The sequence below is a fragment of the Mangifera indica genome, chromosome 2 (assembly GCF_011075055.1).
Source record: "Mangifera indica cultivar Alphonso chromosome 2, CATAS_Mindica_2.1, whole genome shotgun sequence".
Lineage (NCBI taxonomy): Eukaryota > Viridiplantae > Streptophyta > Magnoliopsida > Sapindales > Anacardiaceae > Mangifera > Mangifera indica.
The window spans coordinates 12,219,236-12,291,324 of NC_058138.1; the positions used below are offsets into that span (position 1 = coordinate 12,219,236).

At 31.2% G+C, this 72,089-nt stretch overlaps 2 protein-coding genes and 2 pseudogenes across 2 annotated transcripts; all 4 read left to right on the forward strand.

Annotated features, from left to right (window-relative positions):
* Positions 1 to 4,906: 4,906 nt before the first annotated feature.
* Positions 4,907 to 6,886, forward strand: LOC123209489 (aluminum-activated malate transporter 2-like). Its single transcript, XM_044627563.1, has 6 exons — positions 4,907 to 5,178; positions 5,274 to 5,414; positions 5,512 to 5,784; positions 5,858 to 5,964; positions 6,157 to 6,300; positions 6,427 to 6,886. The coding sequence occupies exons 1-6, from the start codon at positions 4,932 to 4,934 to the stop codon at positions 6,832 to 6,834; spliced, it is 1,320 nt and encodes a 439-aa protein (XP_044483498.1). The 5' UTR covers positions 4,907 to 4,931; the 3' UTR covers positions 6,835 to 6,886.
* Positions 6,887 to 10,239: 3,353 nt separating this feature from the next.
* LOC123208544 lies at positions 10,240 to 12,228 on the forward strand (annotated as a pseudogene).
* Positions 12,229 to 27,242: 15,014 nt separating this feature from the next.
* On the forward strand, positions 27,243 to 32,892 carry LOC123198050 (annotated as a pseudogene).
* A 12,288-nt stretch (positions 32,893 to 45,180) lies between these two features.
* LOC123209113 (receptor protein kinase TMK1-like) lies at positions 45,181 to 49,682 on the forward strand. Its single transcript, XM_044626877.1, has 2 exons — positions 45,181 to 48,045; positions 48,957 to 49,682. The coding sequence occupies exons 1-2, from the start codon at positions 45,654 to 45,656 to the stop codon at positions 49,463 to 49,465; spliced, it is 2,901 nt and encodes a 966-aa protein (XP_044482812.1). The 5' UTR covers positions 45,181 to 45,653; the 3' UTR covers positions 49,466 to 49,682.
* Positions 49,683 to 72,089: the final 22,407 nt, after the last annotated feature.

Consider the following 72,089-nt stretch of genomic DNA (forward strand, 5'->3'; position numbering starts at 1 on the left):
AGTAGAGCACGCTCGTAATAAAACTCAATTCAGATTCAGAAATGGTGTAGTGAGAGAAAGGAAGAGAGCTCGAGCTTAAAAAAGTGTCAAATCCCTATAGTCAGCTTCCAGAAAGTATCAAATAGATACCAGATGGGACAAAGTATAACCCAAATAGTAAAACATGAACTAGATTATCCTCTCAAGGTCTTATAGGGGTTATGAGTGAGGTTGAGTCCCGAGAGTGAGTTAGAACAGGAAAAGAGATAGTTTACTTAATTCTTTCTCCTTACTGAGTGTTATTATCTCTCACTTCCTTTTCTTTCTTGATTGTAGGTACAAGTGATCAAGGTAGTTACGAGACAGGGTCAGATCAGTGAAGATAGATCTGGCTAGAGCAGGTTATCTCTGGTTTATATTACATACATACAGTGGCATGCTCTTGTCGACTTTTGACCTTTTTGAGATGATTGTATAGTTGTATATGATTACTCCATGTTTTCAGATGCTTTCAGATGAGTTTTCATATGAGTATATACATCTTTTGTTCGCTTTCAGATTTTCAGTTTTCTTAGAATACTTTTTAAACATTTTTAGTGATGCATTTATTTTAAAATATTTTAAAAGAAAAAAAATAGACGCTCCGGATATTAATTCGTAACATCTCTCCTTCGGTGAGTAGTATTTCTAGTGAGGGGTGTTACAAAATGGCCATTTTGTTTTCTTTGTTTAAGTTCATTAGAAACAACTAAATTTTATTTGCATATCATGTTCCAGCATGAAACACAACATTTTGAAGCTCTCAAATCACGTCTCACATGCTTATTATTTGCCTATTTTTCACCTTTTTACATGAACAATCATGTGTTTGATTTGAATATTTTGTGATCCCTACCCCACATGTCTTGGACATATTTGGAAATTATATTTTCAAAACTAATTTGTGAGTCAAAACCAAGGAAAAAAAAAAAAACTAGTGCTTTTGTCAAACCAGCCACATATGTCCCACGGATTTCCCAAAAAATCTATAATGTTTTCATTTGATTTTTTTGACTTTGCATTTTCGTTTGTAATAAAAATATGTGTACATATTTTTTATACATAATTTGAGTATATAGATAATATATCATCATATGATTAAATAATTTTAAATTAAAGATAAAATAATATTTAATTATATAATAATGTATTATTTATATACTAAAATTATATACTAATTATATATATACATAAGGAGTATTAATTTACATATCATCCATTTATATTTTGATTTTATTAGGTGTAATTTATTTTTATTGTTGTAATTTCTTCATTTACTTCAATTATAAAAAACCATTCAATAACAACTAAATTATATTTGTCCCAATCTTGTTTAAATTTGATAGGATCGTGCTAGATTGGATAGGACTAATCCATGTATATAAATATTGTAATGTACAGTGTGAGACTATATTGAACATGATCACCTATAATCTTAATATATTCAAAATTACAAAATTCCGTTTATATTTGTTTCTGTCGTATATAATTACTTAACTAAATTTATTATTTAATATTAGACCAAATGACTATGTACCACCCAAGGTTTAGCGTAAGCCCCATTTTCCACCCCGCTAACTATCGAAAATCTAAAAACTCACTTATCTATTAAATTTCATTATTAATGTCAAAGATAAAATTGTCATTTATTAAAATATTTTTAAAAATTAAAAATTTATCACATTTCTCCCTTGAGTTTAAAAATTTAACAATTTTTTTCCCACTCAAACATGCTTCTATTGGGATTAGTAATGGATAATATGGATAAAGGTTTTTCTATCATGCTACTAAAGATTAGAGACAACAGTGTTTTCCCTCTCTCTTGGCTTCTCTCTCAGTCACACTCCATTTTTTACTATCATCAGCCACCCTCTCCCTCACCGACTAACATACAACGAGACCAATATCTCGGTCTTTTGTTGCAAGACGAAGAGATCTCAGTCAATGACTGAGATCACGTTGAGGGAGAGGATGACTAACGATCGATGACAACCAATCATCGTTGAACAAAAAAGAAAAAAACCCTAGGAAAAAATATTGATTTTTCAAATTTTATGTGAGGGAAATTGTTAATTTTTAAACTTAGGGGGAAATGTGATGAATTTATAATTTTTTTCAAAAATTTTTATTAAATAACAATTGTACTCCTTATAGTAATAATGAAATTTAACAGATAAATAGATATTTAAAATTTTGTTAATTAACGGATAAAAAATAGAGTTTACATCAAACCTTGGGTAGGAAATAGTCATTTGGCCTTAATATTATGTTAAAATATTTAATAAAGAAAATGCATAGTTGTGCACGTGCTACTTCCTTATGAACTAATCCCAAATACAAGCGCACAAAATTGAGACCCGTCACTCGTGCGCAGTGCAATTTCATAAGAGACAGCATTATTACAAAAATTACTACAGTACAAATTTTTTAATGTTGACCAATACACCAAAACCAACATACCAAACCAATAATCTTCTATTCATGTTATTAATTCATTTCTCTGATGAAATCTTGGTTTATATGTTGTTTTTTATAAAATAAAGTTATCAATATATCTGGTTTTTGGGTCTTTTCCTCTGAAAATTAATTTCCGTTGCAACGATTCAGCAAACTCACGTTCAGTGGGCAATGATGCCTTTCTGTAATTATGAATTGAGCCAAGGATTAGTCTCAAAACTATTTTCCATCATACTTGAGAAAAATAGCAAATTCTCACCTAAAATTAAATTTGATTAATAAAATAACAGTATTAAAAAATAAAATTACTATTTCATCGTTACTATTTTATTTTTTAAAATTATCATATAATTCTAAATTAACAAAAAAAAGAATTAGAATCTTTAAAATTTAAATTATATTACAACTCTTTTATTCTATTTTTTTTCGCTCGTGGCCCTTCTTCCTCTTTTTATATAAATAGATATGTCTTATTGTATAATCATAAATCAGGTGATAAATTATAATTATGAAGTCTTTTTGTAAGTTTTAAGGGATTATTAAAAATTCAAAAAAAGTTCAGGTAACTTTTAAAAAGTTTTGAAATATTAGTTTATTTTCAATAATTTTAAAAATGATAGTTACACTGTTAAAAATTAAACAGAATACAATAAAATATCAGTATAAATGTTATATTATAATTATTATAGTCATATTGTAGTTTAAAATATATGAGGGTTTGAAAATAATTTAGTGATTGATTTATGAGTTTTTAAACATTTTAAGATATAAATTATCATGTATAAAATGTTTCACTCTGATAGAAAGTTGACGGGTTTTTAAATATCTTTCAAAATTAGTAATAATAAAATTATTATTTTACCTTTATATTTTTATTTTATTTTTAATAAATTTTACTTTTAGATAGAAAAATGTTATTTATATATCTAGCAGTGAAAAGTTTTTTAAAACCAAACCTTGATTAATAACTATTATTTTCTCTTTTGAATTCTAAATTTGGAAGTCCTTCGTCTATTGCCAAAACCAAGATCGAAAACTTGAAAGTAGCTCATTAATCTCCTCTAGAAGGATGTCTTACAAAAAACTATTAATGTTTAGTTGCTCAAATAAAACTATATGTTTGATTTAGTGATTTTGAATTATAACATCATGTAATAACATCCATAAATATATATTTATTTATATAGTTAAAATACGTACATATAGTAATGTTTTTTTGTCTCTCTTCTCCCTTGGGAAATTTGATGGTAACTAGAAAAGTGCAATAAAAAATAGAAGACAGTTGTAAATCATAAAATATGAAAACCCTCGATAATGAGGTAAAAAAACAATTTTTTAAAACTTAGTTAGAAAAAATTATTAATTTTTAAAACTAAGAAAGAAAAAAAGGATAAATTTTTATCCCTTTAAATAAAATTATTAAATAATATTTTTATACCTAATATTAATATACTAATAATTTTTAAAACTTAATAGGTGAAAGTTAAAAAATGAATTAAACTTTGGGTGGTCATTGCTTTTTGGCCATTAGTTGTTTCGGCGTGGTACCAGACAGTTGAAAAGTAGTTATAGGAATATTTAAGGAACTGAAAAAAAAAAAATAAAAATGATATCAATTATCATAATCATTCTTAAACAATAATAATTGCGCATTCATTTATTAAAAAAATAATTACCAATTAATTCATATTACAACCATAAAACCACATAACTAGACTGACACAATTAGAATTATCTTGATTCATATTGTAACGGAGGTGTTTTACCTTTATATCAATTTGCATTTAAATGATAATATATTATAAATAATATTATATATAAAAATAATATACATAAATTTAGTAGAAACGATAATATATTATTATATAATTAGATATTATTTTTTTAATTTAAAATTATTTAATTATATAATAAATTTAACTTAAGAAACTAAACAATTTAGAATAGGGATATAAATTATCTCGGCGAAGGATCGAGTGAAATTTTCTTCGCGGATGGATGCTCAAGCTCTACACTACACGTGAAAAACAAGACAAACAAGACGTGTTTTACCTAGAAAAGTGTTACAACTTTTTCATTCCCGTAGAAATTATTCTATCTGAAAACTTATTCAGATCTGTACTTGCGGGGACCTTTTTTCTGCCACATAACAGATTACATCATGAAAATGAAAATAATTCCAAATGCACAGGGTTGTTTTATTATTATAAAATATTTATGAAATGGAAGTGGATCTAGGAATATGGGCCCATGCAAAGTAGAGGGTCCAAATCAAATCTGGTGAGTTAAAGATTGATTTTTTATTTATCTATTAACCACTTTCAGTAAAAACAATCAATGAAGTGAATGGAGGCTTCGGTTTTTGCATTTCTTGTGACATTTCTCTTTATTTAAGGAACCCAAAGCCAAGGTCAGTCCAAGACCGGAAGCCTCTTTGTCTGTCTGAAGTTACAGAAATGGTATCCTCGAGTGATAAGAAGGAAGGAATAATGAGCCGGTGTTTGCAGCGGCTAAGTGCTTTTCCAGGGAAAATAAGAAAATTAGGACAAGATGATCCCAGAAGGATTACTCATTCTCTAAAAGTGGGGCTTGCCATCACATTGGTGTCTTTGTTCTATTACCTTGAACCTCTCTATTCCGCTTTCGGGGATTCTGCAGTGTGGGCTATTTTGACTGTTGTTGTTGTCTTCGAATTCTCTGTTGGTAAGTTTTCGGCTTTATTGTAAATATACTTGTAGCTCTTCACTTTTGTTTCTTTTATTGGCGAGTTTGATCGATTGTTGTTATATATATTGCAGGAGCCACACTTGGTAAAGGTTTAAATAGAGGTTTGGCAACTTTCATGGCTGGAGCTTTAGGATTCGGTGCTCACCGTTTAGCAAGCCTCTCCGGAAACAAGGGTGAACCCATACTCCTTGCGCTTTTTGTCTTCCTCATAGGTAAATAAATCCTCAAGCAAGTCTGCAGCTTTTTACATTTATTGTTAAAAGAAAAATTAATTGAGTGATAGGTCTGGTAAAATTGGTTGTGATGCAGCTGCGGCAGTGACATTTCTAAGATTCTTTCCTCGAATGAAGGCGAGATATGATTATGGGCTCCTGATTTTTATCTTGACATTCTGCATGATAACGGTTTCTGGTTACCGCGATGAGGAGCTGCTGGAGATGGCCCATCAGAGGATTTCTACCATCTTAATCGGTGGCTTCACGGCCGTGGCCGTATGCATTTTCATTTTCCCTGTTTGGGCAGGAGATGATCTTCACAATTTGGTTGCTAACAACATCGAGAAACTTGCCATCTTCTTAGAAGGTAATATCATGAAAGAGTTATAAAGCCTCTTTAATTTTAAAACTCAGGCTAATTTTTGCGTTTTTGCATATAGGTTTTGGACCTGAATACTTTAAAATGAGACAGGGTGAAGAATCACCCAAGAAAGTTTCAGAAGGATTTAAAAGTGTGCTTAATTCAAAACAAAGTGAAGAATCCATGGTGAGTCTACCCACCACTGTCATATATATCAATAAACAAATAAGTATACAAATTACATGTCATTATATAATTAGATAATTTTGAAGACATATCATCTATGTATTCAATTGTATACACAAAAACATGCATCTATAACGTTGCCCTCTTCCAGTCTTAACCTCTGAACATTACATAATAATTCATATTTTGCAGGCAAACTTTGCTAGATGGGAGCCACGACATGGTAAATTTAGGTTTCGACATCCATGGAAACACTACTTGAAGATTGCAAGCCTAACCCGGCAATGTGCCTATAGAATTGAAGCTCTTAATGGCTGCCTCAATGACAAAACACAAGTAATAACCTGATTATATTCTTTCAAATTCTACAGATAAAGAAATGGCATGATTTCACATTCAATTTATAATTTCTTAACATTAAAGATGTCTAATTTGTTTTATTTATGCATGAATTACTTGCAGACACCACAAGAAATCCGATGCAAAATCGAGGACGCAAGCATACAACTCTGTTCGGAATCTGTCAATACTTTGAAAGAATTAGCTTTGGCAATAAGAACAATGACTCCACCAACCCCTGCCAATCAACACCTTATAAATTCTAAAATTGCAGCCAAGAATCTAAAATCCTTGCTAAATACGGGGTTGTTCAAGGAAACTGACCTTCTAGAAGTTATACCAGTAGCTACCATGGCTTATCTACTTCTTGATGTTGTTTCTTGCACTGAAAAAATTGCAGAGTCAATTCAGGAACTAGCCTCTCTAGCTAAATTCAAAAGTACTAAGAAAAATTCTGGCATCAGTCATGCACCCCATCATGTTATTACTATTCATCAAGAATCTCCGTGTTTGTCAGTAGATCGGACTTAATAATAAGAAACAGTTTGAGAAATGGATGAATGTCTTTGAATTTGTTTAGTCACTAACATGTAAGATGATTTCCACCCGTGTTTTGTGCATGCTAGTAATGACTGTATTATATTATGATGAAACAAACTGACGCTATCAGACTTTCCTTAGCAAATCGTTGGAAATCTACTCTAAAGAAGTAACTAGTTACATTCTCAATAGATAAACATAGGTTAGACTCTAAGTATGAGTAGAAGCCCTTCTATCTAGAAACACTTGGAAGAGTGACTTTTAGCGATTTCAATTATCTCATGATCTCTTCGATGTCATATTTGTCTCATATTATCACAAGATTATATTCAATCCCTATCATCTATCTCCACAAGATTACTCAGTTATATCATATTTCGACATGATAACAAAGTCACCAAACTTCCTTAAATGTTTAGATTTAATATACTAAGATCCAAATGTATCCAATTATGTAATTACAACATTATCCATTTCTTTTTTCTTATAAATACATAATTGTATATAGGTAAAGAAACGACAAATTGCATTTTATACTGCAACCTTCAAATTTTTACTAAAAGATTCAATATAAGAAGAAAATAAATGTAAACTTTCAAGCAGTAGATCGGATCACTTTAAAAATTTATTTTGTTAATTGTTATTTCTTGTGTAAGATTACAACTCATCTTGCTTACTTCTTACTAGTGGAATTTTAACCATTAAGAATTTGATGCTAGAAAGAAGGTACTTGAAAAGATCTTCTTTTTTTAGCAAAAACATTTCCTTTCCATCATTATCTGACAAAACATTTTTTATCCCGTGGATACTCATGGAAAAAGGATCAAGGAAACTTTGAGCATTCAAGCTACTAAAGATAATCAGTGTGTTTCTCTTGTAAATCAACTCGGTTTATTAGTAAAGACTAACTTGTCTCGATAAATAAAGTGCATTCAATAGCACTTGATGACTGAATAATGCCATTAGATGTCAAACCAATGTCATCAATGCCTTAATCTAGTGAATGGATTCCCTCCCATCAATTAGTCGTTACAAGGTCACAAGCCTCTCACACAAGTATTTTTTGTCTCTACCAACAAAGTCAACAACAAGTTGTCTTTGGGCAGAGGACCTAAAATCCTCCACAATGTACAAATGGTAACTTACCTCGTAGACCTACTACTACCCATCAAGACTACGATGTAAGACATGCAAACCATAACTCATGTCTTGACAACATCAACCAACGATGTGTAAACCATAGCTCACACCTTGACAATGTCAACCAATGATTTGTTGACCATAAGTCACATTTTGATGGTGTCAATCACTAACATATAAATCGCAACTCACGACATGAGGTTGTTAAGATATATGGATATTAATTTACACCATGAAGATACCAACCCACGACTTACAATGAATAACTCATGATTTTGGTAAACAAATTAATGTTTGATTTATCATATCAAAATTATTGAGTTCGATTTCAATTGAATAATGTTTGATTGATGAAATATGATTGTCGATGAAATCTCTTATACTTATATATGGGAGACCAAGAATGATTGGTACCACACAACTTGAGAGGCTTCAACTTTATTGAAAAAAGGTCTTTACCTCAACAATGGAACAAGTTAGAGCCTCTTAAGATGGAGCTAATGGCTTGTCTTGATGAAAAAAGGTGACTTGTTGAGATTTACAATACTCTTCTTATCTTTTCTTCAACTTGAATAGTAATCAAAAATATTTGTAGCTTTGTGTTAAGATATAGGTAATATCTCTCCACCAATAGTGAAGAAAGACAAAAATATGACGTTGAAGGGATTTCAACCTAGCACACTTAGTTGAAAGATTTTAGTTTATTTGTTATTCAATAGAATCTTGAACATCTTCATCTAAGCTATAATCTTAGAGAAACAAGTAAGATACTTATGTCATCTTTCATATTTGCATATCATCAATTGAATGAATCTAATTTTGTAGTTATACTTTGTTGTTGAAAATTTATTTTTACTGTGTTAATTTACTTTGAGTAATAATATATTTGAATTTGTTGAATTTGGTCCCATGAATGTAGACAATTGTTCTAGTTTAACCACATAAAAATTGAATTGTTCCTTTTAGATTTATAGCTTGTTTTATTTTCTCTATTGCATTGTTGTATGAAATCGCACATTGTGATCATAACCAACTTATATTATTTTTATAATCTAACACTTATTAATAAGAAAAGTGCTACATGACAAAATTTTTCAATTTCCTAATAAATTAAAACACTTTGAATGGTTGAGATCAATAGAACTTGCTATGTTCGATATAAGTTATAAATAACACAACTAAAATGCAATCCAACCACTTAGAATATTAATGTTAAATTTATAAATTGCCATAAAATTAAAAAATATATATATATAAGGAATGTAGAGAAAGAAAGGGAGAAAGTGACAGGATAATTAATTAATGATATAGAAATATTCCTTGGAACCATCCAGAAAACTTAAAGTTGTAAGAGCACTAAATATGATAAACCAAGGTTTTGAAAACTAGATTGACTGGTTTAATCAGAAACTAACTCTAAGTCTGATTCAGTTTATATTAAAAACTAATTTAAATTTTAACTTAGTCAAAACTGGTGAATCAGATAAACCGGTTAAAACAAATAGAATCGAATTAGACCAAAGTTTGAATATTTTTAGAAAATTTAAGTATTTTTAAGTAATTTTATTATTTTATATTAGATTGGAGCAATTTCTAAAGGTCTATAAAGAAAATATAAGACAAAAAATAAAATTAAAAAAAGAAGAAAAATGGAGACATTTTTTTAATCTAATTATTTCATTGAAATTAGATAAATGATCTGTTCTAATCCTTATAGATTTGGGTATCTTCATTGATTTTTTTTTTTGTAAATTTTTAAGCTATTGAAGCTTTTTATTTTTATTTTTCTATTCAAATGCAAAATCTGTTTGTTATTTTGATATTATTTATAAAAAAAAATTATAATTTAATAATAGTTTAAATCGATCGGTTGAACCGATCAAACAATAAATCAATGAGACAATTGATTTAATAACTAGTCCTACTTTAAAAACATTGTAACAAACATAAGGTGTACATAGCCATATATATAGGTTTTCAACATGACAAAGTACATAAAAATTTGACCTAACTCTAGTTATTAACTAAATATAAACCATTGATATCTGTCAACACAGCTTTTGTAATAAATATTACATTCAAGTTATTTATGATCATTAATTATGTATTGATAATAACACCCTTCTTAGACACCTAACAAAAGTCATAAACCCTTATTTAGCCACGTATAATTTCTCACTTACAAGCAAAGTTCCTAGTCATAGATAGGGATTGTTCTCTTTTTATTTTAGAAAAACAACTTTTCTTAAACCTGCAATGGCATCTTCAAGTCAAGAAAACAATAACAAACTTCTCAGTCGAGTTTGCGAATTGTTCAAGTCCTTGCAAAAGAACTTCTGACTAAGGTGTTTAACATTGTAGAGAAAGCACAGGAAGTCGCCAAAGGTGATCCAAGAAGGATAATTCATTCCTTAAAAGTAGGACTAGCTCTCACCTTTGTTTCATTGTTCTACTACTTTCAACTTCTCTATGATGGCTTAGGTGTTAATGCAATGTGGGCTGTTCTTACTGTCGTGGTTGTCTTCGAATTTTCAGTTGGTATTGTTTCTAATCAACAATTCTCCTTAAAATTTTTAAGGATTACTCAATAAATTATTGAAACTCCAGCTTTATTCTGAAATTGGCAAGTATGTTACAAGAAGATCTTTGATACCAAGAATTCTTTAAAGATAATTAACACAATAAGCTGAATTATATATGCGAATGATTAATGGTATTGTTTAGAAATTCTGCATATAATTTGTTCTTTCTTTTTTTCTGTATTTCAGGAGCAACACTTGGAAAAGTTGTAAATAGGATGTTAGCAACATTGGTAGGTGGTTTTCTAGCAGTTGGAGCTCATCGCATGGCTACTCTTTCTGGAAGGACAGGAAAGCCCATATTCATAGCAATATTTGTCTTTATAATAGGTATTATATACATAAATAAATAAATATGTTTAGATCAAAACACAAACTTGTTTAGCCAATGTAACTTATTGATAACTATTAACTCAATTTATGATTTGGGGCTTAATGTAGCTTCAACTGTGACTTTCATGAGATTCTTTCCTACCTTAAAGGCGAGGTGCGATTATGGATTGAGTATCTTCATACTAACCTTCTCTTTGATATCTGTGTCTGGCTACCGAGATAATGAAGTGTTACACATGGCCCATCAAAGGCTATCAACCATAATCATTGGCAGTTGCACTGCCATTATCGTGTGTATCAGTATTTGGCCAGTTTGGGTTGGAAAGGAACTTCACAACCTTGTCTGTGACAACATCGAAAAGCTCGGTAAATTTTTAGAAGGTACAAAACACAATAAGCAATACTTTTTCTATTATATATTCTTTCTATTCTTAGTTTAAACTTGTGAAGGAAATTATTCAGCGTTTGGAGGTGAATACTTTGACGAGTTTGAATGTGGGAAGTCTGACTATGATAAATCATTCCTTCATGGATATAAAAGCGTTCTCGATTCAAAAAATAGTGAAGAAACCACGGTGCAGAAGAGAAACTCCCTGTCTATTTCATTTCTTTCTAATAAATTAAACATTGATTTTCCACTAATTCAATTGTTAATATTAATTTGCAGGCTCAATTAGCAAGATGGGAACCAAGTCATGGTAGGTTCAAGTTTGGTCACCCTTGGAAACAATACTTGAAAATTGGCACTCTAACTCGACAATGTGACTACAAAATCGAAACTCTTCAGTGTTAACTTAAGCACTCTAAAATCCAAGTACATGACTAACTTATCTTCATTTTATATGGCCTGCATGATAAAGAATTATTTTAGCAAATTAGATAACATAACACTTTTCACTTGTTGCAGGCCTCTGTAGAATTGCAGAAAAAAATTCAAGAGGCATGCATAAAGATCAGCACAGAATCAGGCAAATCTTTGGAGTTAGCATTAGCAACAAAAACTATGACTCAATCAAAGTCATCCAATACCGATACTGCCAATTTAAGAAAGGCTGTCGAGAACCTAAAAACTCTACTCACAATTAACCAGTGGGAAGAAGTTAATCTCTTAGAGATAATACCATTGGCTAAAATTGCTTCAATTTTAATGGAAGTGGTTCAATTAATTGAGAACATTTCAGAAGTTGTCCATGAATTAGCCTCCATGGCACATTTCAAGTGTGAAGATGCAAAGGTATCACCAAAACAATCGTGTTCGTCTAAAGAAGGCACGATTCAATCAATTGCCACAATGACCATAGAAAAACATGAAGATATAACATTTGTGGAATAATTAAAATTTTCTTGATAAAGTATCCTTTTTTGTTTCTTTAAATTAAGAACAAGCTACTAATTAGAGTTGATAGAAAAACAAGTATTTCTTGTTTTCGTTTTGTTGATGGTTGGGTATGCTCTTTCATCTTGTGAAGTTAGAGAATAGATATTTTTGCCTTTCTCTTGAACTCTATCATAATAGAAACTATGATAAATTTTCAAAAAGAGACGATGTTGTTTTGTTGGCTTTTTTGTTGTGTTAGTCTTTCTAACCTTATTTAGAATATGAACTATCCTTCTCATTGGAAAGGAGTCTAGGTTGTTTTTAGGTCTTTTCCTGTAAACGCTTTCTTTCTTTTTGCTAATATATACAACTACTTACCAAAAGAAAAAAAAAAGTAAAAAAGGCTACTAATTAGAGTTATGGAAGTCTTTGTTAATTTTTCAAATAGCCTTTTGACAATTTTTTACAGTAATATCCGACATACATCATTCTTATATCAAGCTAGATTAAGTTCAAGTTCTTTTGATTAAATTCCTCAAATATTAAATGATTTTAAAAAACTTAAATACAATTCAAAATTTTTAAATATTAAACATATTTTAGAAAACTCTTAAAATAACTTTCAATGATTTTTCGAATTGCTACAAAAAATTAATGTCTATAAATATTTCCCCTTATTTCAGCAAATACATTTTCATAATATTGTTATACCCTTATTTTAAAACACACAAAAACTATATCTAAACTATATATCAAGTAAACCCTAAAAGTGTAAAAAAAAAAAAAAAGTGTGGAATGAAATTATTTTAACCTGAAAAGAGGTACATGGAACATCAAAATGATTTTTTTTTTTTTAATTGCTAAGTAAAATATTGATGGGACATATGGCTTTAAGGGTACTTTGGGGGTGAGGGTTAAAGTAAGCCTTAACTGTCTATTGGGTGGGATACGATTGGATAGGTATTTTCTAATGTTTAACATTTTTATGTTTTTATTTCCCAGTTTAAAAGGATTAATATCTTCCGCCCTTAAGAGACTGAAAAGAACAAGTGGTACAACGATTATTAGAAAGTATGAAATACCTCTATGTCGTTAAGATGTCCAATGAAGTAAACTGAATAGTATTAGATGACCTTATTACCCTTTGATTGTTGCATACTTGGAAGTTGTAGAAGGACTTTAAGCGTCTGATTCTCCCCAGACCCTATTATGGATGCATATAACAAAACCCTATAGTCATCTACAAGTTTGAAAACCTAAAAGTAGAGCCTTACAATTTAGGTTTCTTCTAGGATGAAACCCTATCGACGCCAATTCGCGCAACCATAGCAATAGGGATAACAAACCTGAGGGCAGTTGTAGCCAATGGCAACAAATCAATAGCAAACTGCCATCTTTCACCAAGTCTTAAGCTCTATAATATGAGACTGCAGCCACTACTATAATAAAAAAGATATGACATTTCAAAAGAGGACGTTTGGACTCAAATTGTCTTTAATATATTTTTTGGTGATAGCTTCATAAAAAATATTTTCTATTTTGTGGTAAAAAGATTTTATTTTAAACATTCATTTGTGCTAACAATTTATAGAATCAATATTGGAACAAACCTTATTTTTTCAGATTTTTCACATAAATTCATTTGTTATTTTCACCCTTGTCAAGTGAAAGAAATTGTAAGGAGATATAAGCAGAGATGGCAATGGGGGCAGGTAGGAGATAAATACCTTAATCCCCATCCTCATCTCCGCAAAGGAAAACTTTTGCCATCCTCGCTCTATCATTCCCATGCCTATGGGGAAAGTTTCTCTTCCCTACCCCCCCCCCCCCCCCCCCATCTCCCCGAGAAAATTTCTCACACTTTTCCCTCTCATCCTTGCTAGAAAAATAATAAAATATTTACTAAGTGTCTTGATATATTTGTAATAATTCAAAACTTTTAAAGATAAATTAATATATAAGGGGTTTTAGGGAATATGTACAATAAGGAAGAGCCTAGAAAGGGTCAGGTCGAAGATATATTTGTAACATCCAAATTCAAATGTGTTAGTAAACTCCACTTTCAAAATCACCCCTAGAGTTGATTTTATAACTTGTTGTGTAAAGAAATTGCAAAAGAATTATAGAAAACTACTAAATGAGCAATATTTTTTAAAAGGGGGTAAAATGGTCATTTTATAAAGATTCAAGGGACAAAGTGGGAATTAAAATTGAATGGCACACTTGAAATTATATGGTGGTGCTAAGGGTTTTTGGTAATTGGCTAAGGATAAAAGAGTAATTTACGGAAAAGATTAAGGGCAAAATGGTCCAAAAGGCTTATAAACTTAAGCCTATTCATTCCCTTCTTCATTTTAGCCGAGAACTCCATGATTTTTGCTAAAGCTTTTTCTCTTAACCAAAATTCACCAAAAAAACCTAGCTAAACCACCTAATTTCTAGAGGCTCCAGTTATAAAAAGTGTAGATCTGTCAATTCTGATCAGTTCTAAGGTAAGAAATTTAATTTTTAAGATATGTCAAGTTTAGGGTTTTGATGGATGATCATATTTTTGGTTGATTAAGGTTGCCAGAAAGAAGAAAAGAAGGTGAATAAGCTTAAATCATCTATTTAGCAAATAAAATGTAAGAATTTCATACTTTACATACTTGAAGTAAATTTGAGTTAGGTTATTTAAATAACTTTTACTTATATAAGTGTGTAAGGTATTAGAATTAAGGTGATTTATGCTTAAAAGGATAAAGAAATTCATTAGGATTCATGATGTAATTTTTGGCCATAAGGGTAAAAAGGTAAATTTTGGCCATAAGGGCAAAAATGTCATTTTATGTGATATAGGTTACTTTTGCTTAATTATGTGCATAATATGTGTAATAACCCTTATATTAAGCCTACATTATATATTTTGAAATTAATTAAATGTATGAGATATATATAAATGCATGAGAAAAGAATATGATGTTTGATAAGGAATAAAAAGAATAAGGGAAAACAATGAATGGGAATATTTCATATTATGATTATATATATATATACATGAGGAATCATAGCATATGCATGATTTAGAAAAAAAATAAATAAATAAAGAAAGAGGAAAAAAAAAATGTTTTCTAAGTCATGCATGCTTTCAGAAAATGGAAAACAAGTATTTTTGGTTTTATAATGGCTCATATGATACAGGAAAGCAGAAAACATACTTAAAATCTTTACACGCGAGCTGTACTGTGTGGACAGCAAAGAAAATAATCGGTTGTACTGTGTGGACAGCAAAGAAAAATATCAGTTGTACTGTGTGGACAACAAAAGAAAAATATCAGCTGTACTGTGTGGACAGCAAAAGAAAAATATTAGTTGTACTCTGTGGACAGCAAAGAAAAATATTAGCTATACTGTGTGGACAGCAAAGAAAAAAAAATTATGCGTGTAAGAGAGAATTATACTTTGTATGGTGACTGTAAGTACTATCATATGTAGTCTAGATCAGTCAATGAGAAAGAGAGAAAAAAATTAGTAAATATTTTATGAAAGTCATTTGCATTAGAATTATGCATACAAGCCTGTGTGGCTGATAAAGAGTTGAGAAAGATGTACGATCAGAAAATAGAAATGTCATGGCACTCATACATGCATAAATCATAGCGAGTGAATCATATTTGTATAGTAAGGAAATGAATAAATGTGTGAAAGAAAAGAATTATGATATGTGTTAAATGCGTGTTTTGTGTCAATTATTTTGTTGTAAATAGCTCAGACACGCTGAGTATGGAAAAGATTAGTACTAGTATAAAATACTTTAAGTGTTGAGTATAATTTTCTTACTGAGCCATAATCGCTCACTTCGTTTAATTTAATATTTTACAGGTAAAGAAATGCAGCAAAGATTCCCGGAGAGCACTAGTGAGACATGAGGCTGAGGGATGAAGGCACCATATTGTTGATGATTTATATGTTTTGATGTATATGTGAATATATGCATATATATAAATATACTTGATGTAGATATTGGTGGATATGTATATATTTTTGTTTCCTATAACCATATATATATATATATGATTTTGTATAGCTATATCTATATATATGTATATATATACGGCTAGTTATGAAAATTGATTATAAAGTTCTGTGGGTGATAATTTTTATAATGATTATTATTATGCACTTATTGTAGTAATTGTAATTAAGTTGATGAAAATCCAGTCGGTTGGTAGGACTGGTTTGTGTGAATTGTTAATTGGGAGTGTTACAGGGCATAATTAAAAAGAGAAAAAAATTCCCCGAGCCCTCTAAAATAGGGGAACTCATGTCATTTCTCTGTAACACACCCAATGGATAGGAGAGGTTACATTTTTGGTATCAGAGCGCGATTTTGGGCGCTTAAAGGAAGATATAATATAATGTGTGGTAATATAATACAATATATCTATAGTTTTGCATTCTAATATTGCACAGGTGCCCCTCATGTCTTACAGATTAGCTCCCGAGAATCGACTGCAGTAAATTGTTTTCTTTACCTGTATTCAAATAATATAATATTATGTAATTACACTTATGCAGTTATTAGATGAGGAGTACCACAAGACGAGGATGAGGACGAGGTCGTGGAAAGGGTATTCAGAGAGAGACGGGAGAACCGTCTAACCCTGCCCCGTTAGTTGGTTCAGGATTTGGGCTAGCAGAAATAAGAGATATAGTCCATCAGGTGTTGACTGAGAGTCAAGATAGACCCACACCTGAAAATATAGCCAGAGATGCCATCCGAGATGAGATTAGAAGTGAGATTCGTGAGGAAGTCATAGAAGAAATCAGAAATGAAATGAGGAATGAAGGGAGAGGAGAAATTAGAGCTCAAAGACGACTTGAGCCCATTTATTCCTTACCTAATCAACATACCCCTCCTGAATTTAAAGGTACTAATGATCCTTTAGTGGCTGATGAATGGATCAAGCAAGTGGAAAGTACTATGGATTTATTTCCTATGACTGATAGAGAAAAAGTTCGGTATGCTAGTTTCTTGATGAGGGGAGAGGCCCGCGTATGGTGGGACCTAGTTAAAGAAACAAGAAATGTAGATCTGATGACCTGGAAAGACTTTAGAAGGGTATTTGAGGCCCAATACAGAACAACTGATGTGGTAGCAGTCAAAGTTCAAGAGTTCATTTCTTTACAGCAGGGAGAAGGTTCAGTAAAGGATTACTCTACCCGTTTTGATGTCTTAGCCAGTTTTGCTCCAGGTATGGTGAGTACCCCTAGTCTCCGGTTGGACAGATTTCTTCAGGGCCTTAGACCGGAGATAGCCTTGCATGTGCTAGCGGGACCACAACCTCCTCAAACTTATGAAGAGGCATTGGAGAGAGCATTGAGGTTGGAGGTATATGTTAATAAGCTACCCAGGAATGCACATTCCATGTCAACACCTCCATCAGTGACAGTACCCTAGATAGTGATGCCAAGTCAGTCAGCTTTACCTGTTTCATTGACTATTTCAGCACCTGCTACAACATCAGGGGGTAGTTCAATTGGCTCCAGCTTTAGAAACAATAGGGGAAAAAGAAAATTCCAATCAAAAGCAAGTAGAAAAGGTTGGAAGAGTGACAAGAGGCCTAGAAAAGAAAATATTCCCCAATGTCAGATTTGTGGGAGACGTCATAGTGGGGAATGTTGGTACCAGCAGAAACAGGTGATTTGTTATAGATGTCGACAGCCAGGGCATATAGCAAAGGATTGCCAGAGTAGCTACCCATAGTCAGGCAGAGGCTAGTTCATCTGCAGTTACTGGTCAGCTCTTTTTCCACTTTGTTTCTTTATATGCATTGATTGATTCAGGAGCTACACACTCCTTTATTGCATCAGGGGTTATTGAAAGGGTAGGTTTAGTGCCTGTTAGATCTACCCATTCCATTAGAATTGAAATGCCAGATGGTGGGAGTGTGATTACTGATAAGATGTTAAGAGACCAGAGGGTAGTGATACATGGGAGAGAGTTAAAGGTGGACTTGATTGTCTTTGATATGCCTGATTTTGATGTTATCCTGGGCATGGATTTCTTAGAAAGATATGGAGTTGAGATTGACTGTAGAAAGAAAAAGGCTCTATTCCAACTTGACAATAGGGATTACTTTAATTTCGGAGAGGGCCATCAGCCTAGTATGATGATCAGTAATGTAAAAGCACAAAAATTATTGAAAAAAGGGTGTACGGGATATTTAGCTCATGTGATAAATGAGCATGATGTTCAAAGATTGGGTGTTCAAGATGTCCCAATAGTACAAGATTTTCCAAATGACTTTCTTGATGAGCTACCAGGTTTACCTCCAGAGAGAGAGTTAGAGTTTAGTATCGAGTTAGAACCTGGCTCAGCCCCAATTTCAAAAGCCCCTTACCGAATGGCTCCAGCTGAATTACAAGAATTAAAGAAACAGTTGCAAGAACTTCTAGATAAGGGTTTTATTAGACCTAGCCACTCTCCTTGGGGAGCACCTATACTATTTGTCAAAAAGAAAGATAGGTCACTCCGTATGTGCATAGATTACAGAGAGTTGAATAAATTGACGGTGAAGAATAAATACCCGTTGCCTCGAATTGATGATTTATTTGATCAATTGAAAAGAGCTTCGATGTTCTCCAAAATTGATTTGAGATCGGGTTATCACCAGGTGAGGATTGCAGAGCAAGATATTCCAAAGACAGCTTTTCGGACTCGCTACGGGCACTACGAGTTTGTGGTGATGCCCTTTGGATTGACTAATGCTCCAGCAATCTTTATGGATTTAATGAATCGAGTATTTCATGATTGCCTTGACAAATTCCTAGTAGTATTTATTGATGATATCTTGATATACTCCAGATCAGAAGAAGAACATGTCGAACACTTGAGATTTGTGCTACAAAGATTGAGAGAAAAGAAATTGTATGCCAAATTCTCTAAGTGTGAATTCTGGTTGGATCGAGTAGTATTTTTGGGACACATAGTTACTAAAGAAGGTATAGCTGTAGACCCTAGTAAAGTGGAAACAATACTTGAATAGGCGAGGCCAAAGACTGTGAAAGAGATCAGAAGCTTTTTAGGGCTAGCCGGCTATTATAGAAGATTTGTACAGGGTTTTGCCCGGTTGGCCAAGCCACTTACAGCTCTTACTAGACAAGGAACTCCTTTTCTATGGACTGAAGCTTGTGAGAAGAGTTTCCAAGAGCTAAAAGGGCAGTTGACTACAGCTCCTATTTTAGTATTACCAGAGGAAGGTGTAGATTATGATATTTATTACGATGTCTCGCATAATGGCTTGGGAGCTGTGCTGATGCAAAGGGGTAAGGTGATAACGTATGCCTCTCAGCAGTTAAAAGATTATGAAACACGCTACCCTACCCATGATTTAGAGTTAGTGGCAGTGGTTTTTGCTTTAAAAATTTGAAGGCATTATTTATATGGAGTTAAATGTAATATCTACACCGACCATAAAAGTCTAAAATATTTCTTCACTCAGAAAGACTTGAATATGAGACAAAGGAGATGGTTGGAGCTAGTCAAAGATTATGAATGTGATATTAAATATCAGCCGGGTAAAGCAAATGTAGTAGCCGATGCCTTGAGTAGAAAGATTGTCATAGCTCACCTGACCATTCAGATAGAGTTACAGAAAGAGTTTCAGACGGAACAGATTGAGGTGATAAGAAGTCAAGCGGCCAGATTGGAAATTCAACCTAATCTCTTCAATGAAATAAAGGAAAAGCAAGTAGAAGATTTGTGGTGCCAGAAAATAAGTCAACAGATATGTAAAAGGAAAGCAACTGAGTTTCAAATGATAGATGGAGTGCTCAAGTTCAGAAACAGGGTATGTATTCCCCAAGATCTAGAATTGAGAAAGAAAATCTTGAGTGAAGCACATGATACACTTTATACTGCCCACCTTGGGGGGGGGGGTAAAGATGTATCAGGATTTAAAGAAAACTTATTGGTGGATAGGTATGAAGAAAGATATTGGTGACTATGTAGCTAAGTGTTTGGTATGTCAACAGGTCAAGGCCGAGCATCAGAGACCTTCAGGTTTGCTTCACCCACTTAGTGTTCCTAAATGGAAGTGGGAAGATATTTCAATGGATTTCATCATTGGCCTACCTCGAGTGCAAAAAGGTTATAATGCATTATGGGTGATTGTAGATAGATTGACTAAATCGGCACATTTTATTCCAGTGAAAGATAGTTTTGCTTTAGATCAATTAGCCCAGATTTATATACGAGAGATTGTGAGATTACATGGCGTACCCAAAACTATTGTGTCGGATAGAGACCCCAAATTTGTTTCAGCTTTTTGGGGTAGCTTACAAAGAGCATTGGGTACTAGGTTGGCATTTAGCACAGCATATCATCCTCAAACAAATGGCCAGACAGAAAGGGTGAATCAAATACTAGAGGATATGTTGAGGGCCTGTTGCTTAGACTACAAAATGACTTGGCATGAAATGGTTCCATTGATAAAATTTGCATATAATAATAGATACCAGTCCACCATTAAAATGGCACCATATGAGGCTCTTTATGGACGAAAGTGTAGATCTCCATTACATTGGGATGACATAGGAGAGCGAGATGATTTGAGTCAAGTTCTTGGGCCTGAGTTAACCCAGAGGATGGTGGAAGATATAAAGATTATCAAGACTAGAATGAAGCAAGCTCAAGACAGACAAAAGAGCTATGCGGATTTGAAAAGGAAAGAAGTAGAGTTCCAATCGGGTGATAAAGTTTTTGTGAAAGTAGCCCCTTACAAGCACGTGATGAGATTTGGAAGAAAAAGGAAACTTGCTCCAAGATTTATTGGCCCATTTGAAATTTTAGAAAGAGTGGGCAAGGTGGCTTATAGACTTGCACTTCCACCTAGTATGGATTGAGTTCATAATGTATTTCATATTTCTTTATTGAGAAAGTACATTAGCGATCCGTCACATGTCTTGAAATCAGATGATGTGGAATTAAAAGAAGATTTAGTTTATGAGGAGCAACCGGTGCAGATACTAGACAGAAAAATAAAAGAGCTCCGAAATAAGACAATTCCATTAGTGAAAGTATTATGGAAGAATCATAAGGTGGAAGAAGCCACATGGGAGGTTGAGCAATAAATGAGAGAGAGATTTCCCAACTTATTTGTTTAAATTTCGAGGACGAAATTCTTTTAAGGGGGAAGAAATGTAACATCCAAATTTAGGTGTGTCAGTAAACTCCACTTCCAAAATTACCCCTAGAGTTGATTTTATAACTTGTTGTGTAAAGAAATTGCAAAAGAATTATAGAAAACTACTAAATGAGCAATATTTTTCAAAGGGGGGTAAAATGGTCATTTTATAAAGATTCAAGGGACAAAGTGGGAATTAAAATTGAATGGCACACTTGAAATTATATGGTTGTGCTAAGGGTTTTTGGTAATTGGCTAAGGATAAACGAGTAATTTACGAAAAAAATTAAGGGCAAAATGGTCCAAAAGGCTTATAAACTTAAGCCTATTCATTTCCTTCTTCATTTTAGCCGAGAACTCCATGATTTTTGCTAAAGCTTTTTCTCTTAACCAAAATTCACCAAAAAAACCTAGCTAAACCACCTAATTTCCAGAGGCTCCAGTTATAAAAAGTGTAGATCTGTCAATTCTGATCAGTTCTAAGGTAAGAAATTTAATTTTTAAGATATGTCAAGTTTAGGGTTTTGATGGATGATCATATTTTTGGTTGATTAAGGTTGCCAGAAAGAAGAAAAGAAGGTGAATAAGCTTAAATCATCTATTTAGTAAATAAAATGTAAGAATTTCATACTTTACATACTTGAAGTAAATTTGAGTTAGGTTATTTAAATAACCTTTACTTATATAAGTGTGTAAGGTATTAGAATTAAGGTGATTTATGCTTAAAAGGATAAAGAAATTCATTAGGATTCATGATGTAATTTTTGGCCATAAGGGTAAAAAGGTAAATTTTGGCCATAAGGGCAAAAATGTCATTTTATGTGATATAGGTTACTTTTGCTTAATTATGTGCATAATATGTGTAATAACCCTTATATTAAGCCTACATTATATATTTTGAAATTAATTAAATGTATGAGATATATATAAATGCATGAGAAAAGAATATGATGTTTGATAAGGAATAAAAAGAATAAGGGAAAACAATGAATGGGAATATTTCATATTATGATTATATATATATATACATGAGGAATCATAGCATATGCATGATTTAGAAAAAAATAAATAAAGAAAGAAAGAGGAAAAAAAAATGTTTTCTCAGTCATGCATGCTTTCAGAAAACGGAAAACAAGTATTTTTGGTTTTATAATGACTCATATGATACAAGAAAGCAGAAAACATACTTAAAATCCTTACACGCGAGCTGTACTGTGTGGACAGCAAAGAAAATAATCGGTTGTACTGTGTGGACAACAAAGAAAAATATCAGTTGTACTGTGTGGACAGCAAAAGAAAAATATCAGTTATACTGTGTGGACAGCAAAAGAAAAATATTAGTTGTACTGTGTGGACAGCAAAGAAAAAAAAATATGCATGTAAGAGAGAATTATACTTTGTATGGTGACTGCAAGTACTATCATATGTAGTCTAGATCAGTCAATGAGAAAGAGAGAAAAAAAAATTAGTAAATATTTTATTAAAGTCATTTGCATTAGAATTATGCATACAAGCCTGTGTGGCTGATAAAGAGTTGAGAAAGATGTACGATCAGAAAATAGAAATGTCATGGCACTCATACATGCATAAATCATAGCGAGTAAATCATATTTGTATAGTAAGAAAATGAATAAATGTGTGAAAGAAAAGAATTATGATATGTGTTAAATATGTGTTTTGTGTCAATTATTTTGTTGTAAATAGCTCAGACACGCTGAGTATGGAAAAGATTAGTACTAGTATAAAATACTTTAAGTGTTGAGTATGATTTTCTTACTGAGCCATAATCGCTCACTCCGTTTAATTTAATATTTTACAGGTAAAGAAATGCAGCAAAGGTTCCCGGGGAGCACTAGTGAGACATGAGGCTGAGGGATGAAGGCATCATATTGTTGTTGATTTATATGTTTTGATGTATATGTGAATATATGCATATATATAAATATACTTGATGTAGATATTGGTGGATATGTATATATTTTTGTTTCCTATATCCATATATATATATATATATGATTTTGTATAGCTATATCTATATATATGTATATATATACGGCTAGTTATGAAAATTGATTATAAAGTTCTGTGGGTGATAATTTTTATAATGATTATTATTATGTACTTATTGTAGTAATTGTGATTAAGTTGATGAAAATCCAGTCAGTTGGTAGGACTGGTTTGTGTGAATTGTTAATTAGGAGTGTTACAGGGTATAATTAAAAAGAGAAAAAAATTCTCCGGGCCCTCTAAAATAGGGGAACTCATGTCATTTCTCTGTAACACACCTAATGGATATGAGAGGTTACAATATTCATCTATGTCACTGTCTCGTCTTCGATTATAAGGATTTTAACCATCCCTTCTCTGTCTTTATTGGGAAATCCCCTCTTCGTTTAGGAAAAGATATGTCAAAAACATGATTTTGCGTTCCCTTTGTTTAGGGTCAGTTAATACATACATGGAAATATATAAATCCTAATAGATTACAATTTATTCTTTCTTCATTTTCACACTCTTCCTCAAGCTAGTGAATAAATAATTTTTGTCTCCAATCTAGATACAGTTATATAAAATACAGTGTTACTTAATCCCTTTGTAAGCACATTTGGAACTTGACATCTTGTTGAGACATAAAATGTGCTCATTAATCCACTTTTCAACTTTTCTTTAATGAAATGTCTATATACTTCCATGTGTCTTGTTTAGTAATATTGTATTGGGTATTGATTACAATGTTTTTGTCATAATAGGTCTTATTAGGTCATCTCATTTAATCTTCAAGTCTTCCAAAATAATCTTCAACCAAAAAAGTTCACAAACTTCTTCAGTCATCACTTAGAACTACTTCGACATTAGGTCTTGCTACCACATTTTCTTTTTCTAATTCTCCATGTCATACAATTCTCACCAAGAAAGGTGCCACATCCAAAAATTGACTTCATCCAACATAGTCTATGTGTATTTAGGCTCTTCATTAAGTCAACACTGGACAAATTCAAATCGAGCTTTTAATTAGGATTGTATCCTAAAGCTAATCGTCACCAATTTGTTTCTTCATGTAAGCATATTTTGAGTTAATAAAAAAGACAATCTTTATCTTACATTGTTTGCATAATTTTTATAAACATCTTTAGAATGGTTAAATTGTATGAGTGCTCAATGCATGTCAACTGATACATTATGTGGTTATTCTTTAAACGTTCGTAGTTTTGATATTACCTTAACTGACACAAGTAATATAATGATAACTATTATAATAATGAATTATCGCATCAAAAAGTAGTGACAGATCCATGTGTCAAAGTTGTTCTTTGACAGCTTAGTGTAGCACATGAGTACACGTTGTAGACGTATCCACTGAACAAAACCACCAAAAAGATTTCATATGGATGGTTGCTCCAAAATCCATGAAATAAATTCTCTTAGTAAACAGTAATACATGTGATCCTCCGACTTGAAACAATCTGAGGTTTGTCTAGAATATGTAACAACTTCATAAAACAATCTCATCCTTTGTGGAATAACTTGAGGATTGCTTGAGGGATAGATGTTCCAAACTTGGAATAGGCATTTTGCCTTAGACTTCATGTTTTATTAAAAATGACTAAAGAGGTGAATGACTTGCTTGAACAACATATTCTTAACTTGACATATTATGGAACATGTCTTCAACTTCTTGAATGGATGTTCCCACCTTCAAACTTAATTTTTTTTTTTTTTAATTCAATAATGGGTAGAAACTTGAATGTGCTTGTGAATGGTCTCACTCTTAACATGAATTTGTATGAAATGGACATCCTCTATATTGAAACATGATAGAATAGGATCTAACTACTGAAACAAAGTTGTTCCTTATTAAACAAACAATTTAGGAAATGAGACGAACATTCCTTTTCTTAAAATGAGTGTTCCTTTACACTTTTCCTACATTTTAATTTTGTTCATGACATAAGTCATACCTTAAACTTTGTTAGTTTCTTACACAATCATTTTTCTTAGTTTTGGATTTTCAAAATACACAAGAGTCCAACATGTGTGCTCTAAAAGCAAGGATTGGAGATGGTTTTTTAGAATTTGGAGCGATTGTCACAGATAGAGGACTATATGAGTTAGTGTTGTTTTGGCAAAAGGAAACGTAACACGTAATATCATTGTCACTCTTAACAAGGTAATGCATTTTATTTATTACATATTTACATCTCATAACTATCTTGATATCATTTTGTCTTAGGTAAATACATAGGTGATGACTCAACAATCAAACCAATTCATTGTACATCATATTAGGTTGGATTTCATCATTTTTTGTTTTCCTCTAATATAAATCACTATGTTATCATTTTTTGTTGTCCGTTGTCCATTGTCTTTATCTAACCCTGATAACCACATGTGTCATTTTGATAATTCTTATACTAAAAAAATAGATATAAGAACAATTCATTTTAAGTAAAGTAATATGTTGAAAAAATGAGAAAATTTGTGACCCCATAAAAAATATAAGACAAAGAAAATTAAAAAAAAAATACTAATCATGTAATGTCAAATAACCCGTAATTACAAAAAAAAATTTTAAAAACTCATAACAATTTTGCAACCTAGGAAAATAATTAAGCAACTTGGGGAATAAAATTCTCTCATGTTTTCATTGTTTTTCACAGGTGTTTTCACATTGCTACCATCTTAGAATAACACACTACACTATTTATACACCTATAAAAATAAAGTAACAATAAACCAACATCATAACATTGCACACTCATTGCAGCATTACGGATTAACACAATCTAAATTTAATACTAATTTTACCACCAAGATGTAATGATCTTTCTTGTTTTATTTTCAATTTTAAGCATGATATATTGTAAATAAGATGAGAGTTAGAGATTGACAGGTTGAGGAATTTAGTTTAGGTTTTATTTTAGGGTTTTGTTACAAGATTAGAGATGAAGTACAGTTATATTTAATTATGTTAATTTGTTACATTCCTACAAATATAGTGCTTTATAATGTCACAATTGGGATCTAATGGAACCAACAATATTTAGATTCTAGACCAAAACTTAGTTTTGAAACAATTGAATTTCTCCAAATGTTAGCAATTTGCAAAATTAACAATACATATAAAAAAAAGGTTTAGGTTAGGTATTTTTTACATGAATAGCAAATGTGTTATGTTCATGTCGACTCATTTGCAAAATAAGTCATGCTCAGATTGATCCTTCATAACTCAAACACGACTTGTATAAAAGTGTTGTGTCATTTTATGTTTTTAAAACATGTCAAATCAAGTTAATTTGGGTCATGTATAAGTGAAAAACATGTAAAATATATCATTTTGCATAAAAATAGGTAAACATGTAAAAAAGAATGCTATGACACGACATAACTTGTTTCTAAAATAGGTTAAACAGAATGTGACGTGTCAACCCATTTATAAAATGGGTTATATTTCGATTAGGTGTTTTTGATATAATTCTAATTCAGATTGAATGTCTTTTTAACCCATAATTTAATTATAAAAAAAAACACAACACAAAAACAACCCATTAACCTTATCAGAAAACTTTTTAGTTAATTTAGCTCATGTATAAGTAGAAAACATGTTGACCATATCATTTCATGTAAAAGCAAATAAACAAGTTAAACAAGTGTTATGACTTGACATAACCTATTTCTAAAATAGGTTAAATAGATTATGACCTAGCAACCTATATATAAAAAGAGAAAAATGAGTATATTTGGGTTGGATTAGGTCTTTTCAAATCAATTATAACATATCAAGTGTTGTTTGTGGATTGTGGGTGACATCCCTTTCCAATGAAATTTTTTGTGAAAATGGCTACCTTAACTAAATGCATTGATGTATTATGGCATGATGGAATGATGAGTCATGACACTAGAAAAGATGTCTTTAACATTGGAATAGACCATTATTTTCTTGACATTTTAGAAAAACACCTAGAGAACTCAAACAGATTCAAGAATAAGGATGTCAATTCAACCCTCTAAACTTGGTCCATGACTTGCCCCTCCTTAAAGGGGGAGGGAATTCCTCAATGGGAACAGGCACGAGGACAAGGATGGCTAAAATCCCAATAATTAGGGATAAGAGTAAATATATCTTCAATTTGTCCCCTTATAAAGGTGTTTTTTTACCTACATATTCTCATTACACTTAAGATTTTTGAATTATTACAAATATATCGTAACATTTAATAACTATTTCATTAAAATTCTAACAAAGATAAAAAGGGGAATTTTCCAAGTAAAGACAAGAGTTAAAGGGGAGATAAATTTTTTCAATAGGGAGGGAATAAAGATTCCCCAGTATCCTCATATCAAAGATAGGACGAAGATGGAAAAAGGTTTTCCCTATAAGGTCAGGGACGGGGATTGGACTATTTGTCTCTTCTCAATCTATCAAGTGAAAGAAACATGAATGTAAAAGTCTCAAACTAGCATGAAATATGCAACCAACAATTATATAACATAATTATCAATAAACCTATGGTTTCAACTAATATTCTAAGGTTTATCAAATTTATCAAGTGTTATGACCAATTGACAAAATATATAAAGAAATTATTATAATGAAATAAGAATATAACCAAGAAAATGAGAAGAAGTTATTAAAAGTGAATGAGATTGATCAACTTACCTTAAGAGGAGAGGCTAAAGCAACACAAGAAAAGGAATATTGAAGATGTTAAGGCTGAAGGTACGACATAAAAGAGAAAATTTGGAGATGTATGAGACTAAAGATGCGACACAAGAGGAAGAAACTTGGAGATGTGTGAGACTATAGGCATAACACAAGGAAGAAGAATTCTGGAGGCATGTGTGAAGTCAAAGGTGACCCATGACAAGAATGACTTCTTTAACAAAAAAAATAACCTTCTAATATAATAACATTATAATAATATATTGTATTAAATTATAAATATATATATTAATATAATATGTGTTAATAATATTATTATATTATATTCAATTTATTAATTTTTTTAATAATATTATATTTAATATCAAATCGAATTCAAGCTAAATTTGAACTGATAAGAGATATCGTTGGAAGGTTATTGGTGGGATTAATAATATTACCGATATCATGAATAATGTTATTGAAAGGATAAACAATATCGTTAATTGAATAAATAGCATTACTAGTAAAATAAATAATGTCACTAATAAAATAAACAATATTATTAAATGAGAATTCAAATCAAACTCTAACTGAGCTGTCAAGCTCTAATTGAGCTATCAAACTAAAATGTTAACATAAATTCAATTCAAATCAAAACCAAAAACTAATTCAAATTGAGTTGACTCCATTTTAGGCTTAAAGAATATATCAATGATTATGGAACAAAAATAATAATAATAAATGGTGTTTTAATCAATTAAATATAAATATCATTAGAACATAGGAATATATTGACATAATTTAATATTGAAAACTTAATAATCAAATACATATTAATGGTTCAATACCAATGATAAATCATCTTTTAATTTTCTTCCATAACTAGACTTTTTTAATGTTAAATTGTTGTTTTTAAGTTTTTTTGTATTTTACGGGACTTTTTATTTAATTGCTACAAATATATTATATATTTTGTAAACCATATTTCACGACTGAAGTTATAATTATTGAATAAATTTATTTACAACAAAAATTTTAGTTATTGAAATATATGTCTAGTTACACATTTCACAACCAACATTATTGTTGGCAAACAAAAAAATTTACAACTAAAATTTTATATGTTAAAATAACCAAAAGAATAAAATTGTTATTTAGTTGCAGTTTATCTCTATTTTGTAGCTAAACATTTAATGGTCAAAATATAATTATTTACAATTAAATAGAAAATTAATTTTAATTACATATTTCACACTAACATTATGGTTCCCAATCAAAAACGTTTTAGTTGCTAAAATAACCGAAATGATGAAATTATTTTGCAACTAAATACTTAATTGTCAAAACAAAATTATTTACAACTAAAAAATTAGTTTGAGAATATTAAGTTTACTTCTATTAACTTAGTTGCCAAAATATTATTACTTGCTACTAAAATTTTTTTTTGCAGAAAATTCATTTTAGTTATACATTTCATGACTATCGTTGCAGTTGCCAAAAAAAAATATTTACAATTAAAATTGTAATTATTAAAATAACCAAAATGATATAATTATTTTGTAACTAAATAATTAATTGTCAAAGTAAAATTATTTATATTTAAAAAATTAGTTGTAAAATATTAAGTTTACCTCTATTTTATAACTAAATAATTAGTTACGGAAACATAATTACTTTAACTAAAAAATTAGCTGTAAAAATTTAATTTTAGTAGCCTATTTTCTTTCACCGGAAAAGTGGCAGTTGGAAAAATGGAATTAATTAAATCAGTTTTTGTAATTATTTTTAATTAGTGAAAAAAAATTAATTGCTGTTTGAATGTTTTTCGTAGCGCCTTTTTATGAGCATGCTCTCCATTCTCTAAATAGGCCCCATGTGTCCCCCTATTTCTTGGCACGCTGGACGACCTTCAATCCCCACTGAATTACTCCTTTCACCCCGCAGGTTCCTTTATCACTCGATCATCAATGTTTTTGTTATTACATTTAAGCCAAAAGACTTATTTTCATCCAAAGTATAGTGAAATCTCAAAATCATACCTCCAACTTTTAAAAACCTAAACATCTATCTACACCCAAAATTTGTTAAACTTTAATGTTAGAATAAGGGGTAAAATCATCATTTTATTAATAATATTAAAAAAATTATAATTTTATCTCATTTCCATTCTCAGGTTTTGAAAACTACAACTTCAGTCATATCTAAACATTTCAAGTTTTAAAAAGTGACTATTTTCCCCTACACCTAGGTTTTTTCCCTTCTCCCCTCTCTGGCCACCACTCCGTCACTGGTGACTTCCTCTTCCCACTCTCACTGTCGAAATCTTTCGGCCGATTTCCTTGGAAGCCCATGCGATAAAGAGACTTCATCACTTTGTCAATCTCTTCATCATGGAAGAGACAGAGAGTGATCATTCGTCCTCATCCCTCTCTGTCGAAGAAGAAACAGAGAATAATAGTCTCCGTCTCTTCTAAGACGAAGAGATCAACGAAGAGATGACATCTCTTCGTCGGATGGTCTCCCACTACAGTCGTCCGAACGATTCTGATGGTGAGGGTGGGAAGAGGAAGGCACCAGTGATGAAGTGATGGCTAAAGAAAGAAGAGAAGAAAAACCTGATGAGAAAATTATAATTTTTTTAATATTACTAGTAAAATAATGATTTTACCTTTGATTCTAATAGAAAAGTTTAATAGATTTTGAATGATAAGTGAGTGTTGGATTTTAAAAAATTAGAGGGTATGAGTTCGTAATTTCACTATACCTTGCATGGGAATAAGTCTTTTGGCCTTACATTTAAGAAGTATTATGGAGTGACCTGAGTAATATTGTCTACTTTTAAAAGTTGTATGAAACCATCAATAGAAAATGAAGGATCTGTGTAACTTTTTTTCGGTGAGTGGGTCATGTGTAACTTCTTTGCGGAAAACATGCAAACTTGTAATAATTTATTGGGTTGGAAGCATTTCTTTTTTTGTTCTTTTTTTTTTAACTTATCTAATTATTCTTTGCAAAGATTGATTCTTTTACAATAAAGGGTGCTGTAATATGGTAACCCTGTATGATTTTCCAGAGTACATAGAGGAGCTAACTGAGACACATAAAGCTGGTGGGAAGATGGTCTGTTCTGGAACTTTCTTGAACCCTGGCTCCTGGGATGCCACCCTTCTTACTTTGCTTCTGGTACTAGATTATCAGTAATGAAGCGCATCATTGATGGGCATCAAAATTGCTTATGCATTGGTGAGGCCTCTCGGCTTCCATGATCAGCTTACTCAAGCTGATGGATGCTGCCTTCTCAATAATGCTGATTTAGCAAATCAGCTAACTCTAGACTCTGGGCGTGCGTTATGGCGATGGTGCTGCTGTGGGGTTATATCAATCTAATAAAGTTCTTACATTCTCCCTTCATATAAATCATGGCTCCTGTGGTCCTTCTCATCCACAGGATGGATCTATTTATGAGCTTGGTGAAGGTGAGAGGCTTGGCTATAATTTAAATATACATTTACCGAATGGGACAGGGGACACGGGATATGTATATGCGATGATGGACTTGGTGACCCCACTATAAAGAAGTTTGAGTCTGATATGATTGTTTTGGTTGTTGGCCAGGATTCAACTGCCGTCAGTTTCTCAACTTTTGACTTGATTATCATATTTTTTTTTGTGTATTTTGAGATTTTGAGGCAAAATTATGTTTGTTTACTAAATTTTACACTTTGATGTTCAAGTGTGAGTGGTTAATTTTATCTATCCCTTGAATAACATAAGAATAATACATGGTGGTAAATAATGATAAACTTTTGAAAGAGAAACCTGAAATTATAAAGCAGCAGCATGTCCATATAGGAAAGATGGTTTCTCACTTGTGCAAGGGAGTATTAAAGAACAGCTGAACATACTAAATTTCCTTAGCAGAGCCTCTTTGTACACTCTTAAAATGGCTGTGATGCATATGTCAATATATTTGTAAAAGAATCAAGAATGAAAATTGGGTTCCTTTCTTTTTCCCTCTCTCTATTTGAAAGCTGAATGAATTGCAATGAAGTGTGAAATATCATAATATAAGTTTAACAATGGATCTTCATTGTATCAATCTTACTGTCAAGTATTATTTGTTATAACTGCTGTCAACAACAATGGTTAGTATGAAAGAGTACTGATACGAATAATGAAAGTTTTTTATGAAAATTTTAAATTTTTCATAACTCAATGAATTCTTAGAACTGCTTTTTTCCATGTTGCAAATATTCAGTAAGGATTCATACTGAAATAGTTCTTCTTCGATGACAATTGTCAATATTTAAATTGTCCAAACATATAAATTAAGTCTTCCAGGTAAATTTGTTTACTGTGCTCATACTTTTAAGAAATCGGGTTAGTTAAGTGATTTGAATTAATGATTGAGAATTAAGCTTGGTATTGAATTACATATTTATTTTCTTTACCCCCAAAAGCTGAGGAAAGAAATGATATATTATCCCACTGCAAATGCTGATCAATAGCCATCACCCAATTACAAAAATAAAAAATGAAAAAATCATTTTTCTTGTTATAAATTGACTACTAATGTACCCATATTGTTGATCAAAAGTTGTAATTCCATAATGCGTAATGCTCCTTGATCCGTGGTTTGATCCAAATGGAAGTCAGTGCTTGACAATGAATGGTTATCCAGAGAGACACAGTGATGGTCGCCTCCTCATTGTCCAAGAGGGTGAATATCATGTTACTTAGCCTGTTGTCTTCATGCAACACTTGAAGGTCTGCTGTACCTTCCACTTCCTTTATTGCCCGATCCTGATGCATATAATCCTGAGGATGAAGCTTTTTATCTTAAAAGTCTTTGAACCCATCAAACAGTAACAAAATGATGACCCACCATATTTGAAGGGAATTTGATTTGGAGGAAATTTCTGCAGAGCCGGTTGGACATTTGTAATTTACTATAGATGATTAGGTTAATCTTCATTAGAAAATGCAAGTTAGTTAATGTGAAAATTGATATGGAAAGTTACTGTACTGCTTTGGTTTCTTACCTTTGTAGATGTTGGTAGAAAAACTCCAAGTTGGAGCTGAGATTTATGTTGGACAAATTCATCAAGAGATCAGGAACTTGTTGAAATCTTACTTCATTTGCTTTTTTTACATTGTTATCTTTAGGAGTCTTACTTCATTGGTCTTGTTCTCTTGTGTTATTTTCAAAAGCCTTTAGTTTATTTTTATAGACATTATAGCGTAATAAGATTAGTGCTACAACCATTCAAGTAATCTGGAATCTTGCCAGAGCGCTTCAAAGTTCAACTAGTAAAATATGTAAGATCGGTTGACATGGAAATTTTTCTTGAATTTTTCCATTTTCAAGTTGTAGGCATGGTTAATTGAAATTCTCTGGCATTCTTCACCTTGTATGCAGTATTATTCATACGCCACTGATCACATGACAGATACTACAAGAAAGGCAATAACATTTTAGATAATGATCTATCCATTAAGTTAAATTTGGTTCAAAGAGTTAAGAAAGTTTAGGTGGGTTCTGACTGATTTTCTCCATTGGAAGAAGCTTTCAAAAATTGTGTTCACTGGATACTTTTGTTGATGCAGCAAACGTTCAGGGACTTGAGAAAATAAGAATATTAGTGGTCTGAAGAGGAAAGGAAAAGAAGAAACAAAAATCATTGGTCTAAAACTGAAAAGAATTGGGAGTGAGAATTTGTATAATAGACGAAAGTTACTATTGGAGTAAAAGGATTTCCTCTACTCTGTGACCTGCTGTGTGATAAATCAGATGTTCATAATTCTATTGTTGCTTCTTTTCATGGAAGAGATCATGAACAATTGATAACAATCAGACTGGAAATAAATCTGAACCTTAATAATGCAACTCACTTTAGCCTGATCCCACCACGATGGTTGAAAGATACAGAAGTTTACCATAATTCTACACAATACAAAACTGACTACTCTTTTTGCACTCGGAGGAATGTGAAATGATTAGAAGTTTTAAAAATTGGGTGGCAATTACTAGGAGGATCAACTTTTCATATCTCACACCCAGAATCATGCCCCTAAGGTAAATGTTTACATGGTCAAAAGATATAAGGGCTGAGAAAAAGGTGCATGCTTGTATGCTTTTGATAATGTTTAGGGTTTATGTTTTCTTTTTTTTTTCTTTTTCCATCAGTTTGTATAATTTATTGTTATGATAGTTGATGGATGATGTAGAGACCAATGCTAGAATGGTGTTTTATGATTTATCACCTGTCACCATAATTTAGGATGTCCCTCAAAATGCCATTCTCTCTGTTTAATGCATTTGAAGGGTTATTTATATAGGAATGTTCCTTTTCTCAAATGACCCTGATGCTAATAAAATTGTCTGTCATGCTGCAGTGATCATTTACTGAGCCCATCAAGATTAGACTTTTTAGTGATTAACACAATTGTGTGGTGCACTTATTGTCAGTCCATTCTTGAGTAGGATTTTTGGGGTTTAAACATGAATAGTAGCAGCAGAATATAAAGAAAAATTTTCCCAAAAACCCCTTTCCAAGATCGGGGTATAGATATGATTATGTAACATGTGATAAAAGGGAGTTTAAAAGATATGCCTTTGAGCGCAATTTTGCCTTCAAGTTTCTCAATTACTTCCACAATCATGTCCAAGCTTAGAACAACCACTACTTGTACACACAGAGGCACTAAGGATAACGATTAACATTGGGAAGCCAAGGTTCTAATGTCTAACTGCTAGCAAAAACCTAAGAAGCGACAAGGATTTATGAGGGAGGAGTGGCATATGCAGCAAACTCTAATGGAAATAGGCTTTGTTGTGAGCTGTGTCTTGGGCGTGTGCTGTATTGTGTTTTCTACGGCAAATGAAGTTTATGAATATCCAAGCTTATCCAGTCCTTGAAAACCCTGAAATACCCCTGGTAAAATCTCTTACCTTAAATCCTTAATTGAGTTTATTCAGACTTGGGAGGTTCAGGGAACTTAGTAATTCACATAACTCCAATAATAGGCCACCCATGGACTATAACCTTAATGAAATTAGTGTTGGATCCACCGTAGAAGATTATACGCAAATCATCTATTGATAGAAGTCAAGATTACCGTTTTTGGAAAACTTGACAAACCCCAGTTGAACTAGGAAAACCAAGAAACCCAACTCAACAAAAACGCTCAAAGGGTGTTTGGTTTAGGTAATGTTTTATTACCAAAATAGAAAGATTATCTTGAAGATAGATTACTTAGAAGATTACTGGGTATAAATGATTACTATGTTTGATAAAATTTGATAGGTATAAATAATTATTGTGTTTGGTTAAAGGTAATAAAAGATTACTAATAAATTATTTTACTTAAATATCCTTGAATATAATTATTTTTAAATATTTTTTATATTATTTATTATATTAATTAAAAATTAATTTATTTTTGTCTCAAAAAATTAATAAATAATAATATAATTATAATAAAATCAAGATTACCTTGGTAATCTTTAAATACGTAAGGTGAAGATGATAATCAGATTAACATCTATATTATCTGTCACGTCAGCATTGATAATAGAATATTACTGTAATTTTTTATTATTGATAAACCAAACAAATGAATAAAAGATAGATTACCAAAGTAATCTTAAAAACCAAAAACTAAACACCCCCTCAAAGTATCAAAATGATACTAGGACACTTCCTAAAGTGTCAATTATATATATCCGTACCCCAAAAATGATGGTGATTCACTCAGTAGCTATAAATTGAAAGTTCAATTAAACATTGACTAGTCAACCTCTTTTTTTTTTTATAAAACTTATAGTTTCTCTATCATATTAATGGTGAATAGGTAAAATTATGAGTAATTTATAATTAATCACCTCTCTATTCATAGATCAATATTGACTTTAACAAGATATCATAATTATCCAACTAATAAAGAGTCAATAAAAAACTTAAACTTATCAATGATACGTGTATTGTGTAATCAAATTATTTCATTATTTAATATTTCATCGAGGTTGAAATACTAAACTAATATTTACTTCAAAACATCCCTTGATTTATTGAATGTTTGATTTTTGAAACAATGACCCGACAGAATTGGATAGATCAACAACTCAATGTCACTATGGCCATAAAATTTGATAGTCTTTGACATTTTTGAAATGTATTCAACATTGCATTCACAACCACATATATAGTTTCTTAAGAAACTGCTTAAACTTGGAGAATCATTGTATAATTTTTTTGAAGGCATAAGATTCATTAAGTATTTAATGAAGGTAATGCTGGAATAGCCTGTTATTCTACTGTTAGTGATTCCAAAGGTGTGGCTCCAGACTACCGAAGGCTGTTGCCAGAAATTGTAGTAGTTGCTACTTTTATTTCTCCCACAGGGCCCTCAATTGTTTAGACAAATTAAAGCGTTTTTAGAAAAAATTTATTGTTAGTCATCTTTTGCAGCCAGAAGGGGGTGCTGCCTCTTTCAGTGATTGGGTCTCTTCATGCTCTTGTGCCTTTCAAAATGGACATCCTCCTTCTTCAAGCCATGTGAATTTGTCTAAACACATGTAATGTTAGAGATGCTCTCAATAGATTCATAAGAATAAAAGGATCTTTCTATATTCATTATTGTAATTCAGTATTAGAAATTTGTCAAGAAATAAAAATTCTCATAATCTTATAATTATCGATGGTAATGTGATAGATTATATAAATAGTAATATAATTACCATATTCATATTATGTATTAAAATATTTCTAAAGTGATATTAATTATGTTATAATTTCGTCCTTAATAATTGAGATTTTAAGACAAAAATATCATAGTTTTCAATTAAAATAACAAATAATATGAAAAATATTTAAAAAAATATTTTGGCAATAAGATAAAAATTTGAAAAAATTAATTCAATTAATTAATTTTATAATTTGACATCATAAAAAAATCATATTTATTATTGACAATGAGAATAATTTAGAAATACACAAAACAAATACTTTTAAGGTAAACATATTTATTTAACCAATCACAATTAATTTATATTCAATAATATTTTAAAAGAATAATATTTTAAAAGAATAATATTTTAAAAGAATATAAATAAAAGAGGAATATTATACGTACCTACTTTAAGTATATAAATATATATACATGTATATGTGTCATCACATGATTGGATATTATTTTATCTTTAACTGAAAATTACTCACTCATATGATGACACATATAAATACGTATATATTTATATATCTAAAACGAATACATATAAAATATACCATTTTTAAGGCTATACACAAAAGAGATGAGGAATTTCAAAAGGATTTGAATGCTAATTTTGAATGTAATTTTCCCTAGTTTTATAAGTTCGGGGATGAAAAACCTTACACAAAAAAGAGACGAGGAAGGCCAAAAGCTACACACTGAATTTTGCTGTAATATACAATTATATTAAGATCCCCGTCATGGAAGTAGTAAAGTAAATATTTTAACCATCACACTGAACTACTTTAAAATTTTATGTTTTGTATCTTCACCATTTTAATTATCATTACACCAAGGAGGACACACCATAATCTTTCAGATTTTAGTCGTTATTACATTAATCTATTTTGTGTACAACTCAAAATTTGGTGCATCAATCGTTCATGATCATCAAAAATCATATCGACAGAACATATAATAATTTTTACTTAACATTGATCTTTTACTTTTGAAAAATAGTCTAATATTTATTCATCGTTACGTAATTAAATAATTTTAAATAAAATAAATTTATGTAGATTTAATAGTTCATATTATCAAATCGTGTTTATATAGTGTCAGTTTAAATTTTGTGTCAAAAACCTTTCAACTCTAATTCGATCCAAATTAAAATTGTATCAAAATCTTTTAATTCTAACTCAACCCTTTAATATTCGAATTGACCTGAACCGACCCAAATTGACCAAAAATAATCTATTGTTTTTACTTTTCAAACGTTTTTACCGTTTTTATTTCTTTACTTAATTACTTCAAGCTATTATTAATAAATCACACAATAACATTTTGTTTTGTATATAAATAGTATAATAATTACATACTAAGAGTTTTAAAATACGCCAGTAATCTAACTAACCAAATCACATTCTTATTACTTACTAATAAAATAAAATTTTAAATACAAATAAAAAATAATATGAATAATTACAATTATACAAAGATATAATTATATGGAATTTGTAAAAATTTCAATTGCGGTTGATATTATCTTTAAACTTCCGTTGATATTATCTTTTAACATTTCTATAATCTATCTATAATAATTTTTATTAAAGTAATATTTATCTTAAACATTTGAGTCAATTCGAATCGTATCGAGTTATTTTTGTATAAAATTTAACACTATCTTATTTAATTTTGAGTCGTATCAGATTAATTCAAAATAAATTTTGAGTCAAAAAAACTTAATTCTAATCTGATTTTTTTCATATCGGATTAACATATCTTATTGAAAATTATTAACTTTAAATTCAGGTTAAATTATATGATGATATATTATTATTAATTCCTCAATCGTCGTATTGATCATTTGAATAAAAAACTTGGAATATTAAAAAGAACACCACCTTTTAGGTCTGTCTATACATTTTTACCACACCTTTTTTTCTAGTTAAATACCAAAATTTTTCATATTTTCATCTTTATAAACACAAGTAACAAACGTTCTTTTCAACAATGAAAAGGCAAAAGATATTTTCAAAAATATTGCAAATAATTCATCCTAATTAAGGTCAGTGTTGATTTATACCTCTTTCTTCTATATTTGTTGGTGTAATAGTAAAGTAGTTGATTTACCATAAAATTTAGTAAGTAATGTAGTTAGAGAATTTGTAAAAATGGTAATATTTATTTCGTATTTTGTTTGTGGAATGTTATCTTATGTGTATGTTAAAGGAGTTAGAATACTGATTGGTAGATCAAATGGGATGTGGACGCTCACTGAAAATGGTGTTTGTAGTTTGTTTTTCTATATGCTAGAAAGAACAAAAATAATTATAGGATTCAGGCTATAGGCGAGATCCCAACGGTGTGTGGAGACCTCTTGTAGCTTGTAGGCAAGATCCCCTACAACCCACCTATAGCTCATCTGCTTCTTTTTCAACAGAAACTTTGAATGTTTGTTTAACAATATAAGTAGGTGAAAATGGAAAAGGTCATATTTATTGTTTGATTCAAAGGTAATTGGATTACAAGTGATGATAATGTAGTGAAATATGTTAGTGGGAAAGAGAGATCTTTCTATATTGACACAAATGTTCATTTCGAAGGATTTGTGAGCAAAATATGCAATCATTTGGGATTTGATCGGAGTCAAGCAAATATCCACATATTTATCACAGATTATGCATCAATGGGTCCTAGTAAGATTTAAGATAATTTTGAGTATGTGATGATGGAAGCAAGAAGTTTACGAGGATTAATAAAACTTTATATTACCCAGACTCTTATTGAAGGAAAAGACAAGCAACTAGATGAAGAGGTTTATGTGGCAGAAAGAAAGGATCATCGTTTATATAATTAGGCAGAATCAAAAATTTTCCAAGAGTATGGTGTGAATCATGGTGATGGAGACAATGATGACAATATGGATAACGACTATAATCCTGAGGATGATGATGATGATGATGATGAATTTTCAGAATTATATGATGATGATGACACAAATTGCAAACCGAACAAAGATGTTATGAGAAGTCAAATCAATGAAAGGGTTGAGTCTAGTGCAAGTTGTCATGGCTCCATAGATATGGGAGAATATACAAGTCATATTCATAATCTTAATCTGTTTCGGTGGGTTCTTGAGCCGACAATGGATGTTGAGAATGCTAGTATTAGTAAATGGGAAACACAAAAAGACAACAGTTTAAGAGTAATGAGCTTTATGATACAAAAGCAAAATTAACAGCTTTATTTAAGAGATACGATTTAAAGATAGGCTTCCAATGGAACGTTGTTTACTCTTATATGAAACATTATCAAATCAGATGTGTAGATCGTCAATGCAAATGGTGGGCATGAGCCAGAAAGGAAGATGATGGAGACTATTGAGAGTTATGTCGCATGGATGATGCACACAATTGTCCAAGGGATCAAATATTGTCACATCATAGATAGATAGGTGCTAGATCATTAGGAACTATCTTTAAATCAATATTTGTAGTTCATTGTATCTACCAACCAAAGAAAATTGTCTCCAATATGACAAATAGGTACAAGATTGACATTTCATACACAGGTGTGGTTACAAAGACGTACGCTATAAATGCATTACGAGAATCTCCTAAAGAGTCTTTCATGCTCTTACTTGAGTATTGTCATAATTTAGAGCTAAATAGGAACTTCTACACATATTGACATTGATGTGGAGAATAAGTTCCAATTTTTCTTCATGGTTTTAGGTTGTTTAATAAGAAGATTCCAACAATATTGTCGTCCTGTTATTTCTGTTGACACTTCATATTTGAAGGGAAAGTACTTTGAGTCTCTTTTTATTGTCGTTGCAAAAGACGACAATAACCAAATTTATCCACTTGTATTTGATATTGGTCATAATGGGGAAATGGATATGTGGATCCCATTCTTGAGATACCTACAAATGTGAATCGGGGATATTCCAGATTTAACCATTATTTCAGATAAGCGTCATTCAATAATTACATTAGTGGCAACTGTATTCCTATATGTCTGTCATGGCTTTTGTAACTACCATATAAAAGACAACATGAGTACACAGTTCAAAAACACTAAACATATTGAAAGATTATTTTGGAGAGTTGTAAAGGCGTATCGCCTAAGGACTTCGAATTTATCATGACTGAGATAAACCGAGTGAATCCCACAACAGCTTTGTATTTTAGCAATATTGGTTATAAAAAATGGGCCCACACCCACTTTTAAAGATGGCGGTATAACATCATGACAACTAATATTGTTGAGTTCTTCAATGCTTTAACAAAAACTACACAATCTTTGCCCATCACCATTTTGGTGGAGTTTATTAGGAGTACAATGCAATATTCGTTTTACAATTGGCAAAACTTAATAGGTATAAGAACAAACTTTTGTTGAATTTTATTTAGCCATTATTATATTAGGTTTGATTTTTTGTTTTTAATTAGGTGATTGATCTCACTCGTTGACACTGTAGGCGGAGGATAAGATTGTCAAATATATGCATAAATCTACAAATATGGTAGTCCAATCAATCAATGTCCATAGGTACAAAGTTCATGACGCACAACAACATGTGTTCCTGGTTAATATTCTTTAGCAGATGCGCAATTGTAAGAAATTTCAACTTTCACAGATTTTGTGTACGCACGTCACAACTGTTGCTCGATTTTGTAACCTATCAGACTACTTTAGATGGGCAAATATATATTATTCCATGGATTACTTACAGACATTGTATCGCGAAGATGTCAATCTAGTTAGTGATCAATCAACGTGGACACCTTCGAATACGTCGTCTATTTATCCACCAAAAATGAAACGAAACTAGTCTGGTTGTCCATCAAGCCACACAAGGAGACCATCACAAGGAGAGTAAAACTATAGTTGATGTCATCAACTAGGCCACACTTGAAATAATTATCCAAGTCCAGCTCTGATTCCCATTGTGAGGTTATCCTGCTCATCAAGTCGCAATAGAGAACGCACATCAAGTCACTGTAGAGGTCATCATTTTGATGGGACATCCAATCCGATGAATTAGAATATCATGGTATTTGACATGGTTGATTTTTCTATAATTTTTTTTTTTTAATTTCATACAATTGTATGCCATTATGCATTATTTTTTCAATTTATGACAATCATGTTTACGCATTTTATTGCTTGTTTTTTTAGGTAATGGCTGGCATGGAAACATTATTTAGTTATATGGAGGAAATAGTTTATTATTTTGTTAATGTATTTTGTTAATTGTAGTTAAGACATTCCTGAAATTAAATAAATGAAGTAAAATAACATGACATTGTATTTTAAAGGAAATGAAAGAAATGAAATAACATTAACATATGTTAAAAAAAGGAAATGAAATAACATAGCATCGACTTTGCGTCATAAGTAAGCCATTAATGAAAACAAGTTAATTAAATCCATAAACTTTGCACACGAACCCATTATTAAGGGAATTCCTCCAAGTCTGCATAGACAACCAAAAGTTTAATTAATTAACAACTCTGAAAAAATAACAACATTATTTGTAAGCAAATGAGATATTCTTTCTTACCAAATGTCCTCCCGTGGTATATCGACATGGTTATACACCTTATTAGTAATTACAATGTGTGGACGTGAAGTTGAAATCATTATTATGTGCAAAGTACTCAATAAACATAAGCATAAAAACGTCACAGTCCCTCGAACCTGGATCTTGTTTTGGTACATCTCACACACACCTAAATTTAATCACTAGGGTTTTATGTGGTGGCAGGATACTCAATCTTGTTTGATAAAAATTGCTAGCTGATATAATGTGGGTCAGGCACTTATATGGTCTCATCAACCTTTTGAAAATCGATTTACTTGTGGTATATGATGCAGTCATATATATAAAAAGTTCACGAAATCAAATCAAACACACTACATATTCAGTGTTGGTTCTCAAAGTTGATTGGGATGAATATCTAAGATATATTCATATAATGAAATTAAATTAAATTAAATAATTGAATATACTAAAAATTAATTTTAACCAATATTCTATAATCACCAAATTAACTCTACTCCATGGTCGAAAAAATTCATTAGGCGAAGTGGAGAAGATGCCCGCAATTTGATTAATAAAAAACGATGGTCACTTCATAGTTGATCCCATACGATCGAACTCTTATGCATATGTCAATAGATTTGCAACAAATTAGGTTAGCAATGTTGTCCAATTACTGTTTGGAAATGTTTTATGAAGGACACTAAGGAAAGCATCAACATGTTATATTATAGTAGAAAATAGTTCATTAAACAATTGCAAAAATAATATAAAAAATGAATGAAAACTCTCCTTACCATGTCTTCAAGCCAATGCCTCGATATTAGTAATGGGGGTCCACCATTCACCTTTAGAGATAGACTCAGTTATATAGCCAATGCCCACAAATAGGACATGTTTGAGAGAATCATTAAGGGTCTTCAGATACCAATTATTAGATGCTCTGTATGTTTGGTTTGAAGGGGTGGACTCTTCCATTAGCACATTCTTTTGTGTCTTGGTCAAGTATGTGAAAGGACTAATCAATTGTCTGTCTTTTCTCAAAACACAAACAAATGTTGATTGTTTCAAGCACGTTGAAGTCTTGCCTATGTTTCTCTATGGAGGTTCATCATCATATGGCACATCAAGCTCCTAGGTGAAAACCTCTGTTTGAGACATCAGCTCTAGCAGGAACTTCATTTCCTCGTCCACATCAACCTAAGCAAATTAACACATGTGTCATTGCATATTAACAAATAAGAAAAAACACAACTTATCGGAGAAAAAAGTCATAAACCTAAAACGATGGCAAGCTCTAAGCATATGACTCCTTAAATGCCTTCATGTGATATAGCATGGATGCTTGAAAATCTTGTATCTCATTGCACAAATGTTGTATTTCCCCACACATCATCCTCACATGCTGGTCAGGTTGTTGTTGCATTTGAAGGCCAATCATGGAAGCTTACTGGGACAGGCCAATCTGTGTCATCTCCAAATAAAAGACCAGTGACAAGTGCAAACTCTACTGGCTTGAAATGTATTTTCACACTGTTTATTTGGAACATAGTGTTCGATCATGTTGCCTCCGATTAATTAGACAGAAAAGCATAGCATGCATCAGAACAACACTAAAGCTAGTCTCCTTCAAACCCTAAAATCGGCCAAAATAGGTCATCCGAAATATCTTTTGTTACATCATCATCAATTTCTGGTTTATGAAGTTAACAACATCTTCATTCAGACGATCATTTACACATTAAATTTATATGCTTCATGAATCTTGTATGCTCCATTTTGGATATTGATTCGATATTCTTGCAATATAAATGGAAAACAAATAAAAGAAAAACAAATACCACAACCTTACATCGACTAGCAGCTTCTCTTTTTATTGTTATCTTTATTTTTTTTTTATTTTTTTATCAACATTACTAAAAAAACAAAAAAACTGAAATTAAATAATTGAATATTAATAATAATAATAAATAAATACAATAGAGGGAAAAAGTTGAAAAAAAAGTTATAAAAATGATAATAAATAAATAAATATAATAGATATATAATAAATATATTGAATATAATAATAATAATAAATAAATAAGATAGGCGATATCCTATCCAATATTGCCCAATAAGAGGCAATATCTAGATATTCTCTATCTTTAAAAACTTTTCAAAATCAACTCTTTAAATCAACGAAAACCAAATCAAAATTAATTCTCACACACCCATACTACATCATCAACACAACAAAAATCTCTTTTTATATAGATGTATTCATACACCACCACCAAAAATCAAAATTTATAATACATCAACAAAATTGCAACAAACAAATCTAAGTAGAAAACACTAACCCACAAAACTCAGCATGTCATTCTTCCCTAATCGGTCAAATTTAGACGATAGCATCGGTGGATGGACTGTTCAATTTGTCTACGTTGGTGGATAAAGTGTTCGTCATTGGTGTTGGTTCTCCTTCTCGTTGGCTACTTCTTCTTCTTCACTATGGAGGCTTTGAATATTTGGTAGAGGCTTGGGAGGGAGAAAAAATCTTTTAATTAATTTGGTAGAGGCTTGGAAATGGATAATATTTTTTTAATTTATTTAGGGAAGTAAATAGTCATGTGCTTTTATAGAAATTCTTCTACTTTGTAGAAAGGAATTGTTTTACAAAATTCTTTTTATATGTGAACAATATAATCGTATGATACTCAATATTTTCTCATTATAAAGATATTTTTGAAATTGTATACTACTTATAATATATTTTTTATGTGTATAAAAAGGGTGTTAAAAATATATAAGTGACCTGATGATGGTATTTTTTTTAATTTCCCTAAAAACTGGGTTTTTTTAAGGAAATTAATTTGTTTAAAAGGAATTTACTATCTTTCTGCTTTCGCCGCACAAAGGAATACAATGATCATACGGAATGTGATCCCATTATTTTACAAAAATATTCAATATACTTTGTAGTGATTCATTTGAGTGTCAGCCGACAGACTAAGAATAATCGCTTCCGAAACCGAAATTAGCGGTCGTTTCCTTCAATTAGAAGCCGCCATGAGTGCTGAGTACCCAAATCTACTCGAGGGGCCACCTCTATTAATCAATTCAAACCAAAACTCCCCTTGTCACCCTCCCTATTTCACCACCATGTCTCTGTAACTCTCAGCCCATTACAGTCAATTTCCCCACTTCAAACCCAAATTAATTAACAGTTGTGTCGTTGACAGTGTTGGGGAGAGGCAGTTATGGCAACAACAACCCTTCTTTTTAGGATGTGAGATCTAAAACTCAAATCCTATCTGGGTTTTATTTTATACATTTTGTTCTTATTGATTGTGTAAGATCCATGTGGGTTTAGTTAAGGTTTGCCATGGGGTGTTGGTATACAAGCCTCTTCATTGTTCTTGTTTTGTGTTTTGTTGATGTGGCTTTTACTGCTACTGATCCCAACGACTTGAAAATTCTAAATGATTTCAAGTCTGGTTTGGATAATCCAGAGCTTCTGAAATGGCCAGCCACTGGGGATGATCCTTGTGGCCCTCCTTTATGGCCTCATGTGTTTTGTTCTAATGGCAGAGTTACACAAATTCAAGTCCAAAATCTTGGCCTCAAAGGACCTCTGCCTCAAAACTTTAACCAGCTCTCAAAACTCTACAATATCGGCCTCCAAGGAAACAAGTTTAATGGTAAATTGCCCACTTTTAGGGGCTTGTCAGAACTGGTGTATGCTTACCTAAATTCCAATGAATTTGATACAATTCCATCTGATTTTTTTGATGGACTTAGTAGTCTAAGTGTCTTGGCTCTGGATACTAATCCTTTGAACAAGAGTACTGGTTGGTCTATTCCTGATAGTTTGGCAAATTCAGTTCAGTTGACAGAACTTTATCTTTCACAGTGCAATTTGGTTGGGCGGGTGCCTGAATATTTAGGCACATTGCCATCTCTAACGGTCTTGCAATTGTCTTATAATAGCTTATCTGGTGAAATTCCAGCGAGTTTTGGTGAATCTTCGATGCGAACATTGTGGTTGAACAATCAAGCCAATGGTGGCATGACTGGTCCTATTGATGTTGTTGCCAAAATGGTTTCTTTGGAACAGCTATGGCTTCATGGAAACCAGTTCACGGGGACAATCCCGGAAGATATTGGAGCTTTAACTTCATTGAAAGATCTAAATCTGAACATGAACCAATTTGTTGGGTTTATTCCTGAGAGCTTGGCCAATATGAAGCTAGATAAGTTGGTGTTGAACAATAATCATTTTATGGGTTCGATACCACAGTTCAAGACTGGTAATGTTTCTTATGCTTCTAATTCCTTTTGTCAATCTGAGCCTGGGCTGGCATGTGCCCCAGATGTGAATGCATTGTTGGATTTTCTTGGTGGTGTGAATTACCCTCTAAATCTTGTTTCTGAATGGTCTGGTAATGATCCATGTAAAGGGCCATGGTTGGGATTGATTTGCAATCCTGATTCAAAGGTTTCTATAATTAATTTGCCTAGACATAATCTTACTGGTACTCTTAGTCCTTCTATTGCAAATTTAGATTCACTGATAGAAATTAGGCTAGGAAGTAACAGTATAAATGGTTCCATTCCTAAGAATTTCACGGAATTGAAATCTTTGAGAGTGTTGGATTTAAGTAATAACAATCTAGGGCCTCCACTGCCTAAATTTCGTGACAGTGTAAAGCTTGTGATTGAGGGAAATCCTCTTTTGGTTGCCACTAGTAACCATAGTAATGCGCCTCCCTCCCCTGTTAGTAGCCCTCCCCCTGAGATTGCACAATCTCCATCAAATGACACCCGTTCTGGTAACACTCCACCATCCCCAGTTAAAGGCTCAAGCTCTAGCTCATCTAGTTCTTCTATAAATATGCATTCACAACCTCAAAGTTCCAAAAGATTGAAGCTACTAATTATAGCTGGAATAGCAGTTGCTGCAATTGTGGTTCTAATGGTAATTCTTATGTCTATATATTGCTGTAATAAGAAGAAGAAGGCTGTGGAGGCTTCTGATTCCATCGCTGTCTACCCTAGAGACCCATCCGACCCTGAAAATTTGGTTAAGGTTGCTGTTTTGAATAGCACCATGGGAAACCTATACACACAAACTGCTTCTATTTCTGGGACTACTAATAGTGGTGCAACCGAGAACTCTCGTGCGATTGAGTCTGGAAATCTGGTCATATCTGTTCAAGTTCTTCGCAAGGTAACCAACAATTTTGCGCAAGAAAATGAGGTTGGTCGTGGTGGGTTTGGAACTGTTTATAAGGGTGAACTGGAAGATGGGACAAAAATAGCAGTCAAGAGAATGGAGGCTGGGGTGATTACCAGTAAAGCTGTGGATGAATTTCAGGCTGAAATAGGCGTTCTTTCTAAGGTTCGACACAGACATTTGGTATCTCTTTTGGGTCATTCAATCGAAGGCAGTGAGAGGCTTCTAGTCTATGAGTATATGCCACAGGGTGCCCTAAGCAGACATCTATTCCATTGGAAGAGCCTAAAATTGGAGCCTCTGTCATGGATGAGGAGGCTTACCATTGCACTGGATGTTGCCAGAGGAATGGAGTATCTTCATAATCTTGCCCGTGAGACATTTATACACCGAGATCTCAAATCTTCTAACATTCTTCTGGATGATGACTTTCGAGCAAAGATTTCAGATTTTGGCTTGGTGAAACTTGCTCCAGATGGACAGAAATCTGTGGTGACTAGGCTTGCTGGGACTTTTGGATACCTTGCGCCTGAATATGCTGGTAAGATCTCTTCTTTCAGAACTCTTGTCAGTCTTGCATGTTGGCATTGGTGAGGGGTTCCAATTATGTTCCAAATAATGGATTTTTCTTTCTTTTTTTTTTTTTTTTTTGGTTTATAATCTTGCTTTGTGATTTTCCCAGATTTTCATTTGGTTGTGACTATAATTACATGTAGCAAGTTGTAGCTCATTTAGTCTGTTATGGTGTTTTGATAGTTTTCAGTACTGTAGTTGCTGAGACTTTGTCTTCTCAAAACTTCATTCTGTTGAATTGGGTCAGATATTGATGGTACATTTATTATCGGAAAACCTTCAGTTTAGTATTCTGTCAAATAGGAATTATAATGAAAGAGATTCCGGTTTGTAACTTTTGCTTCCTATTGCTCAACCAGGTTACAGAAATACCAAAACTATAAGATGCTTGATGACAGAGAGCTAATATAGTTCTATTGCCACAGATTAAAGTTAATAGTAATTACAGTTATAGTTAACAGTAGATTGATTTATTCTTGTTTTGGTTGTCATTGTTCTTCCACATGAGACTGGTGATGTTCTGTTCCAATGGAGTGTTTCTGTTTCACATATCCAGTAGAAATTGTTACTGTGTAAGAGTAGCTGCAGAAATTGTTCTGCCAAGAAGAATTCAGGTACACATTATGACACAATTAGTTTAGCAAATCATGATAGTTGTGCAGTGTGTTTTTTGTCATATCATCCTTTTGGCCTAATTTTCGATTATTCTTGAAGTTTTAAAGCATTAATTTTCTAAAAGACAAATATATAGAATATGAGGGACTTAGACTTTTGTATAACTCTAATTTTTGTTTTTCTAATTTATAGAAGCTCTGAATTTTACTATCTTAGTGTCATGGTTTCGGATTGCCTACTAAATCAAATTCATTTTGATTTCAGTGATGGGGAAGATCACAACAAAAGTAGACGTGTTCAGCTACGGAGTTGTGTTGATGGAACTTTTGACCGGGTTGACAGCACTTGATGAGGGACGTTCTGAGGAAAGCCGATATTTGGCAGAGTGGTTCTGGCAAATCAAATCAAGCAAAGAGAAACTTATGGCTGTCATTGATCCAGCTCTTGAAGCAAACGAAGAAACCTTTGAGAGCATTGCAATCATCGCTGAACTGGCTGGACATTGCACTGCAAGGGAGCCAAATCATCGTCCTGACATGGGCCATGCAGTCAGTGTACTGGCCCCGCTGGTTGAGAAGTGGAAACCAGCTGTTGATGAATCAGATTGTTACAGTGGAATTGATTTTAGTCTACCACTTCCCCAGATGTTGAAGGTTTGGCAGGAAGCAGAAAGCAAAGCAATCAGCTATACCAGCCTTGAGGACAGCAAAGGAAGTATCCCAGCTAGGCCTCCTGGATTTGCAGACTCCTTCACTTCTTCTGATGGCCGATGATCAAAGGTAAGTGGGAATACCAAATGAATCAGGCTTTCGAGAAACTATTTGCCATATGCTTTGCAGTTGTCATATTAAGTGTCTCATACAGGTTCTTGAATTCATATAGAGATAGATGGAGACGTTGATTCATTGCTGTGAAAGAATCACTGTCATTTTATTTGGTTTCAATGACTTCATATAATCGATTCTCTGGTTGATTGTTTCCAAAACCAAATTTGAGTACATGTTTATGATCGGATTGGTGGTTGTAGATAGAAATTCAGAAGAAGTGGGGTAAAGATTCACACATTATCAGATCTTGAAGCACTATTAAATTCATTTTACATAATTGTTTCCAAATTTACAGGGTCGGAACCATCATTTCATTAAACTTTAGGTGGAGAACAGTTGTTCGTCCAATTATAAAGCCCCACCTAACATCGTCAATAATAAATTCACATGAAAATAAATCGATTGCATCTTCATTAATATTTTCATGCGCCAATTATTTAATAGTCTGCACTGTACATACCAAATTTTTATTCATGAAATTCAATAGATATTGTTGATTTTTTTTTTTTTTCAATAAAATCATGTGTACCCTTTCTGATATATATATTTTTTAATTTATGATCTTTTTTTTATTTTTAATTAATTCATCTTCCTAAAATGTTTGTTCCAATGAGAAATTTTTATTTCTATTTTCACAAAACAGAGAAATTTACGGGAAAAGAGGTAAATTTTTTAATAAAAATCCAAAATTTTCCTTTCTCTTTTCTATCTTCTCCGTCTTCTCTCAAGGAACCAAACTTCCGTTGAGATTAATGTATCTTCAATAAATTGCAAATGGGAATTTTTAAAAAATAGCGTATTTGAGATATGACTTTCTAGATAAATAAAATAAATAAAAATTGATACAGATTTTTTAGGTTGCATTGTCAGATTAATTACACAGATTCATATAATATAATATATCTTATAAATAAAAAAATTTTGCATATTCAAACAAACTTGATATATCGTATCTAATATAAAATCAACTCTAAATCTGATCAATTATCGATATAGTGAAATCGGTTTTCATTTTTCATATATTTCCAAAATGATAATATTTTTAATAGGATGATTTATCATGCACGCATTAATTTGGAAAAGGGGTCTAGCCTCTTTTATATCATATCACATGAATCTCTAATATGGGAGTGTGATAGAAATAAGATACAAAAGTGATCACAAAAAATATGCATAGGTAAATTATGTATCTCCACCTACTTACCTCTCTTTTGCGTCAAAGACTTCGTTGTCGATTCTCTCTTCCTCCATCACCAAAAAATCCTACAACAAGGCTAGAAGTCTCTCTGCTCACTAATAGAATGTAAAATATTAGTTTATGATAAATAAGAGATCAAAAGTGGGTAATCATATGGGATGTGTCTCCTTAAATAGAATTCAAATCAAATAAGCACTAGAATGATTATACACTTTTAGTGAACGATTATTTAACTTCTTAAATTATCTGACGTAATATGTTATCTATATTATCCACCTAATATGACACAAATGGGCATGATCGTTTAACAGCCTTAATTTCAATTCTTTCATACTTAGCCATTTTCAAATATTCCAAATTATCCAAATAACTCATAATTTATTAAATGACTAAAATAGTCTTGTTACACACTACCAGTGTTACAAGCACTTTAAAAGTTATTTGTATTGTGAAGAAAAGTTTAATTGGAATTTTGACAACCAAGAATTAGCAGAATATTTTAAGAGAGATATTTTGGAGCAGTGGATATAGGTCAGGTTATGTCAAAACACTACATATCGAGTGTAAGGGTGAATACGAGCTGAGCCAAGCCTGAACAAAGTCCGACTTGTTTTCGGCTCATTTTTGTTTAGGCTGTTCTTGGGCTCGTCGAGCTCGTTGAAACACATGTTCATGTTTGGCTCATTTTATAATTTAAGTGTTCATATTCGGCTCGCACTTAGCTCTAGTTCGTATGTACTGGCTTGGGTTTGCTCAGCTCGACTTCAAACTCGCATTTCAAGCTCGGGTTTGGGCTCGTATCTCAAGCTTGTGTCAAATTTTGGATTATTTTTAATATTCTTTATGAAAAAATATATACTACATATGTACAAATAAGAATCTCAAATTCAAAAGTTAATATACTTATGTAAAGAATATTATTAATCCAAAATATATAGTGTATCATATTATCATCATTCATCATAAAGTTTATATTTCTCCTCATTATTTGATTAGAAAGATATGAATACAAAATAAAGTGGTTTACATTACACATTAATTGCATAATTTTAACATGTTTATAGATTATTTAAATATGAACAAATGGCCAAAATGAAGTTGTCTCCTATTAAACCTAAATCAACCATATTCTATGTCATGGTTCCTTAACGTCCGTCTCTTGTCAAACCTCAATCAACCTTGCATAATTATAACATAACATGGTTTCAAACCTTAACAAGCATTTTCACAAACTATAACCAATTTATTCCATTCATCACACTTGCAAAATAAATTCAAGAATAAAAACAATAACTCTAGCATTTTTGTTATCCCCAATATAACATTAACAAAATAGAAAATGTTATGTCAAAGCAATTAAATTTAGTATAAACAAAATATTGAGAATTAAAATAAATTTTATAGTAGCATTAAGAGAAATTCTTCATTTCATAGCATCAACAAGAAAATGAATAACATGTAAAAGCAATTACATAATTTTAGTCATGAGACATATATGAACATAATCTATTCTTACTTGTATGAGAACACTGCATTATCCTCAAATACATGATTGTTTAATTGTCTACTATTAGTCAATCTCAATATCAAAGTTCTTAATCTTCAAGAAAGCACACGATATGGTTTATTAAATTGGTTATAAATATCATTAATAAATAAGTATATGAAGCTAAAGTTATACTTGTATTGGTTTTTTTACCCAATGTTTGGCTTAGATCCAATCACCTCCACACATAAGTATGTTTACAGTTTTTGGTGCTAAAGATGCCCTATACCAGTCAATCACTCTACCCCCAACATTGAAAGCACTTTCTGAAGCTACAGTAGAGATCAAAACTATAAGAATCTCAGCCGCCATACATGATAAGACTAGAAACTTAGTTTGATTAGCAGATCACCAATAAAGTACGTTAAATTTTTTTATCTCTACATGCTCTGATGTCTCAAACTCAAATACATCGGATTCGAGGTACATTGTCAACTCCAACTTTCCCGCGACTTCAATTTGATTTTTCTTACGTGCGCATACCATTGCAACACAATATCATAATCATTTGTCATTCCATGTGAAGATATGGAACTAGAATGTATTCCTACAATGTTTTTTTAATTAAAAATGCATGATTATAAATTAATCTAAAACATCAAGAGTTATGATATGACAATTAAAATTAATGTATAATAAAATCATATACCTAAGGTAGATGATCTCATTTGTGATGTAAAGGTGAGGGATGGGTTATCTATTGACAAAATTTCCACATTCTCACAATATAACTTTTCCAATGTGTGGTGTAGGTTATCCAACTCAACCTCCACATCATATTTCCCATATAGAACAGGATAAGCAAAGTTTATAAACTTTAATTTATACTTATAATAACAAGAAATTAGCTTGTTACCACATTTATTGGATCAATAGTAATACATAGTATACCAATAATTAAAATTTTTACCTCGAATCCATAACGATTGTGACTTTCATAAGTAGATTAACCTCTCTCTAATATTTGTCAAATTTTAATATCATCGATCTAACCATTGAGGCCATGACAGGATCAAATTCTTTATCTTTTAACAACTTTTTTACTCTAAAACCTCCATAAAATACAAGTTGTTTGATAGTCAATTTCTAATATAATCTTACTTACATTATTAAAATCTCTTAAAAAGTCAAACTCTAGCCAATTTGTTCCATTTAACCTCATTCGATAAATATTGTAAATAGTTTCCAATTTTAATGTCGTATCGTGGTCATACTTCTCAAAAAATCAATATCACATTTAACATATTATAGGTGTTGTTCCATCTAGTAGGGCTATCCAAAACCAATTTCCTTTCTTTAATCCCACCAATTTTTGTAGTGCTTGCAAAGTCTCGTTGTTTAATCTCACTAGCATACACATCTTTCACACTATCCTTTATTTTATCAATAATATCTTTAATCTCACAGATACCATCTTGAACAAAAAGATTAATGATGTGAGTCATACTCTTAATATGGAATAAATTTTCCTAGAACCAATGATCTATCCATTTTAAAATCTTTCTTCAATGATTTGATACACCTGTCATTTATTGATGTATTATCTACAGTGATGGTGAACACTTGTTAACATAACATTAACACATTTCTAAATTATAAGTGTTGTCACTTATCATTGATAAGCAAAATAAACAAATTTCACCTTACCTTGTTCTGAATACCCTAATCTTTGAAGCAATTGTACATAGTCTACACAACAATTTTCTCATTTCTTAGGGGAGGCACATGGACAAAGCTAATTTTACATTTATTTAATGACCATTCTTGATCCACCCAATGTGCGGTTATGACCATATATTCGATGTTTTGTGCATCTGACTTCCATAAATCAATTGTCACACTTATCTTTCTTATCTTTTTAAAAAATTTCTTCAATTGTTTGGCTTCAACTTGTACAACTCTGTCATAGTTAGATTTTACTTATTTTTTGTCTATTCTCTCATGCAATGGTTGTAGAATACTACAAAAATAATTGAAGCCAACATGTTCAACAAAGGAGAATAGCAATTTGTCAATCAAAATCATGTAAGCCAATGCCTCACAGATTTGCATATTGAATCACGATAATAGTTAATTATTTTAACACAAATTAGTATGAAATTGATAGAAAACAACCACACACTTTACTTAAATATTTAAGATGTACCATATTGTAATTATATTTTGCGTTCGATCTCACGATAGGTGGAGTGAGGGGGCCTAGGCAATTTCCCTCTGTTGGTTGAAAGTTTAACAACATTTGTCCCTTTGAGGAACTTTGTGTCCCTATTACTTTCTTTTGCTCGGCACATTGTCTCATATGGCAACAAAGGTGTGTTGTTGAATGTGTCTTTTGTAGCTTTAACTTTTTGTTATATTTGGTATTGTCTACAGAATCGCATAACTGAGGTTCCTAAATTGCTATTCCCTTCCCTTTTACTGACCTTGATGAACAGGAATGTTTCTTTCCAATTGCAATTGATAAATAAGAGGAACCTTGACTAATATTTCTTTGGTGTATCTACATTTAAAACATACATAATTCATGAATAATTAGTTTATTACATTTGAAGCATGTAACATCTCTCCCTAGAAGTACTATCCACCAAAGGAGAAATGTTACGAATTAATATCCGGAGCGTTTATATTTTTTTTTTTCTTTTAAAATACTTTAACATGAACGCATCACTAAAAGTGTTTAGAAATTATTTTCAAAAACTGAAAATCTGAAAGTGAACCAAAAGATGTATATGCTCATGTGAAAACTCATCTGAAAACATCTGAAAATCTGGAGTAATCATATACAACTGTACCATCATCTCAAAAAGTCAAAAATCAACAAGAACATGCAACTATATGCATGTAATATAAACCAGAGATAACATGCTCCAGCCGAATCTACCTACGTTGACCTGACCCTGCCTCGCAACTACCTCAATCATCTGTACCTGCAATCATGAAAGAAAAGGAAATGAGAGATAAGAATACTCAGTAAGGGAAAAAAATCAAGTAAACTATCTCCTTTCCTGTTCTAACTCACTCTCGAGACTCAATCTCACATCATAACCTCTATAAGAGATTAAGACGGTAATCTAGTTCATTCTTTACTATTTGGGTCATACTTTCTCCCATCTGGTGTCTATTTGATACTTTTTAGAAACTAACTATAGGGATTTGGTACTTTTCTAAGTTCGAACTCTCTTCCTTTCTCTCACTACACCATTTCTGAATCTGAATTGAGCTCTACTACAAGTGGACCCTACTGTGGATCTATGTCCTACTACGGACGTGCCCTACTGCGGGCGGTGTAGTGTAAAGTGCCCCCTCATAATTCATAGCATGCATGCGTGTCTTATATCTTACTAATCTTGCTTCCATCTAAATCTATTCATAACTCACCAGACCATACTTTTGGGACGACCCCTGAATCTTGAGCCCCAAATTCCTTTTCTTGCTTTTTTTTCTTTTTTTCTTCTTTTCTTTTCTCTCATTTCTTTCCTTTCCTTTCCTTTCCTTTCTTTTCCTTTCTTTTCTTTCTTTCTTCCTTCCCTTTTTCTCCTCCTTTTCTTTCTTTCTTTCTTGCCCAAAACTGCGAAATACTGTTCACAGAACAGTCACTTGGCAGGGCAGCCTTCTTTTTCATACAATTTAATAGTTCAAACGGTTTCTAATTCATACAAACTATATATCGTTGAAAAGATGATTCAAAGATCTTTCCAACAAGCTATAATAGCACTCATAATTCAATAGATAAGGCAGTCCAAACGTGAGATAAAGTCAGTGACAAAAACTGTCTCCTCTGTTTATTTGGTAAAACAGTCCTTATGGTTCATACAATATTTAACAGTCCAAATGATCCCCAATTCATACAGGCTATATATCACTAAAAATAGAATTCAAAGAGCTTTCCAACAAGATATAATAGCACTCATACATCCTTAGATAAGACAGTCAAAACGTGAGATGAAATCAATGGCAAAACTGTCTCCTTTGTTTATTTAGTAAAACAATCCTTTTAGTTCATACAATATTTAACAGTCCAAATGATCTCTAATTCATACAAGCTATATATCATTAGAAAGAGGATTCAAAGCGCTTTCCAACAAGATATAATAGCACTCATAATTCATCAGGTAAGGCAACCAAAACGAGGGACACAATCAGTGGCAAAACTGTAAATATCAAGCAACTTTTTGCCATGAACAAAATCTCACACATAAACATCCCAAATGGCAAAACAACATTTCTCAACTTCAAAATCATCATTTATAACATAGATCCAAGGAACCAAAAGCCTAAAACATGTAACATATCAAGGATGATACCCTTTACCTTGTTTTAAGTCAATCTTTGCAAGTTAGCTTCCTCTTCCTTGTCTTGCTTCCTCTTCCTTGTCTTGCTTCCTCCTCCTTGTCTTGCTTCCTTTATCACCAAAATCACCTTAAATCAATACCAAAATATACTAACATATTCATATAACATGTATCAAATATATATAATCATAGGTAAAAGGAAAGGAAGGAGATCTTTTGGTTACCAAAGCTTTCAAAGTGATTCTTTTTTATCTCTTCTTATTTTATCTTCCAAAATCCCTTCAATTCCTTCCTTTGGCTTCACAAAACAAAAGAAAATAACATGAAGGAGGCTGGCTGCTGAAGCTTTACAGGAGAAGAAGATGCTAGAAAAATTTGAAGCTTTATTGTTTTTGTCTTCTTCCTTTCTCTTTATATACATCTTTATCTCTTTCTCTTTTTCTTTTTTCTTTTTCTTTTTTTTTTATTTCTTTATATATATATCTAGAGAGTTTTATATATATACATATATAAATAAAAACACACACATACATGTGAATATATATATATATTCTTGAAACAGGGTCAAAAGACGTAATTGCCCCTAGAACATATCTGAGGGTATTACAAAGCACATTTCCCCACCTATGTTAATAGTTTATAACATTAAAAATGTTAATTATGTCAATGGAATAATTCAAAGCCAAACTTTGGTTTAGATTTTAAAGTAAAATCACTTAATTATAGATATTGTTTTTATTAATCCATTATTAATAAACATATTTATATATTGTGAAGGCTTGTTACTTTGCAAGTTACTAGTTTGGAATTTAAAAATCCATCATTGTTTTTTTTTATTATAAGATAACACAACAAATTAGTACTATCTACTTCCAAGAAAGCACTCAAATATATGTTTTAGATAGTAGATTCAGACTTAAGCTTTTTCTACTATATTCTATTGTTATTTTCAATAACATAATCAACATCACCTAATTTCTGTGAAAGAAAAACAACTCTTAAATTTACATATATGTTTTTTTTCCCTAATTAATTCAAATCTAATAATCTTGTCACTTTCGATCATAATATTGGTTGAAGGAACCCTTTCATTGATGCAAATTATAACTTCAACAGAGCAAGTCATATAAAGTTTGATGCCTACATCATGTAATTCATTAAAAGAAAGGTAACATACCTTAGCTCATGATTTGCATATCATCAAGTGTTAGGTAAGGTGCATAGTTCAACAAGTTTATGAGAAATTTGAATAGCCCATAAGATGAATAGTGAAGAATTAAATATGTAACTTTTAGAAGTTTAAATCTGGTAAGCGGTTGTTATTTTTTCTTTCAATTAATATGGAGAGGTAGGCTAGAGATTTTATAGAGATTGCTTTTACTGGTCTACAATTTACCTCTTATATCTTTTCAAAGCATATGTTTGACTTATAGAAGAGTTACCTTACTTGTTCATGTCATCAAGTTAGCTTGTTAGAGTGGAGAACCACCAAAGAAATGACAGAGAAGAAAGACCAAAAATTGTTGTATAGTGGAAAAAATAAAATGCAAAGAAAAATATTAGAACTGCATCGAAGTTACGGCAATTGAACAATATTGAAGTCTTGGTGGTTGAATGGCGTTTGAACGTGAGTGAATAAAGGAGTCGAAGAGAGTTTGAATGAGACGATAACTTCTAGAGAAATGGCACCCTCACACTCAAGAAGCAAAAGAACTTAGGGGTTTTTTTTTAAGGCTTAGTTTAGTCAGCTACTCCCCAAATAGTGACGTTTTTATACAGCAAGAGGCCAACAGCTTATGCTTTAAGTTAAGCGAGCCCAACTTGACTTGTCAAGCTGAACAAGCCAAGTATTACCTTATTCAGGTTTGGGCTCATGTTCATTCTCTGATTTTTACTTAGGCTCATGTTTGTACTCATGCTCGTTTATAACAGACTCATTTTGGGCTTGTTTTGATCTCGAAAAAGCTCACTTCAAATCTAACTCTAATTGAGTTTTCGATTTTTTTGTCCATTAACTTTTACTTTATGTTATATATTGTTGTAATTCCTTCTATTAATTGTCATATCACCTCATATTCACATAAAGTGAAATATAATTGGTAAAATTTTACTAGGTTGCATAAATAGTTTCAAGTTTTCAAAATAGTGTTAAGAGTTAAAAAGCCTAATTCACCCCCCCCCCCCCCCTCTCTTTGATCATTTAATCCTTCAATTGGCATCATAGTTTGGTTTCTCCTTCCTAAATGATTTAATAGTCACAGAGCAATGACCATGAACCTAGTACAATCATGTAACATTAATAAGGAGTTTGCTTCCATTATACTACCATTAGTTAATAGCACTAGATACACCTATTGGGAGAATTGCATGTATATGTTGATCATCTTATAAAGTGATTATAAATTATAAGATGTAGCACATGATCGACCATTTGTGCCCGTGAAAGAAAAAAATGGAAGGCAAGTGCCAAAATCTAGGGAAGAAATGACCATAGTCGTAAATACTAGGGGCATGAATGTTTTCTATTTTGCCCTAAATGAATACAGTTTTATCAAGTTATGAGCTTGTCTATGACTCCATCATTATCAACCCATGTGGCTTTCTTGAAAATTTAAATTATGTCACTAATTTATTATTTAGAAGGTAATTGTCTCATTGTGCCACAACCACATTGACGAGAGAACATAATTAAATCTCAAACCAACACCAACATGAACTCGAATCAATTGAATCACATGTCCACCCCTATTAAGATGAAACCAAAACTCATCAATAGATTGACTTTCCCTTACTAATTTACTACTATGATAGTAAATATGTTGGTATACAATAGGATATGGATGTTAGTAACTCTAGGAATGGCCCAAAACATGTCTCCTTGAATAGCCTCTTTTGCTTATTGTTTAGTGTTTTCCAAATCTTGTCTATTATGCCTTTGTACCCTCTTATGATCTCTTGGGCTCTAAAGTGATAAGAACCCAAGAACTTCTCAACCACATTAGGTTATCTTGTCAAACCATCTTTTTTTTTTTTTTACCACTTATACATTCTACAAACAAAAAATTCAAAATTTTGTTAATGATCATGAAAATGTTAACAAATTGAACATATATCTAAATCATAGTATGAAATGTTAAATAAATCCTGAAATAAATGAATTAGCGTTTAATAAAAAAAAAAACACGGACTAATCGAATGTAATCTCAACCTGTTAGCATGATTTCCTTAAGTTGACACTAAAAAATATTTAAAAAAAACATGCCAACTACAAGTCCAAGGCCAGGAGTTCATGCTAATAGCATGGTTGACATGCCTGCCCTATTTGGCGTATTTTTCTACACCATTGGCATGATTTTCTGTACCTAGACTTAAGTTGGCATTAGCGGTGAAGAGCAAGAGAAAGTCAAATTCGGAAGGAAATATTAACTTTTAGAACAACAAACAATTAAGCTTTTCACTGTTGAAGCCAATCAAAATTGACTTTCTTCATAACAATAACATTCAGAAGATAATGGTAAATTGGTAGTCAAAGCCAAATATTAAAACCAACTGTGACCTCTTTGAACGAGAATACGACATTTTTCTACTTTTTTTTTTTATTGCTTTAGCACCAAAAGAAACACAAGGAGTCGCTGGTGTCATGACTTAGGGCCATAAGGATAGCTATTATTATTGTTGAAGGAGTTGTTGGCACCAGAATTGGGACAGTCGTTGGTGTTTTGTTCTCTTCATTGCCAACCAAAGTTGACGTGAAAGGTGTTGCCACCACAGTCTTGCTACCAGCAAGTAGTTTTAATAAGGGAAATTATAAAAAATAGGCAAAAGTAATGGGATTTAAGCAAAATTGTCAAAAAAATTCAGATTAAAGCAAAAATGGCCAACTTTTGTGAAATGGCGAAACTGCCCATATATAAACACAACAAATTCCCCTTGTCCCCACTGTAAGTTTACTGTTCATAAACAGGGGAAAATTTGAAATTTTCCCCTGTCCCACTGTCGGCCCGATTTCAGGTGATTTTTGTCATTTTCGACGACTGAAAATGGCACAGAACGTTAACATATCTTCCGTCATCTTGTTTGAATCAAGTTATTGTTCATATTATTGAGATTTGAGTGAGATTTTACGGTTTGAAACTTTAGGGTTTCGATTTTGAACAATGCTTAAAATGTTTTGATTCTTGGTTGATTTCGTTGAATTGGTTGAAGGGTTTTGTATTATAGTCTATGTAGATTTGATCTGTGTTGAAATTCGAGACCGAAATGACGAATTTTGGCCGAAAATCCCTTCCGAAATGTTCGGCAGTCCGACGGTGGGAACAATGTTTCCCATTGTCGGACGATTTCTCCCACTGTTGACAGTGGGTTAGGGGGCTTAATTAGTATTTTCAAAATATTAGGGAGTTGTGTGAGAGTCTTCATTCCACTGTGGACGTTTTTGAAATTTGTCGTGGGATGGGGGGGAAATTTAACGTTTTCAAAATTTTAAGGGGAGGGGGAACAGGGGGAGATCTACGGGGGTCCATGTGAAATTTTACCCTGAACAGTGGGCAAGCCTTGACTTTTTTAAAACTATAGGGTTTAAATGAGACAGACTTTGAATGGCCATAACTTTTGATTTGAGAGGAGTTACGGGGCCTATAATATATCAATGCGAAGCTCGTTTCGAGCTCTATAGCGACAACCAGTTTTGCTAGTTGTACCAAATTTAGAGGCCAAAATAAAACTGTTTCAATGTGTATTATGCAGTTTTATTATTTTATCAAATTTAGGATTTTCGGTTTTTATGATTTTGAGTTTGTTTGTGACCGGACTAGACTTTTTTCATATGACATTTTCAAATTTAATATTTGTAATTATGATGTGCTTTTTTAGACACGTTTTATGATGTAATTATAAAATTTTTGATCGATTTTTTGGTTTTCTCATTCATAAGCTATTTGAACATGTAGTTTTATAAATTTAGATCTGTTTTTTAGATTTTCGAGTAATTTTTTTTTATTGACATTCTAAGGTTTTTCAATATATCTATTTATTCATAACATGTTATTTTCAATATAGTTTTCACGAATTGATTTTTTCGATTCGAATTCAGAAATACGAATTTTTTTTTCTGAATGAACCCGTAGTAATTAATATTAAATAAAAATGAGAGTGAAAGTAAGTATTTAAGTGATATAAAAAATGTATGTAATGAGAGTGAGAATGAGGGGGTGATGTACTTTATGTGCGAATGTGTATGATGTACTTTATTTGATTTTCTTTTTTATTGTTTTTTATTTCTTTACTATCAAACGTTAGATGAAATAAATAAATACTCAAACAACTCATTCTAACAAATATAAAATGAAGAAATAATTTATACTAAAGTTATTATATCACATATCAATACAATTACACATTTGAAACAATAATAAAAATACATCGGTTACACGTAACTGAAGTACAACAATGATGAATCATATAACTAACAAAACTGATTCCACCAAATGTCAAGATCTTGTCCCTTTGCCTTTTTTAGATAACTGATGTCATATACTCAGGCTCTACATCTTTCGAAGGAATATCGAGCATATCATTTCCATCAAAGTCACCCCAGTTGGGAACTCTATCTTTTTCTCCATGAGCCCATGAGTTTGCAATGTACAACGGGTCATTATTGAAATCAATCAACTTTTTTGACCCTGACCCCACTATTTTTTTCTTCTTCTTCATCTTCATCTTCTTCCTTATGCCCTTCAATTGGGGTACATGTAACAAAAACAGGAATACATTCTTGTAAGTACTGGGACATATCAATAAGACCCTGGACATCTTCATCATTTGTACGGGCAGTCGAGCTCAATTTTTCTTGGCTTCATTGATAGTTGAAGGTAGTTTTTTATTGAGTAAATACCGCAAGACTCCTTCAAAAGCTCAATAAATCCCTCGAATGTTGTTCCATAAGGGATTTTAATCAATTGTTTGGCTCATCCAACATATTTTATTGTGTTGTTGCCACCTTGAATCCATTCTCCTTGATAACGAACCGATGCATAACCATCCATTTTAATTATCAATCCTACAATGATAAGTTTTTGAAAATAATTATTCATTTATAATAAATCTGTAATAACTATGTAAAACAGTCGTATAATTATTAATATCAAAAAAACTCCTCATATTTTTCTAATATTTTATTTAACCCCCTATAATTATTTAACAATTACAATAATACCCTCGTATGTTATCTTATATCAAAATGCATCTATCTTTTTCTTAACGTTCCATTTAAAATGTTTTTATAATATCTATACTTTCAAATAGATATTCAAATTCTATACTTTGAAATACTTTAAAATGTCAATAATCCAAAATTTCTTCAGAAATCTGAAAAATACGAGTCGATATATCATAAAATGGTGATTTTTGAAAAAATAGAACTAAAATTCGAATTCTAAAAGTTGAAATACCTAAGAATGGTAACAATCGAAAAATTCATTAAAAATCTAGAAAACACGAGTCGATATATCATAAAACGGTGAAATTTGAAAAAACGAAACTGAAATTCGAATTCTAAAAGTTGAAATACCCTAGAATGGCAACAATCGAAAAATTCTTCGAAAATTTGAAAAACACGAGTCGATATATCATAAAACGGTGAAATTCGAAAAAACGAAACTAAAATTTGAATTCTAAAGTTGAAATACCCTAGAATGGCAACAATCGAAAAATTCATCAAAAATCTAGAAAACACGAGTCGATATATCATAAAACGGTGAAATTTGAAAAAACGGAATTGAAATTCGAATTCTAAAAGTTGAAATACCCTAGAATGGCAACAATCAAAAAATTCTTCGAAAATCTGGAAAACACGAGTCGATATATCATAAAACGTTGAAATTCGAAAAAATGAAACTAAAATTCGAATTCAAAAAGTTAAAATACCCTAGAATGGCAACAATCGAAAAATTCTTCGAAAATATGGAAAACACGAGTCGATATATCATAAAATGGTGAAATTCGAAAAAACGGAACTAAAATTCAAATTCAAAAAGTTGAAATACCTTAAAATGGTAACAATCGAAAAATTCTTCGAAAATCTGGAAAACACGAGTCGATTTATCATAAAACGGTGAAATTCGAAAAAAGGAAACTGAAATTCGAATTCAAAAAGTTGAAATACCCTAGAATGACAACAATCGAAAAATTCTTCGAAAATCTGGAAAACACGAGTCAATATATCATAAAACGGTGAAATTTGAAAAAACGGAACTGAAATTCAAATTCTAAAAGTTGAAATAACCTAGAATGGCAACAATCGAAAAATTCTTCAGAAATCTGGAAAATACGAGTCGATAAATCCTAAAACGGTGAAATTCAAAAAAACCTAAAATTTCATTTATAATGCTCCTACAATGTTTAATATCAAAATGCCCCTCAATTTTAATAACATTTCATTTGACCCCTCAATTATCCCTTTCTTTATTTAACATCTTTGTATGTTGTCTTGTATCAAAGTAATACCTATCTATTCTTAACATGTTATATAAATCTTTTATATATTGTATAATATCACAAAAAAAACCCCATATTTATCTAAAATTACATTTAACCCCCCATATTTGTCTAACATTGTATTTAACCCCTAATTATGACATATAAACTAGACTTAACAAATAAAATTAAGTTTTTAGGCTAAGATTTGTATAAATACCTTTTTTCGATGAATAGTTTTTTTTTCTAGTGGAATTCAAAAATACGAACTTCTTCCTTCCGAACGAAACCCTACTAATTGATCTTGAATAAAAATGAGAGTGAGAATGAGTGTTTGAGTGATATGAGAAGTGTGTGTAATAAAAATGAGTGAGGAGGGTTTATATAGATAAGGGGAAGGGTAATTTTGGTATTTTAGAAAAAGTTATGAAATAAAGAAATATCAAAATGCCCTTACAATGTTTAATATCAAAATACCCCCCTAATTTTAATAAAATTTCATTTAACCCCTCTTAGCGAGTGAGAAGGGTTTATATAAATGAGAGAAAAGGTAATTTTGGTATTTTAAAAAAAGTCATGGGCATTTTTGCTTAGAAATAGTAAATTTGGGCATTTTTGCTTGAAAATAATGACTTTGGGTATTTTTGCTTAGTAGGAGGGTATTTTGGCCATTTTTTATAATTTCCCTTTTAATAATGTCCTGTTCTGGGTTTGCTTTTGGTCTTCCAAAAAATTTGCGATGTTAGACTTGAGAAATTGCCAAAGAAAGACAACTAGAGACCCGACATCAGTATTGGTTGAGATAGTAGTAATGGTGGAGAGGGAGCGTAGAGAGCAACGATTGAGGTGATATAGGGATAAGTAAAGGTAATTGTTAGGATTAAAATGATAATGACAATACTTGGCTTGAATTTATGCAAATAATGAGTGGTGGCAGTTGTTAATATCACCCCAATGACATTAGAAAGAGCGATGGAGGAAAAAAATTTAAAAAAAAAAATGTTTTGAGTTGGTCTAGGTTCCAGTTCCTTAATGTTTTATTGGGTACTCAGAACTTTTCACCCCTAGTTGGCATAACAAAATACATCAATCTGAATCTAGATAAACTAAGAAATTATATCAACCCCCAAATTTGTAGCCAATCTTATGTATTTTGGAACCTATATACCCAAAACACTTAAATTCGTTTCAATACCAACAACATTCAAGACACAAATAAACTTCATAAAATCAATCAATAAATTTAAAACCCTAGCTTCTTTCAAATTCAATAAGACCATAAAAAGTTTCATTCAAACCAATATATATATATATATATATATATATATATATATATATATATATATATATATATATATATATATAAAGGTAAAATATAGTATGAAAAACTGTAACAACTAACCTCATTTCCCATTTTTTAAACTAAAAACACTTGAAATATAAAAATTAGACATTACATGCAAAAGAACGACAAAGACAATATTTCAAAATACACTCTGAATCTTGAAAGTTGAAAGATAGAAACTATAAATAGTCAATAACTAACAGATACTAGTTGACGCCATTATTGCTTTTTTTTTTCTTTTATCCCATATAAACCCTTCCTCTTCTCAAAACATAATTTCTCAATCTCTATCTCTCTCAAAGTTCAATCAATTTTTAATTTTGTTTAACAACTTAATTTTTATTTGTTTTACAATTTTAACAATATTTTTTTTCTTTTGAATACTTTAATAATAAAAAAACTTAATATATTTTAAATAAAAAAAAGTGATCGAATGATTGAGACGAATTCATTTTTATAAGCTCAAGTAGGAAGGATATGCCTCAACGTAAATTATGTAAGAAAACTCTTATAGGAATAAATAAAAGTAAAATTATATATCTCATTCTCATACATTGTTACAAAGGTATTACAATGTCAATACAAGTTTTTTTTTTAATAACAATAATATAAATAATAAAACTATATGTTTAAATAATATATACAATTTTAAATACAAATAATAATTTATCATTATATTGATAGATATTATTTTATCTGTAATTCAAAATCATCTAATTATATAATAATATATTATTATTTATATATAAAATTATATATATTATTTTATTTTTAATTTAAAATAATATATATTATCAAAAATAAAGAAATTACTAAATAATCCCACAAAATCTGAACGAAGTACAGCATATTAATTAATTTTTTGTTTTATTAATTTGGCTGAAGATGTTTGTCTCTTGCTACTTCAACCTCGTGACAAAGTAGTACATATATATCTCTTTCTAGGATCTCAATAGTGATTCTTATTCATAAATTTGAAATGGACTGGCATTGTCTCAGTAAGGTTATTCTAGCCTGCATCATCGCCATCACTGTCACATCTCCATCGTCATGCGAGGCGTATATTCAGATACGGCATAGAAGCTCGAGGTTAGTTATTGCAGTACATGTACATATATAAAGATATAATTAGATTCTAATCCAATCCACAAATACGCTCTGGCATACAAATAGTCATACTTGAGTTTGACTGTGACGTTCACGTTATCACCTTCAAACCATCCCATCTTCCCTTACCCTTACCGTCGCATCACCAGCTAGATACCACCTGCTACCATTATCAACAACTACAACTTTCCGTTCTTTGTGAATATAACTCGTTAACTAGGGTCTGTTTTCTTCGGATCTTTTTAAATTAAAACGGGATTTTTATATATTTGAATAATGTGATCCGAGGAGACAAAAGGTGGAGAGTAATTCTCGAGCAAACTCCCAAAAGTTTTATATATAGAGGTTGATAAACATAGATGAGATTATTATTTTGATTTACTGGTACTGGCTGAAATCAGTTTTAAGTACAAATGGGGGAGGATCAAGATCAATGCTCTTTACATAGCAGTATCTTGCCCTTATTTTTTTTTATTTTTTATTTTTGCCATTTTCAGTATTTATATATATAATATCATTACACATCGTAAGTAGAATCAAAGTACAACTTATAAATCCTACTCACTTGGATTCTCCTCAGAAACTAATTTTTTCATACGTAACAGGGATTAATTGCCAGTTATCTATCTGAAAGCGAGGGGTTAAATATTGTTGATGCTAAATTTAAGATCTTAACCCCATAAATAATACCATCTCATTTAGCCAGCATACAGCATATTTTGATTGGTATGCATCCTGACTTGGAGTCATATACGCTGAATACTATCTTTTCCATAGTGATATATAACACGAGAAAATAATTTGTGTATATGAATGTTAAAGACGAATTTTCAGACGAAAAATATATTGCAAATGATTCTTAAGGATGAACGGTAACAGAGGATGAGTTCATTGTATCTTCAGAAAAGGGTAAAAACCAGAAAACATCCTGCTAGTACAGAATTTTTTACAATGACAAAAGCATCGCTAGAATCATATTAAGAAATCTGCGAGGTACATATGGTGGTTGCAGATGTCCAATGTTGATCGCCATTCTTAGGCAAAAAGAAAAGAAAAACCAAAACAAAGTTGTAGCTACACACAAAAGTCAAAAGTCTTGTATATATCAAGAACGTTCATGGCGTTTGTGGCTTCTTAGGATTGTTATTATGGTGCACGGGATCAGGCCCCGATGGAACCACCCTTAACTCATGACTCGAAGATGCAAGCCCCTCAGTCTTCACCACCTCGCGCAGAAGCTACATGCATGCACATAATCTCACTTTATTAAAAAGAATAACTCTAAAAACTATGAAGGCATAAAAGAGTAAGACAAACCTTTCTGTTTCGCATTTCCACTTGTACATAATAACATCCATACCCAGTTACACAATCTGTATGAAGCACGAAAATATATATAATTATACGAAGAAGCTATAATAAAAACCCAATATTCACCATAACTACAATGTTTAGAGAGAGAGAGACCTGAACTGCCTTTGGAGAATACCGAGCAAAAAAGCAGAAAACAGGCAAGAGTAGTGAAAAAGAGCAGCATTACAGCCATACGGGTGAATTTCGTTGGTAACGCCATTAGTTGTAGGAGTGAAAGCTTTACGAAATTAATTAGAAAAACTTTTTGTCTTGGAAATAAAAGAAGGATGTATGCAGAAAGTTGAAGGAATGGATGCAATTTATAGAGGAAAAGTGAAGGATTTGGAAGCAAAAAGTCGTGCAAATGATTGTTATGCAGCCATTTTTGGAGAGAAATGATGATTAATACACCGTCCAAATTGTAGATATAAATGTACTCGATCTGATCGACAGATCATGCTGCGGCGCCGTCTTCAGTTACTGTCATCGCCCACGTCATTGTTACAAGAACCAGGTATCTTGGCACGTGCCAACCCAATCGTACATGAAGCATGACGTCATGCTAATTTTAATGTCAAATATGAGCCGTAGGATCAGTTAACCGTTATTCTTTGATTCCCTCCTTATAAAGGTCCCTTTGACGTCAATCTACGCATGCAAATATCTCTTCTCAGCCTTTTGAAAAACAGTATTTTCATTTTTTTTAATTATTTTTAGTCAACTAGTCAAATGATTTGACTTATTTTTTGATGAATAGGCAAGAAGCATATTTATGTATAATTTTTTAAAACAAAGAATTGTTAATCTAAATTAATTAATTAAAATAGCTAATGGCTCTAAATTATTTTTATCAATTCTTTATAAATTATCGGGATTATTTGAACATAATTAATATCTTTATTTATTTAATATATGTTTCATTCTCATCTTTAATTTAAAAAATCTTATTTTTTCAAACATTTTTCATGTAAAACTTAATTAAAATTAGAAAAAAAAAAAAGAAATAAGATGCCAATTAGTTGATAAAAATCGTTTATTAGTTAATTTATATGGTAAAGCCGTTTATTTTATCAGAAAATAATGGATTTTTTTGTTGATATAAATTTTGGGCATAGAAAAGCCAAAAGGGATAATTCCACCTAGTCCCTGTCCATCATAGCTAATCATTATTTATCAAATCACTGTTTATCATATCTAGGAAAATAGATATTTTTAATAAAATATATATTTTTATTATATTTGCATAATCTATACAAATTGATTAAAATTGTTTAACTATTTTAATTAATTATCCTAAACCGTATCTTATAATGTTCATCGAATCCATACTTTTTGTTAACCTAAAATTATGAAAGTCCGTTTGTAAAATACTGGGGTTAAGAGAGTCTGAGTTCCTTCTCATTTTATTTAAGTCACAGCCCTAATCAGATCAGGACGTCAAAGTTCTAACAATGTCACCGACTGATTACTTTTAATATTCCAAAATTATAAATAAAAAAAGGTTATTTGAGAGGGAACTAGTTGTGAGATAGATTCCTTTGAGGTAAACGAAGTTTCTCTGGATGATTAAGACTTGAATATTCGGATGGATGAAGAGTCAGAGCGGTTCAGCTCTTAACTGGAGTTTTTATTATTGGGCAGGGACTGATTTGATGTAGTCCCCATATTACTTTATGCCCTCTCGGATTTCAACCTTTCTTGTTTGTTTTTTATAGTGGGTTCTGCAAATTGTCAAAGTCAAGCTGGTTTGGAAATATTACAGAATCTTATTTCACACCTTAATTCACAGTGTTTATAGAATTTAGATTACGAAAAACTGAAATTTAATCTAATGTATTGGTATGAATAATTGAATACTTAAATAAATATTTATTATAAGTATACAGGAGGTTACTCTTCTTTTTAATCTTACACGCAGCTATAAAGGCATAGTTACAAATCCTGAGAGATTTTATAGAATGCATTTATATTAAGCACATTTTCAATTTCGATGTGAAGTGCCTTTTTTTTTTTTTTTTTGAAGGAAACATATATAAAAATCCAACATATCAGTAATTAATATAAATAGTCACATTTGTTTTTATGAGTTGAGTTTTATTATTACAGGCATTCAATAATTATCGAATATCAAGTAAATATTTCCCACCATTTTGCCTTTCTTTTTTCTAGTTAATTGAAATTTCTAAATATTAAGTAAATTACCTTTTAAACCTTATCATCTTTCTCTTTCATTTTTTTGGAAACTTCTCACTCTTGATTTTCTTTAAAAAATCTATATTTTAATTTCTGTAAATTTTTTCTCTTCTTTTTTTTTTTTTTTAGGTTAGTTTTTTGTGTGAGGTAGCTAGAGCAAAAGCCATTGTCGAAAGGATACAATACCATTGCGGAAACTAATAATTATATTAGTATTATATATACAAATAATTTATATAATTTTATATATAAATAATAATATATCATTATATAATTAGATAAATTTAAATAAAAATAAAATAATATTCAATTATATAATAATATATCATTATTTGTATATAAAATTTTATATATTATTTATATACGTAATTATAATTATATTCATGATGTTAAGGATATGGTAAAAATCTCGGACATGTATTAGTATTATATAAGATAGATAAAACAAAAAGAAAAATAAAAGAAATATAAATTCTTTTAAGAATATTATGAAATGTGTATAGAAAGAGTAATTAGTTAGATGACCTGGTAGTGGGTCTATGTGTCTGTCAAACTTAGTTTTGATCCCCCCATTATTAATCATTTATCTTTATAAGATTTATAATAAAAATTATATTCAAATAAAAATATTTGGATATGAAAAATTTATTCGAAAGAGTATCTACAATAACAAAATTTTATCAATTAAAAAAAGATAGGATAACTTTATCTTGTTGATACGAATGAAAATAAGAACATTAATCCCCTTTTAAATACTGAGTAGATTCATTGCTAAATAAGGATAAAAGTTCTATCTACATTTCTTGATGTATGGCACACATAACCTATCCTGGATAACAAGTCTTGTATCATAATTACTGAAACATATAATTCTGTTGAAATGATGTTTCTCGAAAAAATATTTTTCAAATAATAAAATTATGTGTATAAATAATGTATATAATTTTATTAAAAAAATATTATGTTATCGTGTGATTTGATTTTATTTTATCTTTTATTTAAAATTATAAAATCATATGATAATATATTAATATTTGTATAAAAAATTATGCATATTATTTTTGTAAATAACGCTTCTTTGCTGCAAATAGAAGATAGAAATTATATTATAAGAATTAATGACCCTTGCTGAAAGAGTATGATTATTGCATAAGCACTATAATTTAAAGCCAGAACGTAATTTGTCCTGTTAATTTTTTCTTTTCATATAGTGTATTGTAATATTAAGGGCAAAATTATCATTAAAAGTACTTGCATCTCACCACCCCGACATCCTGAAAATAAATTTCGACAACGTTGGATACTTTTGTTCTCAGAATTAATGTCATTTAAAAAGCATTTTATTGGGTTTTTTGGTCCCCCTTATTTGAAAAAAATCTAAATTTATTTAATAAAAAAACCCGACTTATTATATTTATAAATTAAAATAAAATAAGGATTAATATATATATATATATATAAATAACACATAAAAAAACCCGACTTATTAGTTTGTTTGCTTTCTGCCCAACATATTTTGGCATTGAATATATCTTTCTCTTTCGGATTGGTTACTTTGAGCTAGCTACAAGAAGACTTTTTTTTTTAATAGTATTTTTTTAAATGGGTAAAAAAAAATGAAAGATCATGCTTTATACGATAATTAAGGAAATAAAATACAAAAGACATTGTAACGAAAGTTTTTGTAGAGTTGTTTATCCTTGTTATTATAAATTTCATTGTCTTATATATATATATATATATATATATATATATATATATATATATATATATATATGATAAGATTCAACATACTAAAAAAACATAACGTATTATTTAATGTATTTATTATAAAATTCTTGGCTTTATATAATCAGTATTTTTAACGTGGGTGTCAATGCATCAATTTTAAAATAAACTTTCTCTTTATTCAAAAGGTTACGAGTACATAAAGTTCTTATTACTGCAAAACGTATCAGGTTCTCTTTTTTTTTTTTTTTTCCTTTTCAATTTAAACATGTTATTTCATAAATAGCCCTCAATCCTTTGTTAATAAGATGTTACAACTTTTTGACAAGTTAAAA

What these genes read in the sequence shown, in the direction of transcription:
- LOC123209489 (XM_044627563.1), top strand. Translation starts at nt 4,932, where the DNA reads ATGGTATCCTCGAGTGATAAGAAGGAAGGAATAATGAGCCGGTGTTTG. An exon ending in GCTTTTTGTCTTCCTCATAG is followed by an intron (nt 5,415 to 5,511) that starts GTAAATAAATCC and finishes GTTGTGATGCAG; the next exon opens with CTGCGGCAGTGACATTTCTA. An exon ending in ACTTGCCATCTTCTTAGAAG is followed by an intron (nt 5,785 to 5,857) that starts GTAATATCATGA and finishes TTTTGCATATAG; the next exon opens with GTTTTGGACCTGAATACTTT.
- LOC123209113 (XM_044626877.1), top strand. Translation starts at nt 45,654, where the DNA reads ATGGGGTGTTGGTATACAAGCCTCTTCATTGTTCTTGTTTTGTGTTTT. An exon ending in CCTTGCGCCTGAATATGCTG is followed by an intron (nt 48,046 to 48,956) that starts GTAAGATCTCTT and finishes TTTTGATTTCAG; the next exon opens with TGATGGGGAAGATCACAACA.